Source organism: Chlorocebus sabaeus, chromosome 5, assembly GCF_047675955.1.
Source record: "Chlorocebus sabaeus isolate Y175 chromosome 5, mChlSab1.0.hap1, whole genome shotgun sequence".
Classification (NCBI taxonomy): Eukaryota; Metazoa; Chordata; class Mammalia; order Primates; family Cercopithecidae; genus Chlorocebus; species Chlorocebus sabaeus.
In genome coordinates, this window is record NC_132908.1 from 29,314,738 (window position 1) to 29,386,826 (window position 72,089).

General features: G+C 39.2%; 2 pseudogenes; one reads left to right on the plus strand and one right to left on the minus strand.

Moving 5' to 3' along the window:
* Positions 1-10,174: 10,174 nt before the first annotated feature.
* LOC119621148 (mitochondrial protein C2orf69 pseudogene) lies at positions 10,175-11,194 on the minus strand (annotated as a pseudogene).
* A 30,006-nt stretch (positions 11,195-41,200) lies between these two features.
* Positions 41,201-43,753, plus strand: LOC103231957 (angiogenic factor with G patch and FHA domains 1 pseudogene; annotated as a pseudogene).
* The last annotated feature ends 28,336 nt before the right edge of the window (positions 43,754-72,089 follow it).

The following is a 72,089-nucleotide window of genomic DNA, read 5'->3' on the forward strand; positions in this document are numbered from 1 at the left end:
CTATTATTATCATAATGGTCTTTTTTTCTATAGTAGTATATCAAATATATATTATTATATAGATAAATAGGTATATTTTATTATATACATATATAAATATTTACATATTTATGTGCTCCAATGTTGGGTGCATATATAAGTTGTTATAGCCTTTTGACAAATTAGCTTGTTGTCATCATGTAGTGAACTTCTTTATATCTTGTGACAGATTGTCTCTAGAAATCTATTTTTTGTGATATAAATATAGCCACTAATACACTCTTTTAGTTATTATTGGCATAGTAATTGTTTTTATTATTTAACCATTAACCTATGTGTAACCTTAAATCTAAAACAAGTTTCTTGTGTAAAACACTTGTTATATTTTTTAACTTTTTTTTTTTTTTTTTATTATACTTTAAGTTCTGGGGTACATGTGCAGAGCGTGCAGGTCTGTTACATAGGTATACACATGCCATGGTGGTTTGCTGCACCCATCAACCCCTCATATGCATTAGGTATTTCTCTTAATGCTATTCCTCCCCTATCCCCCCACCTCCTGGCAGGCCCCAGTGTGTGATGTTCCCCTCCCTGGGTCCATGTGATCTCATTATTCAACTCCCACTTATGAGTGAGAACATGTGGTGTTTGGTTTTCTGTCCTTGTGTTAGTTTGCTGAGAATCATGGCTTTCAGCTTCATCCATGTCCCTGCAAAAGACATGAACTCATCCCTTTTCATGGCTGCGTAGTATTCCATGGTGTATATGTGCCACATTTTCTTTATCCAGTCTATCATTGATGGGCATTTGGGTTGGTTCCAAGTCTTTGCTATTGTGAACAGTACTGCAGTGAACATACGTGTGCATCTTTATTGTGTGCATTTATAGCAGTATGATTTATAATCCTTTGGGTATATACCCAGTAATGAGATTGCTGGGTCAAATGGTATTTCTGGTTCTAGATCCTTGAGGAATCACCACACTATCTTTCACAATGGTTGAACTAATTTACACTCCCACCAATAGTGTAAAACGTTCCTATTTCTCCACATCCTCTCAAGCATCTATTGTTTCCTGACTTTTTAAAGACTGCCATTCAAACTGGTGTGAGATGGTTTAATTAGATTCCATTTGCCAATTTTGGCTTTTGTTGCCATTGCTTTTGGTGATTTAGTCACAAAGTCTTTGCCCATGCCTATGTTCTGAATGGTATTGCCTAGGTTTTCTTCCAGGGTTTTTATGGTTTTAGGTCTTACATTTAAGTCTTTAATCCATCTTGAGTTAATTTTTGTATAAGGTGTAAGGGAGGGGTCCAGTTTCAGTTTCTGCATATAGCTAGCCAGTTTTCCCAATACCATTTGTTAAATAGGAAATCCTTTCCCCATTGCTTGTTTTTGTCAGGTTTCTCAAAGATCAGATGGTTGTAGATATGTGCTGTTATTTCTGAGGCCTCTGTTCTGTTCCACTGGTCTATGTATCTGTTTTGGTACCAGCACAATGCTCTTTTGGTTACTGCAGCCTTGTAGTACAGTTTGAAGTCAGGTAGCGTGATGCCTCCAGCTTTGTTCTTCTTGCTTAGGATTGTCTTGACTATATGGGCTCTTTTTTTGTTTTATATGAAATTTAAAATAGCTTTTCCTAATTCTGTGAAGAAAGTCAATGGTAGCTTGATGGGGATAACATTGAAGTTTTTAATCTCTTTAGACATTTTGGGAATGTTTTAGTTCATTTTCTGCTTCAATAACAAACTATTCTAGAGTGGGCAATTTATAAAGAAGAGAAGTTTACTTAGCTCATGTTTTTAGATGCCAAAAGTCCAAGAACATGCCATTGCCATCTGATGAGAACCATATTTCCACATCACAAAATGGTCAAAGGCATAAGGGGGATAGAAGGTGTACACCAGAGAGCTTACCTTTATGATGGAACCACTCTCATGATGACTAATTCATCCTGGAAATAATGACATTAATTCATTCACAGAGTAGAGCCCTCATGACCTAGTCAATTCCTAAATGTCTATCTTCCTAATTTTATAACAATGAGTTAAATTTCAACATAAATTTTGGAGGGGACATTCATACCATAGCAATGTGTTTTTGTTGGGTAATTTGACTTTTTATATTTAAAAAATAGTGATAGGTAAGTACTTATTACTGTCATTTTGTTAATTGTCTGATCGTTTAGTAGTTTGTTTTTTTATGCTGTCTTCCTTTGTGTTTTTGTTGATTTTTTTTTGCTTTTATTATTGTTATATGCTTTGATCCCTTCTCTTTTTTGTATCTATTGTAACTTTTTTCTTGTAATTACCAAAAGACTTACATAAAACATCTCATAATTATAAGTCTTGCTTAAGATAATGACAATTTATCCTCTATGCATAAAAAGACTCAACACTGTACTTTTTTCAACACACAATTTATGTCACACTTTAACGTACATTGCCTTAAAACCATCCTCTACAAATTTTTCAACATTCTCTTTTAAAGCTTCTATGTGGGCTGAGAGTAAAGCTACAAAGGACCACAACACTCCCTTAAGTTGGAGGCAAAACATTAGTCCTCATCTTGCTGACCAAGCTCCTAGCCTCCTGAGTGGGCTGCCTGTGACCATAGTTAAAAATTTCAGGCCAGCCTCTTCTGTTTTTTAGCATCTCATCAGCCGGCCTGGATTTCATGTTCTTCAGAAAATCTTTGACCTTTCTTAGGTGAATCTTTAGTATTTCCTCATGGCTTTGATGTCTCATTTGGTCCAAGAGCTCATCAAGGTGGGCCTGCTGGACCTGAGATCTGCCTCCAAAACAAGAAGAGGCTGAAATGAGACACCAGAGCTCAAAAAGTTTAAATGACATGCAGAGATTCTGCAAGTAGAACTGAAGACCAGGCAACCAGACAGGTGCAGAAATCTTATTACTACCAAAAACGGTACCAAATTTGCCACTGACCCCCACCCTGCCTCTGCCATTTGTTTCTGCTTTGGGCCACTGGGACATTCTCTCTTTCTGGAATGTTCTTCCCTGCTCACTTTCCATTTACCAGGACCCAATACATATTACACTCCTCAGGGACACTTACCCCACCTATTCGGTCACCTTCTATATCTTCCTGTGGCACTTGGTTCTTACTTTTCTTCTCACCATTTACACTTCAACTCAGATACAATGTACAAACCCTATTCACATCCTAGAGTTTGTCATGGTGCCAGGCAGAAACACAAAATCAGCCCAGGTGTGGTGGTTCACCCCTGTAATCCAGTACTATGGAAGAATTGCTTGAGCCCAGTACTTCAAGACCAGCCTGGGCAACCTGTTGAGATTCCATCTCTACAAAAAAATTTAAAAATTAGCTGGGCATGGTGCTGCAGGCCTGTGGTTTCAGCTACTCAAAAGGCTAAAGTGGGAGGGTCACTTGAGCCTGGGAGTTCTAGGTTTGAGTGAGCTGTGGTCACATTGCTGCACTCCAGCCTGTGTGACAGTGAGACCCTGCCTTAAAAAAAAAGACAACAAAATTATATTATTATATAGCTTTCTAAGAATGATATATACATACACAAATACATAATTCTGTAGCATCATAATGATGGTGCATAAAGCATTCTATTTCGTTTATAGAATCTGAAAGACAAGAGCATAAAAACAATTATAAACCTTTGTTTATGGATATGTTATATAAAAATATAAAGACAAATATATGATGTAACTTAAGTTTGAGGAGAGATGCAAAGAGAGAAAATTTTGTATGCAATGAAAGTTAATTTGTTACCAGCTTAAAATATATTGTAACTTCAAGATGTTTTATTTAATCATCCTGATAACCATGAAAAATACCTGTAGAGATTCAGAAAAGAATATGAGAAAGGAACCAAATCACTACAAAAGAAAAGAATCCATGAGGCACAAGAAAAACAATAAGAGAGAAAATGAGAAAAAATAATAGCTACAAAAAGGAAACACAAGTAACAACGTAGGTAATATGATTTAGCTCTGTGCTTCCACCCAAATCTCAAGTCAAGATGTAACCCCCATGTGTCAAGGGAGGGACCTGATGAAAGGTGACTGGATCATGGGGGTGGATTTTCCTCATGCTGTTCTCATGATAGTGAGTGACTACTTATGAGATCTGATAATTGAAAAGTGTGTCACTTCCCCCTCTCTCTCCGTCTCTCTCCTGCTCCCCTATTGTGAAGACATGCTTGTTTTCCCTTTCTCCTCCACCATAATTATAAGTTTCCTGGGTTCTCCCAGTCATGCTTCCTTGTAAGCCTGTAGAACTGTCAGTCAATTACACTTCTTTTATTTATAAATTATTCGGTCTCAGATAGTTTTTATAGCAGTGTGAAAAAAGACTAGTATAGTAGCCACAGTAACTCCACCTGTTACTAAAATTCAAAAAAACATACATGATGTTCATCATCACTAGACCATCCATACAAGAAATGCTAAAAGGAGACTTTTATGTTGAAAAATTAAACAATGCTAGACAGATAATTTTAAAACCATATAAAAATATAGAATTCTCTGTTAGAGGTAAATATACCAAAAAATAGAGAATTTTCTATTATCATAATGATGATGTATAAAATACACATAATTCTGCTATAAAATTGTAAAAAGAAAAACATTAAAAATTTGCATATATGTTTGTTAGTAAGTACACATTATAAAAATTTATATGTTGTAAAATTAATAAGGTAAAATTTTATTGTTTTAACATAATAAGACAAAGAAGAGATGTAAAGAGGTAGTTCTTTGTATACAATTAAAGTTTAATTCTTATGAGATAAAATATATTGATATAATTTTAAAGTGTTTTATGTAATCTCTATTCCTCCTGGTGATCACAAAGAAAATATCTATGGAAGGCACACAAAAGAAAATAAAAAAGAAATCAAAACATGTCCATACAAAATCAACAATGAATTAAAAAAAGGCAGTAAGAGGGAAAAGGAGAAAAAAAACATAACTATAAGAAACAGAAAATAATTGAATGGCAAAAGAAATTCTTTTTCTACAGCAATTACTTTAAATATAAATTAATTAAACTTTCTATACAAAAGGCATAAAAAGAATTAAGGGATTCACAGTAAACAATATCCAAAAATACACTGTTTTTAAGAGACTCACTTTAGGTCTAAGGAACTAAATAGGCTGAAAGAAATAGAATGAAAAAGAATAATCCACATGAATAGTACCAAAATAGGACAGGGTCATCATTCTTATTTTATCTGAAATACGCCTCAGATTAAAACTGTCAAGAGGACAAGGAATACTATTATGTAATGATAAAATAGTCAATTTGCCAGGACTCTCTAGGAGGTATAAATATGAATATGCACATAATATAAGGGTTCCCAAATACATGAAGTAAATATTGACCGAAGCAAAGCAAGAAATATACATCAACACAATAATTGTGGGAGACTTTAATACCCCACTTTTAATAATAAATGAAAAAAAACAGGTAAAAGATCAATACAAAAGAAAACTTGAACAACATTAAAGACCAATTAGATCTAATAGACATATATGGAGCTTTTCAGTCAACCATAGCAGAGCAAATAATATTCCCAATCACATGACACACACTGAAGAATAGACAATACATTAGGACACAAAACAAGTCTTATTACATCTAAGAAGACTGAGACTATACAATGTATTCTTTCCGGCCACAATAAAATGAAACTAGGAGCTAAAAGCAGAAGGAAAACTGTCATATCCCAAAATATGCAGAACTTAAGCAATAAACCTTGAACCCACCCTTGTTCAAGAGTCAGATGACTTCATATTGTTAAAATGTTAATACTGCCTACATTGACATACAAGTTCAATGTAATCCCTAGGAAAATTACAACAGTACTTTTTTGCTGAAATATAAAAAAAAATCTAAAATTTATATAAAATCTCAAGCTACCATGAATAGCCACCATAGCTTTAGAAAAGAAGTATAAAGTTGGTTGGGCGAGATGGCTCACACCTGTAATCCCAGCACTTTGGGAGTCCAAAGTGGGTGGATCACGAGTTCAAGACCAACCTGGCCAAGATGGTCAAACCGCATCTCTACTAAAAATACAAAAATTAGTCGGGCGTGGTGGTGGGCACCTGTAATCCCAGCTACTGGGGGAGCTGAGGCAGGGAATTGCTTGAACCTGGGAGACGGAGGTTGCAGTGAGCCGAGACTGTGCCACTGCACTCCAGCCTGGACAAAGAGTGAGACTCTGTCAAAAAATAAAGGAAGGAAGGAAGGAAGGAAGGAAGGAAGGAAGGAAGGAAGGAAGGAAGGAAGGGAGGGAGGGAGGGGAGATCTGCCCCCCTTGGCCTCCCACAATGACAGGATTACAGGTGTGAGCCACTGCACCCAGCCAAGAGGAGGATTATTTTCGTATAACCTAAGCACAATCTCCTTTATACTACTTAATTCATCTCTAGATTAGTTATTATATCTAAAGCAACATAAATGCTATGTAAATCTGTATTGCTGAGGGAATAATGACAATAATGTCTGTACATGATCGGTACAAAAGTAAACATTGTATGCTTAACTACATATTTTATTCAAGATTGCTTTGAATTTGCAGATGTGTTATTCATGGATTTAAAGAGCCAGATCACGTGTGTGTGTGTGCATCTGTGTGTGAGTGTAGAAAAATAAATTCAACACCCCGTACCTACTAACTACTTAATCAAACTTTACCCCTACATTTGAAGCTGTCTGTATTGTCTACACAGTGTTTCCCAATATAACTCTTTGCCTCTCTACCTCAGAAAATCATCATTCATCTTAAGTTTTGAGAAAGTATAATTCCTTTGACTTTTATTATTAATTATACTACATATGTAGGTATCTAAATAATACATTGTTTAACTTTGTAAGTTTTAAAACTTTCTGTAAAGATACATGCTGTGTATACTTCTGTAATGTTCTTTTCTTATTCAATATTGTAATTTTAAAAGCCTTTCATGTTTTAGTTTCTTCCTCAAATATATGTATTGTTTATAAGTTAGTCTCTTAATTGAAGATACTGATATCTACCTCAAAGAGAATTCTTGAGAGATAATAAATGCAAAGTTTTCATAGCAGTGCTTGACTCATTGTAGGTGTCCAATAGTGCATATATAATAGGATATATAATGTTTTGAAATTAATATATGTAGTATTATACTGGTTAGTCCTTTCTCTGTAAATCTGTTTCATAAGCTGCATTATTCATTAAAAGTTTTTTGCATTAAAAGTTATTAAACTGTAATAATATTTGAGTGACATGAACCTTTGGGGAAGGACTCATTCTAGAGACTTGAAGTTTCAGTATAGCTAAGATTTAAATTTTCTATGTGTCAAATTATTGTTAAACATGTTTTTTTAACTTTAAACAAACTAAAAGTATTATTTTTATTTTTATAATTTATACTTTCCAAATTCTCTGTTGAACGTTTTTAATGAACCTATGTGACAGAGCTGTCATCAGACTGTGCAAATTGTTTTGTCTTTTTTTACAATATTATATTATTTATTCACTTATATTGGTGTGGCCCACATTGTTGTAATTTTAATAACTTTGTTTGTTTTACCAATATTTATATCGGTTAGAAGGGGAATAAGTGAAGAGAAAGAAAATGCAGTCATCTGGCTCTGAATCCTTACCAGGAAGTATTCTGGGATCCCAAGTTCTTGCACAGAGCTCATCATACACTTTTGTTGGCTAATAAATTTTTATGGAAGCTTCTGGTACAGTTTCTACTGTGCTGTACAAGGTTAGCTTTGATCTTGTAAGCTGACAACAATGAATTTGTGGCTGTCTGGGACCCTGTGCTAAAGAGAACTGGAAGTCATATACAGGCTCAGTAGGAAGGAGGTCTCTGATTTATTTCTGCTGTTGCAATAGTCACATGTCCCAGCGATGCCTGCTCAGCAACTCCTACTTGTTATGACAGGATTTGTTGTGGGGTTTCATGGGGATGTGAGAAGAAAAATAATAGTCAGGGATAACTTCTGGTGCTCCCCTCAAGGAAAAGATCTCAGGCCTGAGAGTCATCAGCAGAGACATGGTATCTAAAGCTTTGAAACTATGTGGGACAACTCTGAGAAGAGAGGGACATAGGGTGCGAAGAGGACTAAGAATTACTGGAGATGTGGTGGAAAAGAATGAGTAGAATGACAAAGGTAACAAAAATTCATGAGCAGGGTCTTCAACAAAACAGGAAAGTGTTTCAAGAAGTAAGTCTTCAATTGGATTATCCATGTCCAATACAGCTCACAGATTGAGCAAAATAAGAACAAACACTTAACCTTGATTTTAGTCAAATAAAATTATTTTATCCATTTTGTCTAGATTTTCTAATTTATGTGTTTAGAGGTGTTCATAATATTCTGTTAATTTCAGAGCACTCTTTAGTGTACTCTGGTGTAACAACCCGTTATCTACATGCTGAATGAGAATAGAGTTTCAAGGAAAATGCAGAGTCATTAAGTCTTGAGGTAATGCCCAGAAATAAATAAGAAAATTCTTCAATAAGCCCTTGGGAAATTACCATCCAAGTGTACTTTCGATTCTTTTCACAGAAAGACAAAGGAATACTGACTTTTTTCCAACCAGAATCCTAAAGAAAGCTGAGTAAAAATCTGTTACTGTGAACCATTTGGAATCAATGGGTACATCAGATAAGAAGGTTTTAGGGTTTGAAACTACAGGAAACCTCAATATCACACTGTCAAAGGCCCACATTCACACGATCTTCACAGAGTAAATTGTTCTGACCCCATCTTATCTGGCAGAAGAATGTCTTTAGGCCCCCAAACCAATTTTCAGAGGCTGGTCTTTTCACTCATTTAGACGAAAAAACAAATCACACTTTCTGAGCCAGGACACAACAAGAAGACCGATCTCTATAAAAAGTGCAAAACATAAACAAAAAGAGTTGTTATTTTTAAGCATTTGTTTAGTAAGAACTCTTTCTCATTAGTCTCTGAATATTTGGAATGTATTTATAGAGTCATTAAAATATAATTCTGTGAAGAAACCAATAAATCAACATTTTTATTTTATGTGGCTACATACCCAAATTATGTAGCAATGTTAAACAAATTCAGTTTTTGAGCCCAAATTAAATTATTTATGTCTCTAAACTTTCCCTTGTAACTTTTCTTACAGCAATGTAATTTTGAATTTTAGCTAAGGATAAATTTTTTTTTTTTTCAGACAAAGTCATGATTCTGGAGAAACATTGATTTAGATATATGAAATTTTCCCTGTAGTACATTTTTATTCAAAATACATAAATATGCTGAATTTAAAACAATTTTCCAAAACAATTGTGTTTGGCCAAGATTCAAGAAGCCCCAGAATGTCTTATCCAAAACAATCAAAGACTGTCAATTAAAAATTAAGCGATAGTCCTTAAATGTAATTTGTTTTGTTCTCTTTGTTTTAGAGATGAGGTATCACTATGTTGCCCAGGTTGGAGTGCAGCAGCTAGTCACAAACACAATCACGGTGCGTTACAGCCTGGGCTCAAAGGATCTTCCTGACTCAGCCTCCTGAGTAGCTGGGACTAAAGGCGTATGCCACCACATTTGGCTATGTTTTTGAAAACCACCTTTACACTATTGTACCTTTTTGGATATTGGGAAACAAATATATTTTGACTCTCAAGAAAAACGCACTTGGTGGCACACTAAAGAATGAGTCAATGAGTTTACAAAACATAAGAGGCAGGGTACAGTTGCTCCGAAATGATAGGAAACAACATTATGCCTTTGCTTTTGTTCGAAGAGAAACAAAATGTTTTCACTCAAGTTTTAAGTGCCAAAATAGCTAATTACTGTTAAAATGTCGCCAAAATGAGTACCATTACTCAGAAAATCAACTATTTACAACAGAAAAAATTTTAGTTACCTTTTACAAGAACTATGTTGTAACTTTCATTTGTAAGGGTCTTATATCGCCTGAGTATTATAACAAACCTCTTTACTAGATTTCAAATTAACTAATTCTAACACAACCCAAATTAAAAACTGCTCACATTTATGAGCAAGAAATGCTATTGCACATTACACGCATATGTGAAGAATGTGGGCTTTCCTCCATGCCCCCCAAAAACTGAATTACATTCTATAAATTACATTCAATTATCTGAATTTGTAACACTCAAAGTGCTTATGCTATTCCACTGAACAAGTACATTAATATACTCGTAGCCTCAAAATTCTTCATGAACTCTGAAGTGAATACGGTGGGAGCTTCCTTTGTGAAATGAATTCGGCTAGTAGCCTGCAAACCGATATCCCCAAGTATCTACAACAAATTATTTTGCTCCTTTCCAGTCCAAGATCTTATTGGATCACATACTTGACAAATTGTTACATGGATGTGAACAATAATCCCTGTTTGTGCGAATTCTTTCAAGATTTGTGGATAAGTAACCCAAGTATTGCTTCCTCCAGAATGACCACAATCCAGCCAATACATTGTTCTTACGCTTTATTAAAAGCATCTATGTTCTTGTCTTTCTTGGCTTCTTTCCATTAAAAAAGAAACTGATTCAAAACAACATAACCTTTATTGAATCCAGTCAAAGTAAAAGATGCATCCTTTAGGGACGGTGGATAAAAACTCATGGCCAACTCATCAGGTTTTTCACAGGTCCTCTCTTTGTCTCCCTGGGAAAGATTTGTAGTATCAGAAGAATTGGACTACAACTAGATGCTGTGGAGTCCTTGTTCCAAACAATGAAATTTTTATTTGATAAACTACTCTGACTTCGAAGCACTAACTAATAACATATAAAGGTGCTTAAAAGCTCCAGAGTCACTATTCTTTTCTGGGGAACCAAAGTTACTGCTTTTCACAAAATTATCATGGCAGCTGAATTTCTGCAAATGCATTTGGGAGCACTTCATCACCCAAACATAGCTCTTGGGGAAACGGTGAGCTAAAATGGTGGCAACATTTTCTAGACTCCAATTTTCCCATTGATAATTCACAGGACGACACAGTCATAATTTCATGGTGATTCTGCACATCCCCCAGGAAAGAGAGGACGTGGTGGCTGCGGCTCCTCCCTCGCCCGCTCCCCGGAGATGTCCCGCCGCTCCAGTACCCCGCTGGCCGCCGCCAGCAGGAGCAGCTCAGCGCTGCGATGCGGGTGGGCTCCAGGCATGGCGGACTGGCTCCAGGCATGGCGGACTGGCTCCAGGCATGGCGGACTGGCTCCAGGCATGGCGGACTGGCTCCAGGCATGGCGGACTCACTTCAGGCATGGCGGACTCACTCCAGGCATGGCGGACTCCAGGCATGGCGGACGGGGAAGCTCTGAGGCAGTGCCCGACGACGGAGGGGGAGCATCGCAAACCGCTGCTGCCGCTGAGTTTGTGGTTCTGCCGTGAGAGCAGGACCAGGAATCTCTAATTCCAAGCTGCGGCAGCAGAGGCAGCGGAAGCAGCAGCCGCGGGGACCGCAAAAGCCCCAGCTGCTGGGAGGCCGAGGGTGGGGGATCCTGAGGGGGATCCTGAGGGAGAGACTGCGCAGGACGCCCAACTGTAGGGGCCCGCGTGGCCAGGCCTGAAGCCGGCGCTGGGCTACCACGTCAGAGGCTGACTTCAGCGCGCAGCGCCGGATTTCATTCTTTCTATGGTTAAATCCTATTCCATTGTGTGTATACACCATATTTGGTTCATCCATTTATCCCTGATGGACACTAAGATTGATTCCATATCTTGGCTATTATCAATAGAGCTATGATAAACATGGGAGTGCAGATATCTCTTCAATATACTGATTTTATTTCCTTTTGATATATACTCAATAATGGGATTGCTGGATGGTATGGTAGTTCCATTTTTAGGTTTTTGCTTTTCTTTTTTTGTTGTTGTTTCTATTTTTGTTTTGAGAAACCTGCATAGTTTTCCATGCACATTTCTAACAAATAGATGAATAAATCTAAAAATGTACTAAATTTACATTCGCATCAACAGTGTATAAGTGTTCCCTTTTCTCCACATCCTCATTAAACCTTGTTATCTTTCATCTTCTTGATAATTCTAAATGCGGCGAGGTGATATCTCACGTGATTTTGTTGCATTTTCCAGATGATTGGGGATGTTGAGCATTTCTTTGTGTCTTCTATGGAAAAATGTCTATTGACGTCTTTTGCTCACTCTTCAGTTGGGTTTTTTTATTTCTATTGCTGTTGAGTTGAATCTCTTATGTAATCTGGATATTAATTCCTTGGCAAATGCACATATTTTCTTTCCTAGATTGTCCTTTCACTCTGTTAATAAATTTGTATGCTGTCCAGAGCTTTTAATAGTTTACTGATATTAATTTTTCTGTTTTCTGACTTGATACAGAGCTAAGAGTCAGCCCTCAGCTTCAAAGGTTATCTGTCTTCTATCTCGCTATTTTTAAGAGTTTTTTCTTTTTGATGCCATTCAGTTTAATCATTATTCTTTCAAGATTTATTTTATTTATAATGATACCTAATAATTGTTCATATTTATGGGGTACAGTGTGATGTTTCAATGCATTTGTACAGTGTACAATGACCTAATCAGGGTAATTAGCATATCTAGCACTTTAAACATTTATTTGTGCTAATAAAATTCAAAAACCTCTCTTCTAGCTGTGTTAGAATGTACAGTGCCTAGACGAGCTCGGTCGTGGGGACCCTAACCCAGCGACGCTAGAGGAATTAAAGACACACACCCAGAAATCCAGAGTGCGGAGTGGGAATCAGGGACTGACAGCCTTCAGAACTGAGAGCCATGAACAGAGTTTTACCCACACGTTTACTGACAGCAAGCCAGTGATAAACATTGCTTCTATAGATTATAGATGAACTAAAACAGGAGACAAAGGGATGGGCTCTGGCTAGTTATCCGCAGCAGGAACATGTCTCTGAGGCACAGATTGTTCATGTTGTTGTTTGTGATTCAGGAATGCCTTTAAGGGGTTTTCTTCCCTGGGTGGGCCAGGTGTTCCTTGCCTTCATTCTGGTAAACCAACAACCTTCAGCGTGGGTGTCACAGCCATCACGAGCATTTCACAGTGCTGCAGAGATTTTGTTTATGGCCAGATTTTGGGGCCTGTTTATGGCCAGATTTGGGGGCCTGTTTCCAAGAGAACAGTACATTATTATTAGCTATGGTCACCCTACTATGTAATAGAACACCAAAATTTAGTCTCTAAATCAAAGTAACTTTGGAACTTTGACAAGCCTGTCCTCATCCCTTCACTCTCCCTAGCCTCTGGTAACCACCATTCTAGTGTCTACTTCTATGAGATCAACTTTTTAAGATTTCACATATGAGTGACATCATGTGGTCTTTTTCTTTCTGTGACTGGCTTATTTCACTTAACATAATGTCTTCTAGATACATCCATGTTAACATGAATGACAGCTCATTCTCTTTTATTACTGAATATTATTGTGTGTGTGTGTGTATATAACAGTTTCTTCATTCATCTGTAGATGGGCACTTATACACTGTTGGTGAGAATGTAAATTGGTACAACCATTAGGGAAAACAGCATGGAAGTTTTTCAAGAAATTATAAATAGAACTACCATAAAATCTCACCACTGGATATATGTCAAAAGGAAATGAAATCAATCTATCAAAAAGATAATCGCACTCCCATGTTTATTAAAGCACCATTCACAGTAACCAAAGCCATTCTTTCTTTTAAGCATTTTTTATCTTTTTTTGACACATTACACTCTAAACTTTAATAAGATTCATGTCTTGTTTCCAATTTCTGAAACTTGAGTCACCAATTCTTTGAATATTGCCTTCCTGTTTATATAGTCTAGTAAAACAATTAAATGTTTTTCATTTCTTCTCATCTAATCTTCATATATATTTGTATTTTGTATTCATTTGCCTTCTATAAAGTATATGACTACATTAATTGTGCTCAGCATTTCAGTGCAGTAGTCTGCTCATCAGCTCAGTCCATTTTAATGTGTAATTTGTATGCTGTACATTAAATTGTTTTACTACATTTTCAATAGTTTACTTTCCATTTGGCTCTTTTCCAAATATGACTGGACAAGCTCATAGTTTTTTTCCCACAGTATTTTGGCTTCATTTTTTAAATTATATTGGCAAACATTTAAATATAAACCTCATATCTGAGTTTTATGTACCATATAATTTATCTAAGGCTTCACACTAGTAGTGTATCTCCTTTTGTGCAACATAATTTATAATTTAGTTCTCACATATGGAACACAGCATACTCTGGATGCCTGCAGGCAATTTATCTGTGTTTATTCCATATGCCTTGTCAGAGGCTGAACAACCCACATGGATCTGACATCTTTGTGATCAGATGCATCTGAATGGAGCACTGGCCTCTTAGGTTGATACTTCTCTGGATCATTACTTTTATTTTCTTCTGGTGATGAGAAGTTTCCATAATTTCATTTCAACTATATTAGGCATTTTGTGAATTCTTGTAACTTCTTGGTGATTTTAGTATCAGCATTAAGCTTTCAAAACATGTTGTTTTCCTAAAAAGCAGAAAGGTCAACAGTTGCATACATGAATAAAATATTTTACATAGATTTTCTATGGCATAGATCATCACCTCATGAGAAATTCCAAGTTTCTTCATTTGAAATACTACTCTCTTCGATAGACCATATTGTAATAATGTAGCAGGACAAGCCGCAGACAAAACCCCTCAGACTCCTAGTTAAAGAAGGAAGGGTTTTATTTGGCCGCGAGTTTCGGCAAGACTCACATCTCCAAAAACCAAGCTCCTAGAGTGAGCAATTCCTGTCCCTTTTAAAGGCTTACAACTCTAAGGGGGTCTGTGTGAGAGGGTCGTGATCTATTGAGCAAGCTGGGGGTACTTGTCATTGCATGACTGGGGGCTGCATGCACCGGTAACCAGAATGGAACAGAACAGGACAGGGATTTCCACAATGCTTTTCCATACAATGTCTGGAATCTATAAATAACATAACAGGTTAGGTCAGGGGTCGATCTTTAACCAGGCCCAGGATGCAGCGCCAGGCTCTCTGCCTGTGGATTTCATTTCTGCCTTTTAGTTTTTACTTCTTTCTTTGGGGGCAGAAATTGGGCACAAGACAATATGAGGGGTGGTCTCCTCCCTTAATTTGTCAAATGTGATTCCTTTTTTACCATTAGAAAAGTAATTATGTATTATGCATGAATTTCTGAAATACTGCACTGCAGTAAGTAGTATATGGTCACATTTATTTTTTCCTTTAACATAAAACTAATATAGGTGAAATTATTTACCTGAATCAAGGTCTTTGGCTTCAATTCCCATTCTACTTCATTAGCACTTCCCTACCTCCATAAAAGGCATCATTTGAATTTTGTTTAAATTCGAATTTTAATTTAGAATTTTTCAAAATTTTTAAAAATATTATAATGTTTTTATTGCAATTGAGGACATTTTCAATAAATATCTTAAACTTGAGGCCTTGGCTAAGTATTCCTTTTGTACTACAAAACAGATTTCTCTGGCACAACTCCATTGCCTGCGATAATGTTTATGAAAACTACAAATGCCAGCACACTATTTCAGCACTCTACTCAGTTGTTCATATCTAAATATCTCATTAGCTGTGATACAAACCAAATAAAAATACTGAATATATAGTACAAATAAACGGAATATTCACAGAAGAAAACAATAACAGGCTAATTTTCTACAATATGTCACCTGTTCATTAGTTCTTCAATAATATTATTTAGGCTATTTCAGGTACAAGAAGTTCTTTTCTCTAGGTTCTAAAGGGCATAAACAAAGATGCATAGAGTCAGATTTATTTTTATAAACTTTTTAAAATTTTTTTGCTGTGTGCCTTACTGTGAATATATGGAGACAAAGACAAATGTACATTTAAGTTATCAGTGGTTATATGCGTTTTGCATATAGAGCTTTTTGCTTATATTGACGTTGTAATGACAAGATAAAATAATGAAGTTTGATAAACTCATCTGTGCCCTGTAAACTTTAGTCCACTTACTGTATAACTTGATTCAGTCATTATTTGTTAGTTTAAAAGCTGATTTTAAAAAGCTGCAAACCAAACTTTATTACACATTTCAGAATCAGGGAGGGGTAAACTGTGACAGAGTTCCTATGTGCCACAGGCTTTTTTGAGGAGAAAACTTTCTGCAAAAAATAAAATAAGTAAGTGTTCCAAATTTTATTTTTTAAAAAGCTTGAGATTTTTTCTATGATTAACCTTTACTCTACAGTCCTGTTCACTCCCATTTCAGGGCCAATGCTCAATAGAATTGCCTGCCTGGAATTTTCTTCCTCAGAATCTTTGCATGTCATTCCCTCTATTGCTAGGTTACTGGCATCACAATGTAAACATTATGTCCTGACAGAGGCTGCTGTGAGCTGAATCGTGTGCTCCCCAAAATTCATATGTTGACACCTTAACCCCAGCACCTAAGGATGTGACTATATTTGGAGATAGCATCATCACAGAGGTAATTACGTTAAAACGAGGTCTTTGGGAGCAGAGGTTGGGGAGTCGGGAGATGATCAAGAGATCTATTACACTTGGTGACTACAGTTAATTTATTCTATTCTTGAACATTGCTAAGAAAGTAGATTTTGAGTGTTCTCACAACAACAACAACAAAATGATGGGTATGTGAGGTAAGGCATACGCCATTGGTAACATCTCTCTGCCAGTAGCTGATGAAATCCCCAACATCCCCTAGTCCTGTTTTCCAGGTAAGATTCACAGGAACTATGTGGGCAGATTTACATAGTTCACTTCTGCCAGCAGCCAAGAAATATGTTCAGTGAGGAAGAAAGGACAAGATGGAAGAAGGTAAAGAAGGTAAACAAGATGGCACAGTTCCAGGTTCTTCATCAGCGACTTTCCCCTGCCCGGGAAAAACTCCCAGGCCCCAGAAAAACACCGTCTGGGCCTGTGCATTGTGACGTCAAAACAAAGAAATCGAAACTTACCCAGCCAGGCCTATGAGGACGCCCTTACCACACCCCCAACCCCCACACCCCCCTGTCCTGCCCACCTCAAGCCCCATCCATAAAAGGCCGCTGTGGGGAAGGCATCCCTGTGAACTTCCTTGGCCCCTCTTCATATGCGGACTTAGGAACCTCGCAGGAGAATGCCGGAAGGACTTCCTCCGCCTCCACTGCAGGAGACCAGTGAACCTAGCCCTTTCCTCCTTTACATTGGCTAGCTAATAACGTTTTTTTTACTTTGCCTACTTGCCTCATCTCTGGCGCCTGCTCCAGTGGTCGCATAAAACAAATCAGGTGGTGCCGAAACCCGGGAGGAGACCCCTCCTCAGGGCCCCCCAAGGTCCGAGGAGCCTCCTCCTTCCAAGCCAGGGATGGACCAGGACCTAGACATTGCTTTCCACACCTCCAAGTCTCCTAGGGGTGAGTACCTCTTGCCTCCCTCTCATACTCCTTGGCCAATCCACCAGAGACCCATCCAGGACAGAGAGGTCCGCCTGGAGGTATTCTCCATTCCAGCTCCACAAGCCTCCCGGTCTCTGGTGGCTCCAAAGGAGGCTTTGGAGCCAGATAGAGTTGGGCTGCCGCCTACCGAGAGAGGAAGGCAATGGGAAATCCCCAATCCAAAATACCAAGAGACACCCCTTTAGGGTGTCTTCTGGTCAATCTCAAAACTTTACAATTAGAAAAAGATCTTAAATGGAAGCGACTTATTTTCCTCTCCACTGTGGCGTGGCCCCAATATAAATTAGACAGTCTCAGTGGCCACCTGAGGGCACTCTAGACCGCAATATTCTACTTGATCTTGGCAGTTTCTGCCGGCGCCTAGGCAAGTGGTCTGAAATTAACTATATACAAGGATTTTGGGACTTGCGTTCTCGACCAGACTTGTGTAGCCAATGTTCCTTGGCCCAAGTCATGTTGGCTAAAGGCGTGGACCTAGCAAAGTCAGAAAAGGAAGAGTCATCCTTCCTGTCTGACGCCCGGGAAGACCTTGGAAATTCCTACTCTAGGCCCCGCGCCTCAGCTTCCCCACCCCTTCCACTCCCGCCCTGTACTCCACCTCCCCCTCCCGCTTCTACTCCACCTTCCCCTCCGGCTTCCGCTGTAGTTCCGCCCTCCACCTCGGTCCTGCCTACCATTGTTGAGGCTGCCCCTCCCTCCATCCCCTGGGCACTTCCGCCTAGCCACCTTAGTTTACCTATATCCTCCCATACCCGCTCTAAAGATTGCCTAGCCCCTCCCCCGCCCCACTCCCACCCTATCCAACCCCCCTGCAGTTTTAGTGCCCTTGTGTAAGGTGGCAGGAGCAGAAGGCGTGGTTAGAGTTCATGTTCCCTTCTCACTAGCAGACCTTTCAAAAATTGAAAAACGTTTAGGAGATTTTTCTGCCAATCCTACAGTTTATACCAGAGAATTTAGGTACCTTTGCCAGGCCTACGATCTAACCTGGCATGACCTTTATGTTATTCTTACCTCTACTCTAAACCCAGAGGAGTGAGAGTGCATCCTAGCAGCCGCCAGGCAGCACCCGACCAGCTGCATTTAACAGATGCTGCTATCCCAGTAGGGGAACAGGCAGTCCCATCTGTGGACCCAGAATGGGACTATCAATTAGGCCAGCTGGGTCGCTGAAGACGAGACATAACGACTCAATGTCTTCTGGCTGGCATGCAGGCGGCTTCAAATAAAGTAGTTAATTTTAACAAATTAAAAGAAATCATTCAAGGTCCAGATGAGAACCCAGCCACTTTTTTAAACAGACTACCAGAAGCTTTAATACAGTACACTCAATTAGACCCATCCTCCCCGGCTAGGGCAACCATCTTAGCATCCTATTTCATCTCCCAATCAGCCCCAGATATTCGGAAAAAACTCCAAAAGGCAGAGGATAGACCTCAAACTCCTATCCAAGATCTAGTCAAGTCGGCCTTCAAGGTCTATAACTCCAGAGAGGAAGCGGCTGAGGCCCAATGACAGGCGACAGGCCTGTCTAAAGCAGAAAGTGCAGCTCCAAACCCAAGCTTTAGTTGCTGCCCTGCAGCCTAGTCTTAACCCAAAGCAGGAGAGTAAAGCTTGCAAGACCCCAAAGTCCTCGAAAGGGGCCTGCTATAAATGTGGAGCCGCGGGGCATTGGGCTGATAGATGTCCCCAAAATCCCCAGCCGTCTGGTCCAATGCAGCCGTGCTACAAGTGTGGGACTTCTGGTCACTGGGCCAGCAAGTGTCCTAGTCCTCGTCCACCAATGACTCCCTGTCCAGTATGCCATGAAGAAGGGCACTGGAAGTCGGATTGCCCCACCCTGAAAACGGACGTAACGTCTCAACGTGATGCCCCTTCTCAGGACCCTGGGAGCTCCTTCCAGCTCTTACACCTGGACGACGACTGAAGGTGCCGGGACTCAGGGATCCCATCACCCTCGCTGAGCCACGGGTAACTCTTTTGGTAGCGGGTAAGACAATTAATTTTTTAATCGACAGTGGGGCTACCTACTCTGTTTTGCCGTCTTTCAAAGGGCCTAGCCTCCCCTCCAATATCTCTGTTGTAGGAGTCGATGGCTCCCCGTCCAGCCCTCGAAAAACACCGCCTCTTAATTGCTGCCTGGCCAATAACTATTTTGCGCACTCGTTCCTCATTATCCCCTCATGTCCCACTCCTCTCCTAGGCCGAGATGTCTTAAGTCAACTGAAGGCCTGTATCTCACTTCCCATCAGCCTTCCCCATTCAGCCTGTCATCTACTTTTAGTTCTAACTTCCCCAAGCAACTCCAACCATTCTACTAACCATTCCCCCGCATTCCCTATTCCAGTAGACCCTCAAGTGTGGGATACTTCTTTTTCCTTAGTAGCAAGTCACCACCCACCAGTCCTTATAAAACTTAAAGATCCCTCTCAGTTTTCAGCTCGCCCACAGTTCTCCCTTTCTCCACAACACCTACGCGGACTCAAATCTATCATTAATAGGCTGCTCAGTCAACACATCCTCATCCCCACTCACTCTCCTTGTAATACCCCAATCCTACCAGTAAGAAAGTGAGACGGAACTTTCTGGTTAGTCCAAGACCTTCGCCTCATAAACGAGCCTGTCCGCCCCACTCACCCAGTAGTTCCAAATCCTTACACCCTCCTCTCATATATCCCATCTGACACGACCTATTTTACTGTTCTTGATTTAAAAGATGCATTTTTCACCATCCCCTTACACCCTGACTGCCAGTTTCTTTTTGCTTTCACCTGGGAAGACCCGGATACCCATGTCTCCACCCAACTGACATGGACAGTGCTTCCCCAAGGGTTCCGAGATAGCCCCCATTTCTTTGGGCAAGCCCTTGCAAAAGACTTGGCCTCCTGTCCTCTTACAAATAGTAAAATTCTCCAATATGTAGATGACCTTTCACTCTGTAATCCCACAAGACAGGACTCTCTTTTAGACACTGCAATCCTCCTTAATCATCTAGGATCCAGAGGTTACCGAGTATCCAAACACAAAGCTCAACTCTCACAACTATGTGTCTCATATTTAGGCATTGAAATCACTCCCACAACGTGCTCGCTCACCACAGACCGTTTAACTCTAATACAAAATCTTTCTCCTCCCCAAGACGCTAAAGAAATCCAATCCTTCCTAGGCCTAGTAGGGTTTTTCAGACACTGGATTCCTAATTTCGGAATCTTGGCTAAACCTCTATATGCAGCTGTCAAGGAGACTCCCCAAGGACCTTTGTCTAACCCAAAGTTAATCTATAAACATTTCACTCACCTAAAAAACTGCCTTCTCTCACATCCTACTCCCTCACTCCCAGACTTCCAATGCCCCTTCCAGTTTTTCACAGATGAAAGACAAAAAGTTGCTATTGGCCTTTTAGCCCAACCTGTAGGCACCGCATACCGTCCTGTGGCATATCTATCCAAACAATTAGATCCCACTGTACAAGGGTGGCAGCCCTGCCTTCGGGCCCTAGCCACAGCAGCCTGTCTAACCCAGGAAGCAAAGAAACTCATTAGAGGCTGTAATATAACAGTCTTCTCTACCCACCGCCTTCAAGACCTTATTGCCCACAAAAGTATTAGCCACCTAACCCCGTCCAGGCTCCAACTTTTCCACCTTTTGTTCATAGAAGACTCTACCATTGCCCTAGGAGTCTGCTCCTCTCTAAATCCAGCAACCTTACTCCCCAACCCTCTCAAACAACTCCATACTGAACACTCCTGTCCAGAACTTTTAGAGACCCAACCGCCTAGTCACTTACATTTACATGACCAACCCTTGGAGAGCCCACAGTTAACCCTATTTGTGGATGGCAGTTCTTTTATAAATTCTCAAGGAAACAGACAGGCAGGATATGCGGTAGTTACATCATCCGCTGTCCTAGAAGCTAAGCCTTTACCACAAGAAACAACATTACAGCAGGCGGAGCTTATCGCACTAACTAGGGCTCTCCTCCTATCCAGAGGAAAAACAGTAAACATATACACAGATTCTAAGTATGCCTTCTTAATTGCACACACCCATTCTGTCATCTGGAAAGAAAGAGGGTTCCTAACCACCAGTGGCACTCCCATAATCAACAGAAAGCAAATACTTAAACTGCTAGACGCTTTATCAGCACCTTCCAAAGCAGCCATCATACACTGTAAAGGTCATCAGACTCCATCTAACCCGGTGGCAGCTGGCAACAATTTTGCTGACACCACTGCCAAATCAGCTGCCGGATTCTCCACCCCTACACTTTCTTCTGTTTGTTTTCTTTCTCCCCAATATACCCCTAATTACACCCAGGAAGAGAAAACCAAACTATTGCAAGATTCAACAGCCAGAGTAGCCACAGACAATTGGATTTACATGAATAATAAATTAGTTATCCCTAAGACACAACTTTACACCGTCTTAAAGGACATACATCACTCCTTACACATAGGACCTAAGGCTCTACATAACCTCTTAAGCCCCCTTGTCCACTGCCCCGCACTCATGAAGTACCTAACTGAAATCAATCAACAGTGTTCCACCTGCCTTAAATCAAACCCTCAAGGTGCACTGCGCAACCCCCATCTGAGTCACCAACTCAGAGGACACCAGCCAGACGAAGACTGGCAAATCGATTATACACATATGCCAAAACATAAAAAATTCAGATATCTCCTAACCCTTATTGACACCTTTTCCGGATGGATAGAGGCTTATCCAACTACAGGAGAAACTGCTAATATAGTTGCCTCCATACTCACTGAACATATCATCCCCAGGTTTGGTCTCCCACTCATGCTCCAGTCTGACAACGGCCCAGCCTTCATCTCCAAAGTTGTCCAGCAAGTGGCAGCTCTCCTACACATAACCTGGAAGCTTCACATCCCTTATAGACTCCAATCCTCAGGTAAAGTAGAAAAGGCCAACGGATTAATCAAACAACAACTCACCAAACTGTCGCTTGAGACTCGACAGTCGTGGGTCACTCTGTTACCCTTAGCCCTAACCCGACTATGGGCGGCCCTGAGGAACCCAACAGGCCTTAGTCCATTCGAACTAGTTTATGGACGGCCACTTACCTTACAACAAATACCCACTCTTCCCTCGCCTCTAGCAGACTATCTCCCATACTTAACCCTCCTGAGACAACTCCTACGACAACATGCAGAGCTAGCACACCCTCCTCCTACCGACTCCTGCAATCTGCATACCGTCCTTAATCCAGGTGACCAAATATTCTTGAAAAATATCCAGGCTAAAGACTTCCAACCCAGGTGGAAAGGCCCATATACTGTCCTCCTATCCACACACACAGCAGCCAAGCTATTAGGCCTCACACACTGGGTCCACATATCACAACTGAAGAAGGCCCCCACAGAAGGTGACAAGTGGGAATCAACTAAACTCACCCCCACCCGCCTCAAGCTCACCAAACTTCCCAATTAACCCATGTTTCCAGGCCTTTTATGACTATCCCGATTCCTCACCATACTGTACACAAATCTGGCAGAGTCTCAACACATCACCCCAGATCTCTATTTGCCCCCAGACCCCAGCCCAACACAGTGGTTCTCTTGACATATACATGCAACTATTTACTGAATTCTTACACATCCTGTACACACATATAATGTAATTCTCCTATATAGTCCCAGACTCAGATCTCCTTCAGACCCGAGCCCTAACTAGTGGTTCTCTTGTCTCCTTACTTTTATACAACACCTCCAGTGGCAAGGGGACCTTTACAACTATAGTGAAGATGAGGTCCTACTTTGTACTTTCCTTACTATTCTGGTGCTCTACACTCATAGTCAGTAACCTGTGTTAGTATGGAGATTCTCTATAGTTGAAACTTGATCAGATAACAACAAACAACATTCAGAACTACAAGGCACTGCAGACTGCTCACCTCAAGGCTGTCAATCTGCTCTTTCTATAAACTTCTCCCTAACCTCCACCAAAGATAGATGGGCTCAGCCGTCCCTCTGCTTCCTACATGACCAGACAGAATACAATTGTAAAAACTATTGGCAACAAACCAACCTAGGATGCCCATACAAATATTGCAAAATACACCACTCAATGCTGGATAATACAGAGAACAACAAGTTAAGCAGTCAGTATCTTTTCACTTATAGTGGAAAATTTGATGGAAAACACGCTAGAAACCCCCATATCATCTAAATATAAAGGACCCCTGGGACCCCCGATGGGCAGACAGAGTAACAGGAGGGCTTTACAGAGATAGCATTTGGGACTCTCATCCAACTGCCACCCTCTTAATAAAAAGGACGCTTGTCCAACAAAAATCCCTCCCTAAAAATATACAAGTCTTACAAAATTTAACCTTAGCCATACAATCACAAGAGCAGACCCTACAAGATCAACTACATTCCTCCAATAAAGACCCCTTCTCGTGGTTAACGCTTGTCTGTCAAGGGCTAAACCTAACACAGGCAGCTAACATAACAGATCTCTCCCACTGTTTCCTCTGTGCAGCCCTTGAAAGAGCCCCCCTTAGTGGCAGTCCCCTTACCCACTGCTTTCAAGGCTACAACTGACTCTACCGGCACCCCCCCAAAACCGCTCTTACTCCAAGTCCCACTATACCAAAACCCAGAAAATCCAATCTTTCCTTTCTGCTACTCTGCCCCAAACTCCTCCTGGTGTAATTACACCCAATTGCCCAATAGGACCCAGACAGCCCCTGTTGGAGGTTATTTCTGGTGTAATCAAACCCTCTTCAAGGTCCTTAGCCATACATCCATCAGCCAATCCCTCTGTGTCCCAGTGTCCCTAGTACCTAGCTTAACCCTATATAGCAAAGCAGAAGTGGCTGATCTCACTTTACAATTTAACTCTCCTTCTAATAATCTCCAAAAACGGGCAGTCTTCCTTCCTGTAGTCATTGGAATCTCCTTGGCCTCCTCTCTAGTGGCATCAGGCCTCGGAACCTGAGCCCTGGCCCATTTCATACAGTCCACCCAATCCCTCACTCGCCAAATACAAGAAGCAATAGAGGCATCTGCTGAAAGCTTAGCATCATTACAGAGACAAATCACCTCAATAGCCCAAGTTGCAGCCCAAAACAGATGGGCATTAGATCTTCTTACTGCTGAAAAAGGAGGAACATGTCTTTTCTTAGGAGAAGAGTGCTGTTATTACATTAACGAATCAGGATTAGTTGACACTAACATCCAGACCCTCAACAGAATCAAGACAGAGTTAAGGAACTATAATACCCCTCTCTCTCCCAGACCGTCCTTATGATTCCTCCCAATAATACAACAGATGCTCCCATTTCTTATACCCATTTTAATCCTATGTTTAATAATGTGCTTTGCTCCCATTCTAATCAAATTTCTCTGAGCCAAGGTCCAAGAGACCACCCAAGTCACCTTCAACCAAATGCTCCTGCATCCCTACATCCAACTGCCAACCTCGGACCCTAACTACACCCCCTAACAGCAGGAAGCAGCCAGACAGATAACAGCGCCCCTAATTCTTATAATTAATAAGAGGTTGGACTGTTCGGGTGAGGGAGAAAGGACAAGATGGAAGAAGGTAAAGAAGGTAAACAAGATGGCGTAGTTCTGGGTTCTTCATCAGTGACTTTCCCGTGCCCTGGAAAAATTCCCGCACCCCGGAAAAACACCGATTGTCTGCGCTTGTGCATTGTGATGTCAAAACAAAGAAATCGAAACTTACCCAGCCACACCTATGAAAATGCCCTTACCCCCCGCCCCTGTCCTGCCCACCTCAAGCCCCATCCATAAAAGGCTGCTCCCGGAAGACATCGGTGTGAACTTCCTCCGCCCCTCTTCATATGCGGCCCTAGGAACCTCGCCCGAGAACGCTGGAGTGACTTCCTCGGCCTCCACTGCAGGAGACTGGTGAACCTCGCCCTTTCCTCCTTCACATTGGCTAGCTAATAAAGTTTTTTTTTTTAACTTTGCCTACTTGCCTCATCTCTGGTGCCTGCTCCAGTGGTTGCATAAAACAAATCAGAATACTTGATATTCTTTTCATCTGAAGCCTCTGAGAGACGGAGTCAGCCTCCACATAGAGGTTTCCCTTGAAGTTTTTGACACATAGTCTCCCTGACACTACTACTTACACTGGTTTGAAAGTCATTGATGAGCTTGCTACAAAGATCCTGTAAAACTTAATCCTGACACATCAACGGCTTGGGACTTCCCAGCTTGATATTCCAATTTTGAAGTGAGTAAATTTGAGTTCTCCAAGACATCAGAATGCCACACAGGATATAACATATTCCAAAAGAAAATTGAACTGCCACAGGAACATCTTAGCTGTAATATAAAAATTAGGTTCTTTGGTGAAAATTTTATACTCCTTGGTATGGTTTGGTTGTGTTTCCACCCAAATCTCATCTTGAGTTTTAGCTCCCATAATTCCCAAGTTTTGTGGGAGGGGCCCAGTGGAGATAATTGAATCATGGGGGCACATTTTCCTATAGTGTTCTGGTGGTAAAAAATAAGTCTCACGAGATCTGTTGGTTTTATAAGGAGAAACCATTTTTCAGCTTTCTTTACTCTCATTCTGTCTTCTTTTGTCTACCACCATGTGAGACATGCATTTCACCTTCTGCCATAATTGTGAGGCCTCCCCAGCACATAAAACTGTAGGTCCATTAAACCTCTTTCTTTTGTAAATTGCCCAGTCTCAGGTATGTCTTTATTAGCAGGATGAAAATGAACTAATACATCCCACTTCACTGTTTGAAGCAAAACTCCTGGCTCTACGGGGTCTTCAATTTGCTGAATGTTTCCTAGATGCCTGCCTCTAATTCCCTGATGAGTCAAGAAAGCTGCCACCTTAAGGTACTCACTGGGTGACTGTGGATGTCTAACCTCAGCATGAGCTACACAGAACCTGAAGCCAGGCTGGTTGCTCCTCTTAATGGTAAGAGCTCAGGGTTTTGGGTCATTGGCCGTGTTCTAACTGTTTAATCTTCCACATTGAAACTAAAGGCTATTTGGCAAAGGCCATCCTTTATTTGGATTCAAATCAGAAATAATTTTAGCTGCTGGTCTGTCAGGTAATACATTTTGGAGTCCATGGAAAGGGTCTGTTCTCTGAAAATACCACAGTTTAGCCAGAAATAAAGCTGAATCAATGTGTAATGCAGAGGTCATCACTGCATGCCAGACCTGTGCTTGTTAGAGAAAGTTGATCTATTTGTCTCATGGTTCAGAAGGCCCCAGACCATTCTGGGCATGACAACTGCATTGCTCTTTGACCCACTTCGTGAGGTATTGATCGTATCTCACCCTTAGCCTAATAGTCAGCTGACTCCAGCCACACCACGTGTCCCTTGAAGATCATTCATGTAACCTTTAGGATTTTGAGGCCACTTTCATTTTAATCACGTTGTAGCTTTTATCATTATATCTGTCAGCATGGCATACTGATTTTACTTCTTTTTTTCTCTGGGTCCACACATGTTGGCTAGGTAATTTGTTGAATGAATGTGACTTTTCCCTCAGCACCCAAAAATCTTTTCTTGACTGACTCCAAGATGAAGAGAATGTCACTGAGGTCTATAGGTATCCATTTTGAAACTTTGAGATTTCTCATTGACCATGCCTGGACAAGATGTATCTTTCATTTACTTAACTGCCACCCCGGGCAAATCTGGTTTTTACATTCTCTGAATGACAGTCCAGCCCAAGAGGGGTTATGGTGCTCAACTGAGTTATAGTGAACTTTTATATAGAGGTTTTTTGGTGTCTATACCATCTCACTCTACTAGAAAAAAAGATATGACTAGAAAACAGTACGGGTAACTAGACTAGAAAAAATGACTACTTAAAATTATAGGTACTGGAATAGGACACAAAAATTCTGTGGATGTAGAGGGAGGACAGAAACCCAAAACCTAAAAATGAACAAATTAGACTCCAGAAACTACAGAAATTTAGGGTCATTAATAACTTCTTGTCTTTCTGAACTATCCCTAGTGAGGTCCAGAGAAGAGTTTGGGAATCCTGTTGGGCCAGGAGGAGGAGTAGTATCAGTAAGACCAAATGGTAGAACAGGACCTGTGGGTTCAGCTTCTCCTGGGAATTCCATCTCTCTGTGATGCAGGCGTGGAATCCCAGTGAACATCCTGCACTCTCGGTGTCCAGCTGTCTGAGGCCACAGTTGTTTCTGATGATCGAGGACAACTGCTTTTTCCTGAGGAGACTTACCACCCCATGGTTGAGGTAAGCTGGATTCTATAGAGCATTGATTCCATTTTCTCATTCCTCTGTGAGCGGTTGTTCTTTATTTTGTTTTTCTTCTAAAGATGAAATTACATTTGTCAATATTTGTGTAAAAAGATATATAAGTCTGGCAACTAGACCCTTAGAGGCAGCCCTCAGCAGAAATTTTTGCCTGTTTTTTCTTACTTTTATTCAATTATTGGCACAGAGAGATGCCCAAATATGTGGTCTCTCAGGAGTAATTAGAACATTGTGCTTCTAGAGAAGCTGGTGGGACAGGGCAGAGCTTCAAGTGAGGATCCAAGCTTCTGTGCAAATCTGCCAGTCTGTGTGTGGGAGGTGGATTCAGGAAAGACCCTAGAGCTTTGGAAAAGATGGTTAATAGAAAACAAAATCCCTGTAAATGAGAGTACTAGGGCACATGTTCATCAGTCACCTTCAGAGTCAGATGCTCAGGGCTGAGCCTGTGTGGGAGAGCACAGAGCAGTGCATGCCTGGGAAAGCCTCTGATCATGTGTGAATGGTGAGGTTCTCCCTCAAGGAGAAGTCTTGTATCTGACAGAACATGATGCTTCTGGGCATGTGAGATTCAGTGCCCTTCCTCAGCGGGGAAGCACTGAGTGAATAATTGTTTTAGATCAAGCATATGGAAGCCAACTTGATCTTGAATTTCTTAAAGACAGAAGCAGAAACCATTTTTACACACTTTCAAATTGAGTAAGAGTGTCAGAAACTTCAGTAAGAAAGTCACAGGAGGAGTCTCTGGGGTCTTATTCATCATCAGAAACCACAAAAATCCGGATACAACCTGTAAGAATTCATCTTTAAAAACTTGATTTTTTCACCATACAGATTTATCTTTCATTTGACCTTTATTTAATTTATTTATTTATAATTAGCACATTAGTTTTTACCTTTATGATAGAAACATCACATTCCTAAACTCAAAACATTAATGATGCCAACCCAACTGTCGTTTGTATTGCCAATTAACTTTTTGCTATGGCCTGAATTTGTGTCTACTTGTAAAAACTATTTGTAAAGATTTAATCCCTAATATGCTAGTTTTTTGGAGCTTTTTGGGAAATGACTCACTCAGGAGGACTTCATCTTCATACATGTAATTAACACTCTGTAATAGAGGTTGAAGGGAGCACACTTCTTCCAGCTGCCATGTGAGCACACAGCAAGAAGCACCGTTTATGAGAAACAGGACCCTCATCAGACATTGAATTTGCTGGTGTTTTGATGTTGAATGTTCCAGCATCCAGAACAGTGACCAAACATTTCTGTTGTTCATACATTACCCAGTCTAGTGTATTTTGTTTTAGCAGCCTGAACAAAGGCACTTTCTTAGACACTGTGGTTTATTTTTCAATTTATTGTTCCACTGAGTTATTCATATATTCATAAATCAACATGTCTCATAGGGTGGAATAGCCATTCTATTTTTTCAGAGTTTTCTCAGCTGTTCTTATTTGTGTTTTCATCTATAGGAGTTTTGTGATAAAGTGGCTGCTTCCAATACCAGATGGTATCTCTATTGGGACAAAATTAAATTTCTTAATTGTTTCTAAAAAAATGATGATTGAGTGATATTGAGTGTTTCTACCTTAGAACATGATTTGGTTTTCCATTTGTTTTTGCTGATTTTCTTATATTTCAAGGACTTTTTATGGTCTTTCTCATATGCTTAACAAATGTTTGTTAGATTTATGTATAGCTAGTTTATTTTATTTTGTCCTGTTAAAAAGTAAACTGTAGCACAGTACAAATTTTAAAAGTTTTCTTGGATGGGAATGGTGGCTCATATCTGTGATTCCAGCACTTTGAGAGGCCAAGTTGAGGGGATTACTTGAGCGCAGGAGTTTGAGGCCAGCCTGGGAAACATGGTAAGACCCTATGTCTACAAAACATAAGAAGAAATTAGCCGGGTGTGGTGGTGCATGCCTGTCGTTGCAGCTACTCATGGGGCTAAGGTCGGAGGATGGCTTTTGCTCAGGATATAAACCTGCACAGAGTTTTGATTCTGTGTACACCTTCCACATGAGCAACAGAGCAAGAACCTGTTTCAAAAACTTTTTCTTGAGTAAGAAGCAACTTGTAAGTTGTGGAACATCAGAGCAAAAGAGGTTTAGCATTTCAATGGCAAAGTGTGGGAGGTGAGATTGTATTGAAAAAAAAATGAAGTAGCAAATAATAAAATTCTTTGATTTGTTGCAGTTACAGAATTGTATTTTTTTGTTTACGTTGTAGACGTATATTACTATAAGCTTCTTGGGTACTTCTGATAACTTAAGCTTAAGTTGTTTTTTTTAATACAGGCATTCACAAACAAATAGCTCACATTATGGTTTGCTTGTTTGCAAGTCAACAAGATGAGGTCACTGAGGATGTCTAACTGATTCTGTCCACTCAGGAATGTTTTGGTCTACCCTTTAATTTTTTTTAAAAATCATTTTGTAATTTTTATCTCCCACCCAATATGTAACTTGTCAATTACTTTTATACATATGTAAACATCCTTTATGTATCATTTCTAGGTATATTTCTAGCGAACATTGATTGTTACACAGGCATAATCAGTTTTATTGCACTTTATTGTTTTTTATAGATATCGGATTTCTTACAAATTGAAGGCTTTTTGCAACCCTACATTGAGCAACTCTATTAACACTATTTTTCCAACATCATGTAATTTTTTTGTATGTGTATATCTGTGTCAGCCTTTTTTAGCAATATAGTACATTTTTTATTAAGGTTTGTACTTTGTTATTATAAATATAGGCTATTTCAGTCTTATTCTACAGTATGGTGTAAACATGACTTTTATATGTACTGGAAAAGAAGAAAAATTGTGTGACTCACATTATTGTGATATTTATTTTATTGTGCCTGTCTAGAGCAAAAGCCATATATCTCGAAGGTATATCTGAATATTTTCATTGAATTGGCTCCATTTACTGGAATGATAAATCACTGTTCTTTGACCAAAACAAGAGTTGTGGGGTGTGAGGGATCATGGTGAAAATAAAGCAGAAGTGAAGGTAAAAAGTCCTCCAACTCACACATGGAGTAAATAAAAATTCAGTGTGGATAAAATACAAAATAATCTAAAATTGAATATTCTCAAAAACATTAATGTTTATATCATTATACATATGAAAATTATGAAGAAGAGAACAAAACAAAAAATATATTTAGGTGATGAAAGATTTCATAATTTCATTGTAAAATGCAAGATGAAAAATATAAAATGTAACAATATGTAAAATAAATGACAATATTTATATTACATTTAATATCCGACAATACAGTATGATCAACTGAATTGTATCAAATAGAAGAAAGTTTAAATTTAGAAAATTTAAAATGAGGCAAATATGAGTCAGGAGAAGGATACATAAGATCAATTACATTTAACATATCTTGACTTCAATTTTATGTAAAAATATTATTAGTAAACACCTCTTGTGGTGATTTCACCATAATTTTATTAAACTGTAAAAATATGTTGACATTTTCTCATGAAGAGTACTATTAAATGTTTGTGGATATTAGTGTTCCATGGATTCATTGCGGGAGAGTGAGAGGCTACAAACTTTTTTGAATTAAAAGAGAAGAACATAATTTTATATTTATTTTGCTACAATTTAAAATATGCAAAGGTGTATGAATGATTACATCTTAATGTTTGTCTGATTATATAGAAATGCCTAACTGTCATGAGACATCCAAGACATCAAATGTCTAACAGGAAATATATAATTTGTGTATAATCTTAGCCCTCTACAAAATGCAAGGTTCACTATTTTGAGTACATTGTTCAAGTTCCTTTCTTACGACTGCTCAGGTTCTGTCATTTATTAACACTGTGCATCTAAAATTGTCACTGCTGGTCATCTGGAAGAATCTGAGAAATAGCAGATTTCTTGCTCTCATTCCAAGAGTGTGTTCTCTGCTGAATAGGATGAGGGTGCACCCAGCTGAAGCCTCATCTGATCCACTGACAGGCTCAGTTATCTCCTGCCCAGGCAAGGGGTGGGCTTCTCTATCCAGAGCTGAATCCTTAGGGCCAGGCAGTGTGGCTGAAACAAGCCACTTCTTAGCAGGGAAGACATAACCTGCCTGGGTGGTCGGGGCATAGAAGGTCTGCTCCTGGGCACACAGAGGCCCCCAGAGCCGGGCAAGCTGAGTGAGCTTCTCCCAGGTCAGTGGAGAATGGACCTGCTGCACCGACACATGGGATGGGTTTTGATAAACGGCCTTTGACTCACCTTGGAAATTCACTAAGCTTTCCAAAGTGATGACTATTGAACTCCAGGGGCCTGAGACTTGTGCCTCTTGCTGCACCCAGTGCAAGCCATGAAAGGACCTCTATCTATGGTGGACATCACAGGTCTCTTGAATTCCACTGCTTTGCAAAACTGTGGAGGACTTTAGTTTATTTTTCAACATCAAGCTGCACTGTTTTCCTATACAGTTCACTGTAGAGAAAGCATGTGAGTGAGAGACTCTCAAGAACGGTGCCCACAGACCCTCATTTCCACAATCTTCCCTGCACCTTCAGGTGAATCTCATTTGTCTCTTCTTCTCCTTCCTAACCATTTTAATGAAGTGAAGCTTAATCCCTTCTGAGTCCCCACATATCCTCTGAGTTCCAGGAGCTCCAAAATTATCTCAGTCACTAAGAAGCCTTCTTACTGCTCAATCCCTGTATAAAAGTCTTCTGCTTGGTTGCCCCTTAGGTGGAAAAAAAGCAAGATTCTACCTGCTCTGTCTTGGCAGCTGTCTTTGGAGTGATTTTCCTTTACTTGGAGTTTTCTTCAGGAGACCTCTACTCTGGTTCTATTGATAAAATAAGAGTTTGAGTAAGTACCTCCAATCAAACACCCTAGAAGGCTTAGTTTATCCTGGACACACAGAAACTGAAGTTGCAACAAAACCCATCTCTCCTCTGTTCTCCAGAGTCCATAATCAATAAGGCCCTGGCTGCCAAAGAGCTCCCAGTTTCTATGCCAGGGGAGACTGTGTTGCAGCGCTGTCTCTTTTTACCTTGAAAGAGTCAAATTTTACCTGATCTAGCAGTGCTGTTTCTGGCTTTGAACTTAGTTTCCTCAGAGTTCTTTTCATTTGGATTAGACTTTGATCTGAGTGCAACATGGAGTTTAGGTGACTCACCTCTCCCAGGCACAGAGTCCCATAGTCTGTCCCTGACAAATATTAGTGGATCAGCCTTTCAAGTGAAGCTCTTCTGCCAGTGTCATGAGTGAACACATTTCTCAAAGTCTCCTTAGAGATCTGAGTCATATCCCAATCCCAATTTCAAAATAAAACCCTTTCAAAGACACACAGCTCAGTATCCCTGATTCCAACCCTCCTTGGAGACTTCATAGCAACAGCCCAGGGCCTTACCTGCCTTTACATATGCTTTTCACTGGAATGGGAAGAGGGGTTCTTGCCTTTCTCTTTGAATGGTTTCTTCTCACCTGAGCCCCTTTCTGTAAAGGAAATCTGTTTGAAGAAAAGTTGGTCAGTGGGGCATTCGATGGAGGAGCAGTGGGGATCAGAGTTTTCATTTCCTTTTCCCGTGTTCAAACTCAAGTGAAAGGTGCTCTCTCTCTCACCTCCAGATTTAGAGTGTGAGTTATTCTGCTGGACTCACGTTTTATATGTCCCTCAGTTGGGCGTGGATTACTCTTATTGGCTAAGTTTTCTCTTCCTGGCTCTCATTAGGGCCTCAATAAGAAAAGTTTCTTGCTGTAGTTTTACTAGGGACCTAGATAAAGTTAATAGGAGACATTTTCTGGGTCTTGTCATAGTGTCAAAAACAAAAACAAAAAAAACAGAGCCGGGGCACAGGAATCAGAAGATAAGGGAATCATTTTATAATAATTTCTGTCCCAATTCCCACCTGGAATGATTTATGATACTGCTTATTATTCAAGACCCAGAATTAAACATACCTGTAGAAAGTAAAAAAGTTTCCTCTTCAAAATTTCCCTTTTTGTTAAAGAATAATTCATAAGTGTTAGAAATAACAGTTTCTTTTAAAGACTAACTTCCTTCAAGCCTCCTTGATTTGTGCTAATAACTCTTTGTTATGCCCTATCCTATGTAGCTGTTAGGTATAAGTGAATGAGTACATTCTACGTCCTTGTACATTAACCAAGATATTTGTTTTAGACATCACAGCTCACAGCCTATGCCCCTTCCCTATTTTGAAATGTTACTTTTCTAAGTTTTTTGCAAACAACTTCCTCTTTTCCTTTGTTCTCCCTTGCCCTTACGTATTCAGGAAAGTTTTAAGTTATTAGCCAGTCAGGTTTAGCTTAGATTGTGAGGTCCAGCTCTAGCCAATGGAGACAGGACACAGTTGCAGGGACAAGCTGTGTAAAGGGTAATAATTGCTTTTCTCCTTTGTTTGAGTGTACTCTCACCATTGTTTCATCTGCGAGGAGCACTCTTTCTGCAAAGAGTAAAATTGCCTTGCTGAGAAAAATTTTTGTCTGCATGCTGATGTTTCCTTGTGGTACTGAGGAACAAGCATTCTGTTTCTGAATAAACATTTTATGTATAACAATACCTATATTGAAATGTGTTATACATTTTGCAAAGAAAGGGCATTATACATCGTGTTAAAATAGTGTACATAGATATTATAATTTCTCAAATGCTTAGACATGTCAAATTAAAATTGTGGTTGATTATATTACATACATACATATATGATAAAATAAAAATGTGGAGAAAAAGTACATACCAAATAAAATAGCCCATTCTACCTTAACATGGGAAAAGATAATTAGATCAAATACAATAGAATCAATTTGATTAGATTAGAGCTAACGGTAATTTAGTCTGCTTATGATTCTTGAAGTAGCAAAAACTCTAAGTAGAGAGAGAAACTTCTCCTGTTTCTCACCTTTCCTCAGTCATCCTGGGAGCTGTACTCTGTTCTATGGAATTTATTCAGTCTCATTAGTGAAAATGGACTTGGTCCCAAACAGGTAACCCCACTGACCACAAGAAAAACAGCCTAGATCCTGAGCATTCAGCTCCTGTCTTCACACAACAGACACCATCTGAGTCTCATCAAAGCCTGGTTGTTTCCCAACATCCACCATCGAGACACATTCCAGAGCAGCCTCTCAAAATTGCCTAAACGAGATGGGACAAGATACGGTGGAGCTCCAGGCTCAGGACAGCTGCCTCATCCCTTCCTACTGAGAAGTCTGTGTCTGCTGGTTAGGGCTCCCAAACTATAGAAGGCTTAGTGTATGTCTCACCAAGTGTCGCCCAAAAGGACCTTCTTGTTTTTCCCTCTTCTAAGAAAAGCATGCAGGAATGAGACCTTCTGTGTTAGGGAGTACTTGCCCTCTGCTCTCCAATTACTTGGTTGACTGATGAACGGATGCCTGAGGAGGGGAAAGAATCAGGGAAGAGCCTGTGCTGAGTGAGTCTGTGTTTTCCCAGGTGTACTGTCTGTGCAAATAGTGGACCCTTAAAAATTGTCCAGTGGTAGACAGACACTGCCTAACAAAATTGTCTGAATTTAAATAGGATTTAAATGAAACTTATAATATCATTATATATTGATATCATATCATCGTATAAAATGTATTTGACATATAAACCATTTTGATATGTTATAATATCATAAAGCAGTCATTCACACAAGAGCAGATAATATTCTTAGGTTCTATTAAGTTTATATGTTACGGTTGTTACAATATTTAACTCAATTTTCTTATAAAATTACCTAACACAATTTTATGTTATATCATAATAATACATATGAATTATGACATCACAATGTATTATGATGTCACAATACATATGAATTATGATGTCAGAATATATTGGGATGTCACAATGCACACAAATATGATGTCATAATGTATTGTGATGTCACAATATATGAATTATGATGCCATAATATATGGTGATATCACAATGTGTATAAATTATGATGTCATAATATATTGTGATGTTATCATGCATATATTATGATGTTTTGATATACTGTGACATCATAATGGTCATGAATAATATATTGTGATATCATAATATGTACAAATTATACTATCATAATATATCATGATGTCATAATATCGTATTATGACAAAATTTTGTCAGGTAATTTTATAAGAAAATTGAGTGAAATTTTGTAACAATATTAACTTATAAAGAAGCTTACAGTCATGGTGAAAGATGAAATAGGAACAGGCATACATGGTAGAAGTGGGAACAGGAAAGATGGGGGAGAGATACGCCTCACTTTTAAACCGCTAGAACTTGTGAGTACTTCTTATGACAAGGGCAGCACAAAGCCCTGAGAAATCCATCCCCATGAATCAACCATCTCCCACCAGGCTCACCTGTAACTTTAGGAATTAAAATTCAATATGAGATTTGGAGGAGACATCTAAACTATATCATATGACCATTAGAAAAACAGATGAAACAGATTCACACTTTCTACTGTCCAGATACTTTCATTCCAGAGCAAATGGCTAAATAATTGAATTCAACATTCTGTGGGCAGAAGAGAGAAGGGAGGTGTACAGGGGACTTTGGCTACATTTGTTCCACTTCCCTTATGTTGTTGTTATGAGTTCTGATGTTATCACCTGAAGGGCTATTCATGGACAGAAGAATCATTGCTATTGCTGTGATTATTCCCATTTCTTTAACCTTAGTAAAAATAAATTTTTTAGTTTATAATATAATATTCCTAAAAAACTCTAAGGGGTTTGGTTAAATTTCTTGTTATTGTGTGTTATAAAAAGTGACAGGGAAATGGCTAGATTGAAATAGTCCAAGCTAAATATACATTGTATTAACTCATGTGTACATGTTTTCCAAATACAGACTTACTCAAACATTGATGCCTTCTCTAGCCTCTGTAAACTTTACAGAGCCAGCTGAGAATAACATGTTTCTGAATGGTGATTGGTGGTTTTCACTTTGGGCCAAAAGTATTTATGTTGTGGTAAGCATGTTGGGTGTCAGGAACTCTGTGTGCTGTGCCTACTTTCTCTAGCTAGTGCCACTACATTGGATGTACTGGAAGAAACATCAGCAATTAAGAGGAGACTTTTGAAAGAAGTCAATTCATGGACCCCTTCCAAACCTGCAGAATCACATTACTAAGAGAGAGGCCTGGAATTGGAAACGATTTATATGTACATTGAAACTTGGGAGGCAATTCTTAGCTAAGTGTTTCTCAGCCTAGGCTTCCAACCATAATCACATGACCACTTTAACGATAATACCATCATCAGTGCCCTCCCCATAGATTTTGTCTGTTGATCTTGGTGGGCAATACACAGGATTTCAACTAGGAAGTCAAATTGCCCCTCTTTGATGATTACATAATATTACACCTAGAAAAGTCTAAAGACCACCCAAAACTTCTAGATTTCATAAAAGAATTTAATAATATTTCAGGATACAAAAATCAATGTACAAAAATTAGTAGCATTTTTATACACTAATAATGAACAACCTGAGAATCAAATTAAAAAGTCAACTCCTTTTACAATAGCTGGAAAAAAGGTGAAATAACTAGAAATACAATTTATCATATAGGCTAAAGATATCCACAAGGAAAACTACAAAACATTGATGAAATAAATTGTACATGACACAAACAAATGAGAAAAACATCCTATGCTCATGGATTGGAAGAATTATTACCATCAAAATGACCATACTTCCCCAAACAATCTACATATTAAATGCAATTCCTATCAAAATGCCAATGTTATTTATCATAGAATTAGAAAAATATTAAGTTCACATAGAATCACATACTAGAAGGCTTTAATAACCAAAACAGCATGGTACTGATATAAACAGATGCATAGATCAATGGAACAGAATAGAGAACCTAGAAATAAAGGCACAAATCTACACAAAGCTGATCTTTTACAAAGTCAGCAAAAACATACACTGGGAAAATGACATCCTAGTCAAAAAATTGTACTGGAAAAATTATATTGCCATATGCAGAAGTACAAAATGGGACCTGTTGCTCTCACCATATACAAAAATCAACTCAATATGAATTAAAAGACTAAAATGAAGACCTAAAATGATAAAAATTCTAGAAGAAACCCTATGATAAACTCTTCTGGACATTGGCCTGAACAAAGAATTCATGAGTATGATCTCAAAACCAGATGAAACAATAAGAAAAATAGACAAATGGAACTTAAACTAAAAAGCTCCTCAAAAGGAGCTTTTAGTTAACATGTGAGCAGGCAACTTGTGGGATAAGAAAAATGTTTGTGAACTATGCATGTGACAAAGAACTAATGTGCAAAATATACAAGGAAATCAAACAACTCAACAAGAAGAAAACAAGTACCCTCATTAAAAAGCAGGCAAAGTATGGGAACAGATATATTTCAAAAAGAAGACAATGATAGCCAACAAGCATGTAAAAAATTTTCAAGTCAATGATAAAAGAAATGCCAATTAAAAACCACAATGAAATACCATTTTACACCATTCATAATGGCTAATTATTAAAAAGCAAAAAAAAAAAAAAAAAAAAGAAAGAAATTGGCAAGGATACAGAGAAAAGGGAACACTTATACATTGTTTGTGGGAATGTAAATTTCTATAGCCTCTATGGAAAACAGTATGGAGATTTCTCAAAAAACTAAAAATAGAACTTCCATTTGATTCAGCACTCCCTCTAATGGGTATCTAGCCAAAGGAAAATAATTTATTACTTAAAGAAGGTACCCATACTCACATGTTTATTGCAGCACTACTCACAAGAGCAAGGATATGGAGTCAATTTACATTTATCAATCAATGATTGAATAAAGAAAAAGTGCTATACATTTATACATTTATGGAATAGTATTCAGCCATAAGGAATAAAAACACTTCTTTTGCGGCAACATGAATGGAACTGGAGGCCATTATTGTAAGTGAAATAAATCAAAAAGAGAAAATCAAATACTGCATTTTCTTACTTCCAAGTGGGAGCTCAATAATGCATACACTTGGATATAGAGACTGAAAAAATAGACACTGGAGACTCAGAAAGATGGGAGGATGGTAGAGGGGTTAATAATGAGAAAATACCCAATTGGGACAATAAGCACCATTCAGATGATTGTTACACCAAAAGCTCATACTTCATCACTATGCAACATGTCCATGTGATGAAACTGCATTTGTACCCTCTAACGTATTAATACAAACTTTCATCAAGAGGGCAGACTGAATAGCCCTCATAATTTTCATAACTAAGCAGAAAAATAATTTTAATAAAAATAATATTGTATTTTAAGGATGGTGTAAAAAGATAATTTGATGAATTAGAGTAGTTAGTAGTTAGCACATACAATATGTTAAGCAAGATTCTAAGCCATTAGATATTTGTAGACAGAATATTTGACAGTGTAAAATAAATAACACAAAGATTCATAGGCAATGACAAATTGACATATTTTCAATCATATTAGATGATATTAAAACCACTATAAAATTTACTGTTTTGTATCATAATAAAGAATCATAAATGTTAACTTCATTAAAAAGTTTGACTAATTAGGCATACAGATACATGGGTGGCACGTTTACCAGCAAACAGAGGATATATATTATTTTCAAAAACCAAAATTATTTTATGTATTTTTATGTATTTATTTACTTTGGTAGGGGGAGCAGCTTTATTTGCTGGGGATGTAGTGTCCTCTCCCTGGAAGGTGGAGCCTTCCACTGATCACCCCTGGCAGTGGTCCAGGAGGCGCCATGCAATTTAGTGCTGGGCTGGGTTGGGGGCCGCGCCTTGGAGAAGGCGACCTGTGCGGGGAAGCAGTAGCTGTGGGATCCTCACTGCCCTCTCCACCCGGCTGCACTGGGTCTCCTGGTGCTCCTCAGACTCCCGCTGAGCCTGAGTCTCTATAGGGCAGTGACTAATCCAGCATGGGACCTTATCCCTGGAGCCCAGTGTGATGTAGGCCAGGCATTTCTGCTTCCTCCCCTTGGGCTGGACTTTGCACTGGGATTTCATCCATTCCTCCTTCTGGCCGCTTGTCTGCCCGAGCTTAAATTCCAGCCTCACAAATGTTCCAGCAAGGAAGGGCGTGTCCACGGCGCCGTCCACACTTGTCTCCCTGAAGGCACGGGCGGGTAATTCCTCCAGGGCCACCTGCAGGCCCCAGGCGCTGGGCCCTGTGAGCTCCGCCCAGCTTAGGCCCCTAGCACCTACCCACCGGGCCAGCGGCATCCGCAGCCCTCACCCCGGCCCCCCTCAGCTCTCCGTGCCAGCCAGGAGCCGCCTCCTCCCCTGCCCTGCCCCTGGGGGTACCATGCCCGCAGAAGGCTGGCAGAGGCGAAGGAACCGGGAAATGTTCCTTCCTCCAAATTGACCTTGGGGTCCGCCTGGTCCTCTCCATTTCCTCCCACCCTGCCCACACTGTTCACTGGGCCCTGCAGTTTCAGGAAAGTTCCCTGCCACCTGCATGTGCCGAGAAGCAGTTACGTTGCCCACTCTCACCTTTAACCTGTTTCCTGGCCCATTGTCTCTCCCCACTGGGTCTCTGACACGACCCCTCTCCTCCCTACTGTCCCCAGAGCCCCTCTCTGTTTCTCCTGCTCAGCCTCCGCCCTGCTTGCTTCTCCCTCCCCATCTGGAATCTCCCATGGGCTGACCCCCATCCCGGGGCCCAGACAAAACAGATAAAATTATTTTAAATGGAAACATGTGAATTCCATTAAATTCAAGACAGCAGTAATTCATCTGGTCATATTGTAAAGAATTATGAAATGATAATAGCAACTATCAATTTAAAGTGTTAACTAGGGTTAAAAATGCCCACCATTTCACCACCACCACCACCACCACCAATAACAAAACCCTGTTATAGCTAACAAACTAGTAAAGTTGCAAGATACAAAATTAACATGAAAATCAGTTGCATTTTGATACAGTAACAGCAAAATATTCTGAAAAAGGAATAAACAAAACAATTCCATTTACAGTATTATCAAATAGAAAGAAATAATTCATTAAATAGAATGAGTTTAACCAAGAATATTAAAGATTTGCATACCGAAAACTATAAAATGTTGATAAAAGAAATTGAAGAATACAAAATGGGAACTATATCCTGTGTTCATGGATTCTAAAAATTAATATTGTTAAAATATCTATACTACATGTAGTTATCTACATAGTTAAATAAATTTCTTTTTTTATTATTATACTTTAAGTTCTAGGGTTAAATTTCTGTCAAAATTGTAATGTCATTAAAATAAATGTAGAACAAACAATTGTAAAATTAGTATGGAGGCACAAAAGAATCCAAATACCCAAATACTGAGAAGAACAAACGGGCTGAAAGCCTCAAATTTCCTGATTTCAAACTATTTTACAAAGCTATAGTCATCAAAATAGTATAGTACCTACATAAAAACCAATGAAACAGAATGCAGGAGCCAGAAATAGACTCACACATATATAGTCAACTGTTACCACAGAATTAGAAAAGAAATAGAAAATGACATCAAGAAATGGTGTACAAAAAACTAGATATGTGCTCACAAAAAGTGAGCTCTTATATCATCCCCAAACTGAGTTTAAAATAAATTATTTAATTTCACTTCTGATAAGAAGTGAAATAATGAATTTTCTATAAAAAAATAGGGAGAAAGCTCCTTGACACTGGTCATGGCAATGACGTTTTCGGTTCAACATAAAGAACACAAGCAACTAAAGCAAAGATAAAAAAGTGGAACTATATCAAAGTAAAAAGTTTCTGCACAATAAATAAAACAATCAACAAACTTCAGAGATAGTATATTGCATGGGAAAGAATATTTGTAATCCATGTGTGGGATAATATGATACTATCCAAATTATATGTCACACTAATAAACATGAAAAAAAACACCCACAGCAGAACAAAACAGAAACCAATTTTATTATCGATTGAGCAAAATATCTAAATAGGTTTTTTTCATAGACTTAAAAATGGACAGCCGATATATAAAAGCATTCTCAACATCACCAATTATCTGAGTAATTAAAATCAAAATCACAATGAGATACCACCTTATCGTGGTGTTAGGATAGCTATTATAGAAAAGTCAAACGATAAAAAGTGTTAGAGTGAAAAGAAAGGAGAATATTTGTACACTGTTGCTGAGCGTGTCCATTGGTGCAGCCATTGTTTAAAAAAAGTATGGAGATTCCTTAAAATTTGTAAATTAGAAGTACCATTAATCCCAATTTGGAGTATGTAGCCAAAGGACATAAAAACAGTATAGCCAAGGGTATCTGCACTCTTCTGATACAAATAAATGGATAAACCGTGTGAGAGAGGTAATTTCAGCTGTAATAAAGAAATTATTTTATTTACAACAATATTGATAAACCTTGAAGACATTATGCTAAGTGAAATAGAAGAAAGACAAATACTGCATGATTTCATTTGTGGAATCAAAGAAAAAGAGAGAGAGTGACAAAGAAACAGAAAGAAAGAAAGACAGAAAGAAAGAAAAAGAGAGAAAGAAAAGAAAGTAAGGAAGGAAGGAAGGAAGAAAAGAAAAGAAAAGAAAAGAGAAAAGAAAAGAAAAGAAAAGAAAAGAAAAGAAAAGAAAAGAAAAGAAAAGAAACAAAAAACAGAGAGTCGAATGTGGTTACCATGGGCTAGGAAGTGGGGAAAAGTGGGAAGATATACACATCTCAAAGCACTCTATTTTACACACTAAATGTATACACTTTTCAATGTGTAAATCATAGCTCAATAAATGTGGAAAAAATTTAAGAGTAATCAGCAGGTCCTATCTAGCCACAGGGAAACTTTATTTAAAACTCTCTTGACCGCTGTTTCCGGCTCAAGCCAGGAAGGGCTCGATCACTTCTGGCCCCTTAACTTCTCGTAGGCTCCTCCTGCTGTTACTATAGCTGAGGAAGATGTAATAGTTCTCAGGAGTTTTCCGGTTTCCAGACCTCGTAGATTGGGGAGGGCCATCAGCCGTCCCCTTGCTAGTTGTCCACAGCCCCGTTTGGCTCCAAGCAACCGTGTCAGGGCGTGTCCTGGTGGGGACCACAGGCTGCCTTTCGATACCTGCATTCCCGTGGCCTCTTGGCTCCCCAAGCATCCATTATGGCCCCAGTGCAGTCCTCCTCACGTTACCAGTGAAGGGAACGTAAATGCAGAATATACTGAGGAGGAAAATGAGAAAAAAAAATTGGCCTGTGTATTAGAGTGATTGTCATTGGATCACCTGTGTTTTATACAGGGTCACTCTTTATCATTACTGCTGTAAAACCTGCTGCAAATGGAAGAGAAAATGATCCTGAGCACGCTCTTTGAATCCCTGAAGTTGCTGTCAGTAAGTTTCATGCAGAAACTTATTTTGACCATGACTTAAAAAGTTATGTCCTTGTAGATCAAGGCAGTCAAAAGGGGACAATTTTTAATGGAATATGGATTGTTCAACTGGAAATTAATGTGACCCTTATGTACTTGAGCATAGTCATGAAGTGAAAATTGGAGAGACTGTGTTACCCTTTTACACTCACCCTAGCAGTGATACCTGGGCTGGCTGTGAACCACAAGTTAGAGCTCACCCTTGCCTTGATAAGAAAGATGAATTGTTAATTGGACCAACTCTAAGTAAGGAGAAAAAATAGTTGAAAATAAGAAAATGATTAAAGAAAATACAAGTAAAATATGTTTACAGAAACAGACTATGAAGATAAATAGACATTGAAGAATCTAAAATATAAAAATAGAGGTGGAAAACATAGTGAGCAGATTGGAAGTGAAGGAACTTTCCAAAGAGATAATTCTCCTGCATCTGTTCTTTCTGAAATTACTGACAGCAACAAAAGTAAGATGTTGGAGAAGATGGGTTGGATAAAAGGTGAGGGCCTGGGGAAGGATGGCTGGGAATGAAAACTCTGATTCAGCTTCAGCTTCAGCGAACACGTGTAGGCTTGGGGACAGGCAATCAATCCTCAATTGAAGATGTTCACCTTCTCCAAAACAAAAACAAACAAACTGGGACAAAGCATGAGATAGGTTTGCTGAAAACTTCCCAGAAACTAAACCTTAAAAGAAATGACCTAAGGACCATGCCTTGGGTAAAAGGGACTGTAGAGTGCAGTTTAATCATAGAGGAAAACTCAAGTTTCTTAAAAATAGAGTTTAGAAACTCTCATCTATTTTATTTTATTTTATTTTTTGCAGAACTTTTATTCCCCAAAGAGTCTGTGGCACACAGGAACCATGTCAGAGTTTACCCTTTCCTGGTTCAGAAATGTGTAATAAAGTTTAGTTTGCAGCTTGCAAAATCATTTTTTTTAAACTAATAAATAGTGACTGAATCAAGTTATGCAGTTAGTGGACTAAAGTTTACAGGGCACAGATGAGTTTATCAAACTTTATTATTTTATTTTGTCTTGTCATTTATGACATCCATATGAGCAAAAAGTCATATAAGCAAAACTCATGTAACCACTAATAACTTAAATGTACATTTGTCTTTTTCTCCATACATTCACAGTAAGATGCAGAGCAAGAGAAACATCAAAAGTTTATAAAACTAAATCTGACTATATGCATCCTTTTTTATGCCCTTTAGAACCTAGATAAAAGAACCTCTTATACTTGATATAACCTGAATAATATTATTGAAGAGCTAATAAACTAGATGACATATTATAGAAAATTAGTGTTTTACTGTCTTCTGTGAAGAAGCTGTTTATTGGTACCACATATTCAGCATTTATCTATGGCTTGCTTCATAGCTAACAAGATACTTAGATGTCAACAACTGAGTAGAGTATTGAAATAGTGTGCTGGCATTTGTAGTTTTCATAAATATTATTGCAGGCAATGGAGTTGCACCAGAGAAATCTGATTTCTAGTTCAAAAGGAATACTTAGCGAGGGTCTCAATTTAAGATATTTATTGAAAATGTCCTCAATTGCAATATAAACATTATAAAAATTTTTAAAACACTCTTTTCAATAAATTATGAATTAAACAAAAAATTTAAATGATAGCTTTTATGGCGGTAGGGAAATGCTAATGAGGTAGAATGGCTATTGAAGCCAAAAGATCTGAATTCATGTAAACAATTTTGCCCATATTAGTTTTATGTTAAAGGAAACAATGATTCTGACCATATACTATTTACTGCAGTAAAGTATTTCAGAAATCTGTGCATAATACATAATTAATTTTCTAAAGGTAAAAAAGGAACCACATCCTACAAATATTCCAAAACTGTCTATTTAAGAGAGTGGCATTTCAAATGAAGAAACTTGGAATTTCCCATGAGATGGTGATCTTTGCCATAGAAAATATGTAAAATATTTTATTCATGTATGCAAATGTTGATATTTCTGCTTTTTAGGAAAATAACATGCTCTAAAAACTTAATGCAGATAACTAAAATTACCATTAAGTTGCAAGAATTCATGAAATGCCTGATATAGTTGAAAGAAAAATATGGAAACTTCTCAGGACCAGAAGAAAATAAAGGTAATGATCCAAACAAGTATCAACTTAAGAGGTCAGTGCCGCATTCAGATGGATCTGATCACAAGGATGTCAGATCTATGTGGGTTGTTCAGCTTCTAACAAGGCAAATGGAATAAACATAGATAAATTGCCTGCTGGCATCTGGAGTGTGCTGTCTTCCACATGTGAGAACTAAATCCTAAATTATGTTGCAGAAAAGGATATACACTACTAGCATGAAGCATTAGATAAATTATCTGGCACATAAAACTCAGATATGAGGTTTATATTTAAATGTCTGCCAATATCATGAAAAAACAAGAAACCACACGAATGTGGAAAAAACCTATGAGCTTGTCAAATCATATTTGGAAAAGAGGCAAATGGAAAGTAAAGTATTGAAAATGTAGTAAAACAATTTAATTTATGGCATACAAATTACGTTATTAAAATAGACTGAGCTAATGAGAAGACTAGTAAACTGAAATGCTGGGTACAATTAATGTAGTCATATACTCCATAGGAGGCAAATTAATACAAAATACAAATATATTTATTTATACATGAAGACTAGATGAGAAGAAATAAAAAATCATTTAATTGTTTTACTAGACTTTATAAACAGGAAGGCAATATTCAATGAATTGGTGGCTCATAAGTTTCAGAAATTAGAAACAAGGCATGAATCCTATCAAAGTTTAGAATGTAATGAGTCAAAAAAAATAAGAAATACTTAAAAGAAATAATGGTTTTGGTTATTGTGAATAATGCTTCAATAAACATGGGAGTGCAATTATCTTTTGGACATACTGATTTTATTTCCGTTTAATATATATGAAGTGGTGAGATTGCTGGATCTTATATATGGTAGTTCTATTTATAATTTCTTGAAAAACCTCCATGCTGTTTTCCCTAATGGTTGTACCAATTTATACTCTCACCAACGTTGTATAAGTCATATCTACAGATGAATGAAGAAAATGTTACACACACACACACACACACACACACACACAGGAATAATGTTCAGTAATAACACAGAATGAACTTCTGTCATTTATGTCAACGTGGATGAACCCAGAGGACATTATGTTAAGTGAAATAAGCCAGTCACAGAAAGAAAAAGAGCACATGATGTCACTCATATGTGAAATCTAAAAAAGTTGATCTCGTAGAAGGAGAGAGTAGAATGGTGGTTACCAGATGCCAGAGAGAGCGAAGGGATGAAGGAATGGGGTTTGTCAAAGTTACGAAGTTACAGTTAGGGAGAATAAAGTTTAATATGCTATTACACAGGGAATGCAGCTAATAATAAAGTACTATTTATCCTAACAGCTAGAAGAGAGGATTTTGAATTTTATTAGCACAAAGAAATAATGTTTAAAGTGCTAGTTATGCAAATTACCCTGATTGGGTCATTGTACAGAATATACATGTATTGAAACATCACACTGTACCCCATAAATATGTACAATGATTATGTGTCAATTATAAATAAAATACATCTTGAAAAAAGAAGAATGATCAAACTGCATGACACCGAAAAGAAGACAAACTTAAAAGCAGTGAGATAGACAACAGATAACCTGTGAAGCTAAGGGAAAACTCTTACCTTTGTATCAAGTCAAAAAAACAAAAAACAATGTTAATAAAATATTAAAATAAAAACTTCTGGACAGCATACAATCTATTAACAGAGTGATAAGACAACCTATAAAATAATACAAAATATATATACATCTGACAAGGAGTTAATATTCCAAAATAAATGAGACTCAACTCAACAGCAATAAAAATAAAAAGAACCCAACTAAAGAGTGAGTATAAGACGTGAATAGACATTTTTCCAAAGAAGACACAAGGAAATGCTCAACATCACTAATTATCTGAAAAATGCAATCCAAAACCACATAAGATAGTACCTCATTCCATTTAGAATGGCCATTGTCAAGAAGACAAAAGATAACAAAGTTAGATGTTTATTAGAAACTTCATGAAAAACTATGCAGGTTTCTCAAAACAGAAACAAAACAAAAGAAAACAAAAATGAAAAACCTAAACATGAAACTACGATCTAATCCAGCAATTCCGCTATTGAGTATATATTTAAAGGAAATAAAATCATTATATTGATGAGATATCTGCATTCCCATGTTTATCATGGCTCTATTGACAGTAGCCCAGATATGAAATCAATCTTAGTGTCCATCAAGGGATAAATAGATAAAACCAATGCGGTGTACATACACAACGGAATAGGATTTAACCACACAAAGAACGAAATCTGACTCTGCCGGCTGAGGCGGTCTCTGATGTCGGCGACCCGCGCACCCCGGCTTCTGGCCTGGCCAAGTACCTGACAGCTGGGTGTCCTGCCGCAGACCCAGCTTCAGGACCACCCACACTCCGCCTCCCAATACCTACTGCCGCAACTTGGAATCAAAAACGCTTCGTCGTGCTTTCAGGACAGAACCATGAACCCAGCGCAGCTGCAGTGCGTGAAGCTCGTCTACCGCTGTGGGGCGCCGCGTGGGGAGCCTGCCGCGTCCTCCTTCGCCTGAGCCCATCCGCAGCTCAAGGCCCAGTTGCTCCTGCTAGCGGCTGCCGGGGAGGAACTGGAGTGGCGGGACACCTTCAGGGAGCGTGTGAAGGAGGAACCACAGCCGCCACCTCCTCTGTCTCCCTCGGGGATGTGCAGAATTACCATGACCTTATGACTCGTCATCCTGCGAGTTACCAGTTGCAAAATTGGAGTCTAGAAAATGTTGCCACCATTTTAGCTCACCGGTTTCCCAATGGCTATATTTGGGTGATAAAGTGCTCCCGATCGCATTTGCACAAATTCAGCTGCCATGATAGTTTTCTGAAAAGTAACATATTTGGTTGTCCAGAACACAATACTACATATATTAATTTTATAACATTATATATACTATTATATATGCACTATTGAACAACTACAATGAGTCAAGCACTGCTATGAGAACTTTGCAATTATTATCTCTCAAGAATTCTCTTTGAGGTGGATTTCAGTATCTTCAATTAAGAGGTTAACTTACAGTAGGAACAGCTCCGTCTCCAGCTCCCAGCGCCAGCCACACAGAAGACAGGTGATTTCTGCATTTTCAACTGAGGTACTGGGTTCATCTCACTAGGGAGTGCCGGACGATCCGTGCTGGTCAGCTGCTGCAGCCCGACCAGCCAGAGCTGAAGCCCGGGGAGGCATCGCCTCACCTGGGAAGTGCAAGGGGGAAGGGAATCCCTTTTCCTAGCCAGGGGAACTGAGACACACAACAGCTGGAAAATGGGGTAACTCCCACCCCAATACTGTGCTTTAAGCAAAGGGGCACACCAAGAGATTATATCCCACACCTGGCCGGGAGGGTCCCACGCCCATGGAGCCTCCCTCATTGCTAGCACAGCAGTCTGCGATCTAACAGCAAGGCAGCAGCCAGGTTGGGGGAGGGGCGCCCACCATTGCTGAGGCTTAAGTAGGTGAACAAAGCCCTGGGAAGATCGAACTGGGTGGAGCTCACAGCAGCTCAAGGAGGCCTGCCAGTCTCTGTAGACTCCACCTCTGGGGACAGGGCACAGCTAAACAACAACAACAAAAACAACAACAACAACAACAAAAACAACAACAACAAAAAGCAGCAGAAACCTCTGCAGACACAAATGACTGTCTGATAGCTTTGAAGAGAGCAGTGGATCTCCCAACACGGAGGTTGAGATCTGAGAAGGGGCAGACTGCCTGCTCAAGTGGGTCCCTCACCCGTGAGTAGCCTAACTGGGAGACATCCTCCACTAGGGGCAGACCGACACCCCACACCTCACACAGTGGAGTACACCCCTGAGAGGAAGCTTCCAAAGCAAGAATCAGACAGGTAAACTCACTGTACCGCAATATTCTATCTTCTGCAGCCTCTGCTGCTGACACCCAGACAAACAGGGTCTGGAGTGGACCTCAAGCAATCTCCAACAGACCTACAGCTGAGGCTCCTGACTGTTAGAAGGAAAAGTAACAAACAGGAAGGACACCCAGACCAAAACCCCATCAGTAAGTCACCATCATCAAAGACCAGAGGCAGATAAAACCACAAAGATGGGGAAAAAGCGGGGCAGAAAAGCTGGAAATTCAAAAAATAAGAGCGCATCTCCCCCTGCAAAGGAACGCAGCTCATCGCCAGCAATGGATCAAAACTGGACAGAGAATGACTTTGACGAGATGAGAGAAGAAGGCTTCAGTCCATCAAACTTCTCAGAGCTAAAGGAGGAATTACGTACCCAGCACAAAGAAACTAAAAATCTTGAAACAAGAGTGGAAGAATTGATAACCAGAATAATCAATGCAGAGAAGGCCAGAAACGAACGGACAGAGATGAAAACCATGACACGAGATATATGTGACAAATGCACAAGCTTCAGTAACCGACTCGATCAACTGGAAGAAAGAGTATCAGCGATTGAGGATCAAATGAATGAAATGGAGCGAGAAGAGAAACCAAAAGAAAAAAGAAGAAAAAGAAATGAACAAAACCTACAAGAAGTATGGGATTATGTAAAAAGACCAAATCTACCTCTGATTGGGGTGCCTGAAAGTGAGGGGGAAAATGGAACCAAGTTGGAAAACACTCTTCAGGATATCATCCAGGAGAACTTCCCCAACCTAGTAGGGCAGGCCAACATTCAAATTCAGGAAATACAGAGAACGCCACAAAGATACTCCTTGAGAAGAGCAACTCCAAGACACATAATTGCCAGATTCACCAAAGTTGAAATGAAGGAAAAAATCTTAAGGGCAGCCAGAGAGAAAGGTCGGGTTACCCACAAAGGGAAGCCCATCAGACTAACAGCAGATTTCTTGGCAGAAACTCTATAAGCCAGAAGAGAGTGGGGGCCAATATTCAACATTCTTGAAGAAAAGAATTTTAAACCCAGAATTTCATATCCAGCCAAACTAAGTTTCATAAGTGAAGGAGAAATAAAATCCTTTACAGATAAGCAAATGCTTAGAGATTTTGTCACCATCAAGCCTACCTTACAAGAGACCCTGAAGGAAGCACTAAACATGGAAAAGAACAACTGGTACCAGCCATTGCAAAAACGTGCCAAAATGTAAAGACCATCGAGGCTAGGAAGAAACTGCATCAACTAACAAGCAAAATAACCAGTTAATATCATAATGGCAGGATCAAGTTCACACATAACAATATTAACCTTAAATGTAAATGGACTAAATGTTCCAATTAAAAGACACAGACTGGCAAACTGGATAAAGAGTCAACACCCATCACTCTGCTGCATTCAGAAGACCCATCTCGCATGCAGAGACATACATAGGCTCAAAATAAAGGGATGGAGGAAGATCTACCAAGCAAATGGAGAACAAAAAAAAGCAGGGGTTGCAATACTAGTCTCTGATAAAACAGACTTTAAACCATCAAAGATCAAAAGAGACAAAGAAGGCCATTACATAATGGTAAAGGGATCAATTCACCAGGAAGAGCTAACTATCTTAAATATATATGCACCCAATTCAGGAGCACCCAGATTCATAAAGCAAGTCCTTAGAGAGTTACAAAGAGACTTAGACTCCCATACAATAATCATGGGAGACTTCAACACTCCACTGTCAACATTAGACAGATCAACGAGACAGAAAGTTAACAAGGATATCCAGAAATTGAACTCATCTCTGCAGCAAGCAGACCTAATAGACATCTACAGAACTCTCCACCCCAAATCAACAGAATATACATTCTTCTCAGCACCACATCGCACTTATTCCAAAATTGACCACATAATTGGAAGTAAAGCACTACTCAGCAAATGTACAAGAACAGAAATTATAAGAAACTGTCTCTCAGACCACAGTGCAATCAAACTAGTACTCAGCACGAAGAAACTCAATCAAAACCACACAACTACATGGAAACTGAACAACCTGCTCCTGAATGACTACTGGGTACATAACGAAATGAAGGCAGAAATAAAGATGTTCTTTGAAACCAATGAGAACAAAGATACAACATACCAGAATCTCTGGGACACATTTAAAGCAGTGTGTAGAGGGAAATTTATAGCACTAAATGCCCACAAGAGAAAGCTGGAAAGATCTAAAATTGACACTCTAACATCACAATTAAAAGAACTAGAGAAACAAGAGCAAACACGTTCAAAAGCTAGCAGAAGGCAAGAAATAACTAAGATCAGAGCAGAACTGAAGGAGATAGAGACACAAAAAACCCTCCAAAAAATCAATGAATCCAGGAGTTGGTTTTTTGAAAAGATCAACAAAATTGATAGACTGCTAGCAAGACTAATAAAGAAGAAAAAAGAGAAGAATCAAGTAGATGCAATAAAAAATGATAAAGGGGATATCACCACCGACCCCACAGAAATACAAACTACCATCAGAGAATACTATAAACACCTCTACGCAAATAAACTAGAAAATCTAGGAGAAATGGATAATTTCCTGGACACTTACACTCTCCCAAGACTATACCAGGAAGAAACTGAATCCCTGAATAGACCAATAGCAGGCTCTGAAATTGAGGCAGTAATTAATAGCCAACCAACCAAAAAAAGTCCAGGACCAGGTGGATTCACAGCTGAATTCTACCAGAGGTACAAGGAGGAGCTGGTACCATTCCTTCTGAAACTATTCCAATCACTAGAAAAAGAGGGAATCCTCCCTAACTCATTTTAGGAGGCCAACATCATCCTGCTACCAAAGTCTGGCAGAGACACAACAAAAAAAGAGAATTTTAGACCAATATCCCTGATGAACATAGATGCAAAAATCCTCAATAAAATACTGGCAAACTGAATCCAGCAGCACATCAAAAAGCTTATCCACCATGATCAAGTGGGCTTCATCCCTGGGATGCAAGGCTGGTTCAACATACACAAATCAATAAACGTAATCCAGCATATAAACAGAATCAAAGACAAAAACCACATGATTATCTCAATAGATGCAGAAAAGGCCTTTGACAAAATTCAACAGCCCTTCATGCTAAAAACGCTCAATAAATTTGGAAACGTATCTCAAAATAATGAGAGCTATTTATGACAAACCCACAGCCAATATCATCCTGAATGGGCAAAAACTGGAAGCATTCCCTTTGAAAACTGGCACAAGACAGGGATGCCCTCTCTCACCACTCTTATTCAACATAGTATTGGAAGTTCTGGCTAGGGCAATCAAGCAAGAGAAAGAAATCAAGGGTATTCAGTTAGAAAAAGAAAAGTCAAATTGTCCCTGTTTGCAGACGACATGATTGTATATTTAGAAAACCTCATTGTCTCAGCCCAAAATCTCCTTAAGCTGATAAGAAACTTCAGCAAAATCTCAGGATACAAAATTAATGTGCAAAAATTACAAGCATTCTTATACACCAGTAACAGACAAACAGAGAGCCAAATCATGAATGAACTTCCATTCACAATTGCTTCAAAGAGAATAAAATACCTAGGAATCCAACTTACAAGGGATGTAAAGGACCTCTTCAAGGAGAACTACAAACCACTGCTCAGTGAAATAAAAGAGGACACAAACAAATGGAAGAACATACCATGCTCATGGATAGGAAGAATCAATATTGTGAAAGTGGCCATACTGCCCAAGGTAATTTATAGATTCAGTGCCATCCCCATTAAGCTACCAATGACTTTCTTCACAGAATTGGAAAAAACTACTTTAAAGTTCATATGGAACCAAAAAAGAGCCCGCATTTCCAAGACAATCCTAAGTCAAAAGAACAAAGCTGGAGGCAGCACGCTACCTGACTTCAAACTATACTACAAGGCTATAGTAACCAAAACAGTATGGTACTGGTACCAAAACAGAGATATAGACCAATGGAACAGAACAGAGTCCTCCGAAATAATACCACACATCTATAGCCATCTGATCTTAGATAAACCTGAGAAAAACAGGAAATGGGGAAAGGATTCCCTATTAAATAAATGGTGCTGGGAAAATTGGCTAGCCATAAGTAGAAAGTTGAAACTGGATCCTTTCCTTACTCCTTATATAAAAATTAATTCAAGATGGATAAAGACTTAAATGTTAGACCTAATACCATAACAACCCTAGAAGAAAACCTCGGTAATACCATTCAGGACATAGGCATGGGCAAGGACTTCATGTCTAAAACACCAATAGCAATGGCAACAAAAGCCAAAATTGACAAATGGGATCTCCTTAAACTAAAGAGCTTCTGCACAGCAAAAGAAACTACCATCAGAGTGAACAGGCAACCTACAGAATGGGAGAAAATTTTTGCAATCTACTTATCAGACAAACGGCTAATATCCAGAACCTACAAATAACTCAAACAAATTTACAAGAAAAAACCAAACAACCCCATCAAAAAGTGGGCAAAGGATATGAACAGACATTTCTCAAAAGAAGACATTCATACAGCCAACAGACACATGAAAAAATGCTCATCATCACTGGCCATCAGAGAAATGCAAATCAAAACCACAATGAGATACCATCTCACACCAGTTAGAATGGCGATCATTAAAAAGTCAGGAAACAACAGGTGCTGGAGAGGATGTGGAGAAATAGGAACACTTTTACACTGTTGGTGGGATTGTAAACTAGTTCAACCATTATGGAAAACAGTATGGCGATTCCTCAAGGATCTAGAACTAGAAGTACCATATGACCCAGCCATCCCATTACTGGGTATATTCCCAAAGGATTATCAATCATGCTGCTATAAAGACACATGCACATGTATGTTTATTGCGGCACTATTCACAATATCAAAGACTTGGAATCAACCCAAATGTCCATCAGTGACAGACTGGATTAAGAAAATGTGGCACATATACACCATGGAATACTATGCAGCAATAAAAAAAGGATGAGTTTGTGTCCTTTGTAGGGACATGGATGCAGCTGGAAACTATCATTCTCAGCAAACTATGGCAAGAACAGAAAACCAAACACCACATGTTCTCACTCATAGGTGGGAACTGAACAATGAGATCACTTGGACTTCGGAAGGGGAACATCACACACTGGGGCCTATCATGGGGAGGGGGGAGAGGGGAGGGATTGCACTGGGAGTTATACCTGATGTAAATGACGAGTTGATGGGTGCAGCACACCAACATGGCACAAGTATACATATGTAACAAACCTGCATGTTATGCACATGTACCCTAGAACTTAAAGTATAATAATAATACTAATGAAAAAGAGAGGTTAACTTACAAACAATACATATATTTGAGGAAGAAACTGAAACATGAAAGGCTTTTAAAATTACAATGTTGAATAAGGAAAGAGCGTTATAGAAGTCTATACAGCATGCATCTTTACAGAAAGTTTTAAAACAAAATTAAATATCATATTATTTAGAGACACCTACACATGTTGTATAATTAATAATAAAAGTCAAAGGAATTATACTTTATCAAAACTGAGGATGAATGATGATTTTCTGAGGTAGAAAGGCAAAGAGTTGTATTTGGGAAAGACTGTGTAGACAATACAGACAGCTTCAAATGGAGGAGGAAAGTTTTATTAAGTAATTGACAGGTACAGGGTGTTGAATTTTTTTTTCTACACACACACACACACACACACACACACACACACACACATGATTTGGCCCTGTATATTCATGAATACCACATCTGTGAATTCAAACCAACCTTGAATAAAATGTAGTCAAGCATACAATGTTTACTTTTGTACTGAACATGTACAGACATTATTGTCATTATTCCCTCAGCAATACAAAACTATTTAAATAGCATTTATGTTCCATTAAATATAATAAGTAATGTAGAGATGAATCAAGTAGTATACAAGAGATTGTGCATAGGTTATATGAAAATAATCCTTCTCTTTGTATAAGAGACTTAAGCATCTAGGATTTTGGTATCCCAAGGGGATGCTGGAACCAACCCCTTATGGATACCTGTTTATCCATAAGGACAACCATATAAAGGACAACAGTGTGTGTGTATCTATATGTAAAGTTTACACATACAATGATATAATATACTAGTGCTTTATATTATAATTTTATTATAAGTGCTTGATGTAAACAAGCATTAAGTTTCTATGTCATATGGTACAATGTTTCACTTAGTCATTTTCCATCTGTACAACAACTCCCCATGACACAAGTTTACCTATGTAACAAATCTACACTTTTACACCTGAACTTAATAGTTTTAAAAATTTAGTTTTCAAGATCCTATTCATGATGTTAAGTGGACACTTACTGAAAATGTATTTTAGTGATGTTTAATATAAACTAGTTATGTATAGATTTATGCAGCCTCATTTTGCTTTTCTGTTGTTGTTCCTTATGCTTTTTATGTCATATCCAATAAAGTTTTGTCAAGATCAAAGTAATAATTCTCTCACCTTGTAAAACATATTTGGAATATTTTATCCAAAAAATTTTATAATTATAGTTTTTACATTGAAATATTTCAGGTAGTTTTTATATACAGTGCAAGAGAAGCATCCTACATTGTTATTTTTTGTTTGGTGGATAGTCAGTTTTTCAACATCATTTGTTGAAAAGACTATTCTTTCTCCGTTGTGTGGTCAAAGCAACCCATGTGCAGGTCATCTGATTATGTTGACAAGGGTTTATTTTGGGGTTTTCTAATCTATTTCATTACCTCTTTGTCTTTAGACTAGTACCTTACAGTTTTTATTTCTGTAACTTTGTGATAGGTTTTGAAATCAGAAAATATGATGCCTTTAACTTTATACTCCTTTTCTAAAGCTATGGTGGCTTTTCATGATGGCTTGAGATTTCATAAACATTTTAGATTTGTTTTAATGTTTCAGCAAAAACATACCATTGTAGTTTTCCTAGAGATTACATTGAACTTGTATGTCATTGTGGGTAGTATTAACATTTTAACAATGTGAAGCCATCTGACTCTTGAACAAGAGTGGGTTCAAGGTTGTATTGCTTAAGTTCTGTGTACTTTGGGTTATGACAGTTTTCCTTCTGCTTTTAGTTACTAGTTTCATTTTGTTGTGGCCAGAAAGAATACATGTATCGTCTCAGTGTTTTTAGATTTAACAACACTTGTTTTGTGTCCTAATATATCGTCTATCCTTAAGTGTGTGTCATGTGATTGGGAATATTGTTTATTCTGCTATGGTTGACTGAAAAGCTCTATGTATGCCTATTAGATCTAATTGGCCTTTAATGTTGTTCAAGTTTTCTTTTGTATTGATCTTTTACCTGTTTTTTTCTATTTATTATTAAAAGTGGGGTATTAAAGCCTCCCACAATTATTGTGTTGATGTATACTTCTTGCTTTGCTTCTGTCAATATTTACATATTTGGGAACCCCTATATTATGTGCCTATACATATTTATACATGCTGGAGATTCCTGGCACATAGATGCTTTTATCATTACATAATATTATTCCTTGTCTCTTTTGACAGTTTTAATCTAAGGAGTATTTTGTTTAAAATAAGTATGGTGACCCTGTCCTATTCTGGTACTATTCATGTAGATTATCCTTTTTCATCCTATATCTTTCAGCCTATTCAATTCCTTAGACCTAAAGTGAGTCTCTTAAAAACAGCATATATTTGGATATTCTTATTGTGAATCCATTTATGCATTTTACGAATTTGTATAGAAAGTTTAATTGATTTATCTTTAAAGTAATTACTGAATAAAAAGAATTTCCATTTCCATTCAATTATTTCCTGTTTCTTTAAGTAACTTTTTTTTTTTCCTTTTCCCTCTTACTGCGTTTTTTGGTCATTGTTGATTTTGTAAGGACATATTTTGATTTTTTATTTTCTTTTGTGCACCTTTCATAGATAATTATTTGCGATCACCAGGAGGAATAGAGAGTATATAAAACACTTTAAAATTATATCAGTATATTTTATCTCATAACAACTTAACTTTGTGTACAAAAAACACCTCTTTACGTCTTTACCTTATGTTAATACAATAAAATTTTATCTTATTAATTTTACAACAGATTTTTATATTGTGTATTTATTAACATATATGCAAATTTTTAGTGTTTTTCTTTTTACAATTTTATAGTAGAATTATGTGTATTTTATACACCATCATTATTATAATAGAAAATTCTCTATTTTTTTGTATATTTACCTTTAACAGAGAGTTCTATATTTTTATATGGCTTTAAAATTAGCGGTCTAGTATTGTTTTATTTTTCAACATAAAAGTCTCCTTTTAGCATTTCTTGTATGGATGTTCTAGTGATGATGAACATCATGTATGTTTCTTAAATTTTAGTAACATGTGGACTTACCATGGCTATTGTACTAGTCTTTTCATATAACAGGTTGACTTACTATGGCTATTGTACTAGTGTTTTCTAACACTGTCATAAAAACTATATGAATCTGAATAATTTATAAAGAAAATAAGTTTAATTGACTGACACTTATACAGGCTTAACAGGAAGCATGACTAGGAGTACTCAAGAAACTTACAATTATGGCAGAAGGGAAAGGGAAAACAAGCATGTCTTCAAAATGGGGGAGGAGGAGAGAGACAGAGAGGGAAGGGTAAGCGCCACATTTTTCAATCACCAGTTCTCATAAATAGTCACTCACTATCATGAGAACAGTATGGGGAAATCAACCCCCATGATTCAATCACCTTTCATCAGGGTCCTCCCTTGATACCTGGGGATTACAACGTGACTTGAGATTTGGGTAGAAGCACAGAGCTCAACCATATCAGTTACATTGTTACTTGTGTTTCTTATTTATAGCTTTTTTTTTCTAGTTTTCTCTCTTACAGTTTTTCTTGTGTCTCATGGATTCTTTTCTTTTGTGGTAATATGCTGTGGTTCCTTTCGCATTTTCTTTCCTGTATCTCTACAGGTATTTTTTGTGGTTATCAGGATGATTAAATAAAACATCTTGAAGTTACAATATATTTTAAGCTGGTAACAAATTAACTTTCATTGCATACAAAATTTGCTCTCTTTGCATCTCTCCTCAAACTGAAATTGCATTATAAGTTTATGTTTATATATATATTTTTAATTAATTTATTATTATTATTATACTTTAAGTTCTAGGGTACATATGCATAACGTGCAGGTTTGTTACATATGTATACCTGTGCCATGATGCTGTGCTGCACCCATCAACTCGTCAGCACCCATCAACTCGTCATTTACATCAGGTATAACTCCCAATGCCATCCCTCCCCTCTCCCCCCTCCCCATGATAGGCCCCGGTGTGTGATTTTCCCCTTCCCAAGTCCAAGTGATCTCATTGTTCAGTTCCCACCTATGAGTTCGAACATGCGGTGTTTGGTTTTCTGTTCTTGTGATAGTTTGCTAAGAATGATGGTTTCCAGCTGCATCCATGTCCCTACCATTATGAAAAACAGTATGGTGATTCCTCAAGGATCTAGAACTAGATGTACCATATGACCCAGCCATCCCATCACTGGGTATATACCCAAAGGATTATAAATCATGCTGCTATAAAGACACTTGCACACGTATGTTTATTGCGGCACTATTCACAATATCAAAGACTTGGAATCAACCCAAATGTCCATCAGTGACAGACTGGATTAAGAAAATGTGGCACATATACACCATGGAATACTATGCAGCCATAAAAAAGGATGAGTTTGTGTTTTTATATTTTTATATAACACATCCATTAACAAAGGTTTATGATTGTTTTCATGCTCTAGTCTTTCAGATTCTATAAAAGAAAAAGAATGCTTTATGCACCATCATTATGACATTAGAGAATTATACATTTGTATATGTATATATCATTCTTAGGAAACTATATCTTTATATAATTTTGTTGTTTCTTTTTTTTTAAAGGCCGGGTGTCACTGTCACACAGGCTGGAGTGCAGGGGTTTGACCACAGCTCACTGAAACCTAGAACTCCCAGGCTCAAGTGATCCTCCCACTTTAACCTTTTGAGTAGCTGAAACCACAGGCCTGCAACACCATGCCCAGCTAATTTTTAAAATTTTTCATACAGACGGAGTCTCAACATGTTGCCCAGGCTTGTCTTGAACTACTGGGCTCAAGCAATTCTCCCATAGTGCTGGGATTACAGGTGTGAACCACCACACCTGGACTGATTTTGTGTTTCTGTCTGGCATCAAGACAAACTCTAAGATGTAAATAGGGATTGTATATTGTATCTGAGTTGAAGTATAAATGGTGAGAAGAAAAGTTAGAATCAGGTGCCACAGGCAAATATAGAAGGGGACCGAATAGGTGGGGTGAGAAAGTTTCCCTGAAGAATGTGATATGTGTTTGGTACTGGTAGATGGAAAGTGAGCAGGGAAGAACATTTCAGAAAGAGAGAGGAACCCAGAGGCCCAAAGCAGAGACAAATGGGGGTCAGTGATAAATCTGGTACCTTTTTTGGTGGTAATAAGGTTTCTGCACCTGTCTGGGTGCCTGGTCTTCAATTCTACTTGCAGAATCTCTGCATGTCATTTAAACTTTTTGAGCTCTGGTGTTTCATTTCAGCCTCTTTGGAGGCGGATCTCAGGTCCAGGAGGCCCACCTTGATGAGCTCTTGGAACAAATGAGGCATCAAAACCATGAGGAAATACGAAAGTTTCATCTAAGAAAGGCCAAAGATTTTCTGAAGAACATGAAATCCATGTCTGGCGATGAGACCCCAAAAGACAGGAGAGGCTGGCCTGAAATTTATAATATGGTCACAGGCAGCCCACTCAGGAGCCTAGGAGCTTAGTCAGCAAGCTGAGGACTAACCTTTTGCCTCTAACATAAGGGAGTGTTGTGGTCATTTGCAGCTCTACTCTGAGCCCATACAGAAGCTTCAAGAGAGAATGTTGAAAAGTTTATGGAGGAAGGTTCTAGGACAATGTACTTTAAAATGTGACATAAATTGTGTGTTGAAAAGAGTAAAATTGATGAGTCGTGTTATACATAGAAGATAAATTGTTATTATCTTAGGCAAGACTCTTATAATTATGAGGTGTTTTATGTAAGTCTCTTGGTAACTACAAGAAAAAAGTTATAATAGATCCAAAAAAGAAAAAGGATCAAAGCATGTAACAACAATAATAATAATAAAAAAAATTAACAAAAACACACAGGAAGACAGCGTAAAAAACAAACTACTAAATGATCAGACAGCAATTAACAAATTGGCAGGAATAAGTACTTACTTATCCATAATTTTTTAAATATAAAAGTCTAATTATCCAATAAAAACACATTGTTATAATATAAATGTTCCCTCCAAAATTTATGTTAAAATTTAACTCCCATTGTTACAAAATTAGGAAGACAGACATTTAAGAATTTACTGGCGGTTCACGGTGGCTCACGCCTGTCATCTCAGCATCCCAGCACTTTGAGGGGCCGAGGCGGGTGGTCACGAGGTCAGGAGATGAGACCTTCCTGGCTAACATGGTGAAATCCCGTCTCTACTAAAAATACAAAAAGCTAGCCGGGCGTGGTGGCGGGCGCCTGTGGTCCCAGCTACTCTGGAGACTGAGGCGGGAGAATGGTGTGAACCCGAGAGGCGGAGCTTGCAGTGAGCTGAGATCGTGCTGCAGTCCAGCCTGACAGAGCAAGACTCCGTCTAAAAAAGCAAGACTCCGTCAAAAAAAAAAAAAAAAAAACAAAAAAACAAAAAAACAAAAAAACAAAAACCGGGCACCGTGGCTCAAGTCTATAATTCCAGCACTTTGGGAGGCCGAGGCGGGTGGATAACGAGGTCAGGAAATCGAGGCTAGCTTGACCAACATGGTGAAACCCCGTCTCTACTAAAACTACAAAAATTAGCAGGGCATGGTGGTGAGCACCTGTAATCCCAGCTACTCGGGAGACTGAAGCAGGAGAATCGCTTGAACTTGGGAGGCGGAGGTTGCAGTGAGCTGATATTGTGCCACTGCGCTCCAGCCTGGGTGACAGAGCAAGACTCTATCTCAAAAACAAACAAACAAACAAAAACAAAAAGCAAGCAAACAAACACACAGTTTACTAGGCCATGAGGGCTCTACTCTCATGAATGAATTAATGTCATTATTTCCAGAATGAATTAGTTGTCATGACAGTGGTTCCATTATAAAAGCAAGCTCTCTGGTGTACACCTTCTGTCCTCTTTATGCCTTTGACCATTTTGTGACGTGGAAATATGATTCTCATCAGATGGCAATGGCATGTTCTTGGACTTTCAGCATCTAAAGAAATGAGCTAAGTAAACTTCTATTCTTTATAATTTACCCACTCTAGGATATTCTGTTATTTATGCAGAAAATGAACTAAAACATTCACAAATGTCTAAAGAGATTAACAAATTTACCAGTATATTTTATGTAAGAAAATTTTTTTACATTTAAGGGCACACATAGGTTACTGGTCGAATAATACAAAAAGAATATACTATGCCAATAATAACTAAAAGAGTATATTAGTGGCTATATTTATATCAGACACGATAGACTTCTAGAAAAAAATCTGTCAGGAGATACAGAGAAGTTGACTATATAATGATAACAAGCTGATCAGTCAAAAGGCTATAACCATATATGCACCCAACATTGGAGCACATAAATATATAAACATATGTATATATGTATATAATATAATAATATTATGTCTATATAGTATCCATATAATAATACTATATTTTATGGATGACTGTAGGAAAAAACCAGACCATTATTATCATAATAGAAGATGTTATTACTCTACTTAAAACAATGTTTTAAGTAGTAAGAAAACAATGTACTTGCAAAGCACTATAGAACAAGTGCACCTAATGGTGATTAACACAATATTTCATCAAACAGTATTTGAATACACATTCTTCTTGGGCACACATGGAATATTATCCAGAATATATCGTATGTTGGGCCAACAACAACAACAACAAAATCTCTTAAAACTTAAAAACATTAAAATTACATGAACTTTTTAAATTACAGTTTTTTAAAACTAGAGATCAATACAAAAAGTTAAAAACTCACAAATATGTGGATATTAACATATTTCTGAAAAACAAATAGGTCAAAGGGGAAAAGAAAAGAGAAATCAGAAAGTATCTTGAGAAAAATAGAAATAAAAACACAACATACAACAACTTCTGGGGTGTGAAAAAGCAGTTCTAAGACAAAAGTTTACAGTGATATATTTCTATAAGAAGAAAGAAAGGTCTTAAATAAACAGGATGACTTTGACTTGCAAAAGCCTTGAAAAAACTAATTATTCCCAATGTTAACATAATACACAAAATAATAAAAGAAAGAAAGAGATTCAATAAAAACTTGAAAGACAACAAAAAAGATAAAAGCAGAGAAATAATTTACATATAAAAGTTATCTAAATTAAATAATTTAAAAAAACAAGAAGAGTAAATTTTTTTATTTTCAAGTTGAAAGATTAAATCTCTTATTTTTATTTTGTGTTTAAGTTGATAATAAACAGGTTCCAAAATTTTATCCTGAACTCATAGACATTCTATTTCCAGCAGGGTTTGTATTCCGGCACCTGAGGTGTGGCCTTGGGTTTGTGAAAGAGGGTTTGTGGAGAAGAAAAAAGCAGACTAAGAGACAGTGATACAAAAAACCCATGGGTAGGGGACAGTGCACAGTTGGTGAAAGGACTGGTTAGTGCTATAGACACTGGCCTACACAGGGTAACTCTGATTTCTAAATGTGTGTGTGCAGGCAGATAAGATGGACAGAGGTTGGAGAAGCCTAGGCTGCTGGAGAAAAGAGGTCACTGGTGCAGATGCAAGATCTGGGCACAGAAGTAAGCCATGAGTCCACTGGGCACTTATGTACCATATTAGTGGAAAACTCTAGAAGCAGAGGTTCTGTCAGCACAGTTCCTGAGGGTGAACCCTTGTCATGGGAGAGGGCTAGCTACATCATTGCCTAGTGTGCATGTGTGTGAGTGTGCAGGAATCACGTTATAGCAGCAGAGTGGGGAGAGGAGTCTGCCCTCAGAACTCCATCCCTTTTAATCCTCAGTTCCCTCTGACCGTGGATGAGACCTGTTATCACAAGACGATTCACATTGTGACAGCAGGTGTGTAAAAGAATAGAGTGTTTATTCCCCTAAAGACTGGCAGTATACCTCCAGTCGAGGCTGCTGTGATGTCTTTGTTCTAACACCAAATACACGGAGTTTGTTGAACACCAGGCAATTCATCAACAGCAACTGGGAGTTTAATATCTTAATTCTGACACCACCCAGAGTCGGCATAGACCCCACAAGTTCAGGACTCAGTCCCACAACACTGTCCCCACTCCACATGCCTGTCACAACCAATACGGGCACGTCTATGTATCTGAGCAGCTATCTATAAATCATAAGCTCCCATAACCCTCTCCGTCAAGTTTAATAATTAATACAACTACTCAAAGAACTTGACAAAACATTTCACCTATGTTTGCCAGGTTATTACAATAAATACAATTCTGAAAAAGCCAAATGCAAAAAATGCATACAGCGAAGAAAAGTAGCAAAGAAAGACAGGGTGAGTAGTGAGTCCTGGTAAAGTGGTGACGTTTAAGAAAACTCTCTAATTCTTTGTATTCTGTGAGACCAGCTTACTGCAAAGAAACACCTTTACCATTGTTAGCTAGATGGTACATCCTCTTTTAGATATCACAGATTCACAGATTCTCCATATCCCCATTTGTTCCTCACAAACAATTAAATACTTTTCTCTTCAGAGTTCAGAAGGAAATACTTGTTATGCACTGTTTGCTTGTTTCTTTTCTCCCCCAGGCCCCTGGCCTCTGCTCCACCTTCAATCTGAGTAAACACACAACCCCTCTTTATGCCCCTGCCAAGAACAGGCTGATTTCAGGGTGAAACCTTCTCTAATCTTGAATGGATTTTGTCACCCTCCATTGTGCCCCTTCCTCTCCCACTCTTCTTTCTAATATACCTTGCTCCTCCATTTCAAAGACAGCTCTCTTCTGTCTAATATTTTAGATGTTTGCAGATATTATGCTTGGTGCTTCCACCATTGCAATATTCCTTTAGGTTAAAGTCTCTGAATTTATTTTATTTGGAAATATCTAGAAACAGCCCCAGGACAATAACAATTACACCCTCACAGAGAACATCTCGGTTCTCCTCCCATCTCAACTCTCACTGCATCTGCCTGTGGATCTCCACAGTTGAGAAGGCGACATACACTTAGGCCCAACTCACAGGCACTGTGATAAATCTTATATGTGAGTCAAGCCGAAAGGAGAGATTTTGACTCTCATAGCCAGCGTTTGAGCAATGGGTAAGGTCCTGGGTCTTCTACTTGTATGAAGGTCAGAGGATTATAAAACCCATGCAAGCTGAATATACCCCTTGAGTGGTACAGAGAAGGTTGTAACAGGACCCAGTACACAGATGAGATATAGAGACCTGTATGGCCACACAACCAAAAGTAGAAATTGTCACATGCCCACATGTACATAACCCACAACTGAGCTTCTAAGCCTCACACCCATGGGCAGTCAGAATTTGGAGTTGTGACTCTCACAGGTGGATTCAGTCCACAGGTGAAATGGTGACTCTCCCACCAAGATTCCGCACAGCATTGAGGCTGTGACTCCCTCACCAGGACACAGCTTAGAGAAGGGCTTGCGGCTCTCACGTGAGGATGCAGTCCACTGTTGGGATTGTGACTCATAGTACTTGGACCCAACACATAGGAGTTGTTGACTCTCCTACCTGGAGTGGAGAAATGTGTGGGTTTGGGGGTCTCATTACTGGTCTTCCCACAGGTATAATTGTGACATACATCTAGAACCTTAGTGATTTGACAGTGCTTCTGGGCTCAGCACAGAGATATCTTGTGACTTATACCTGGTATAAACACCTAGGTGATGTGATGATTTTGCCTAGACACTTCCCTCAAAGGAATTGTGATATATCTCTCTACCTTTCACCTAGGTGATATAAATCTTTTCCCTTACCTGGACCCTGCTCACAGGTAAGGTTATAACATATTGCTAAGCCTAGTACTTAATGATGTGACTGTCCGATCCTGTTTGTGCCCTGCCCTCAAGAAGCATTGTGACATATCACTGGGCTAAGCAACAAGGTAATGTTGCTTATGTGTCGTCTGTCTGGGCTATGTGCACAGAGGGCATTGGGAAATATCTCTGGACCAATCACCTAAAAGAAGTGACTCTCCTCACTTGCCTGGACTCTGCTCACAATAGAGATTTTCACAAATCACTGGGTACAGCACCTAGGTGATGGGGCTCTTCTTTCCTGGGCTCTTCCATCAGAGAAGATTGTGATGTTTTCTGAGCCCAGCACTCAAGTGAGGTGACTTGTCTCCCTGGGCCCTCCCCACAGAGAGCATTGTGAAATATCTTTGGGATCATCACCTAGGTAATGTGAATCGCCTCTGCTTCATGGGCTTTGCACTCAAAAACGCTTGTGACTTTTCATGGGAAGCAGCACCTGAGTGATTTGACTCTATTGGATGGGGGGCTGGGATCTGCCAACAGGAATAATTTTTACATATTGCTCGGCTAAACCCCTAGTTAATAGGACTCTTCTCTCCTATCTGGGTCCTCCTTACAGTGTGTTTCATGTCATATCTCTGGGCTGAGCATGGAGGAGTTGAGACTCCTTCCTTGGCACTACCTAAAGGGAATATTATTACATATCCTTGGGCCAGCCACCTAGGTGATGTGACTCTCCTCTCTTACCCGGAACCTTTTTACAGTTGGGATTGTAACATATTGCTGGGGCCAGCACCAGCTGATGTTATTCTTCTCCCAGGGCCCAGCCCACAGATGAAATCGTGGCATATCTCTGGGCCTATCACCTAGGTGATGTGGTTCTGCTCTTCTGCTTGGACACTTTCCACAAGAGGAATTGGGACATATTGTTGGGCCCAGCTCCCTGGTGATGAAACTGTCCTGCCTTGGCTTTGTGCACAGGGGGCATTGTGACATTTCTTGGCCAAGCAGTCAGGTGATATGACTCATCTGAATGGACCCTGCTTCAAGACAGGATTGTGACCCATTGCTGGGCCGATCATGTGGGTGATGTGTTTCTGCTCTGCTGCCTGGACTCTGGCCAAAGTAAGAATTGTGACATACAGCTGACCCAGCACCCAGGTGATGTGACTCTTGTGTCTGGTCCCTGCTCACAGGTGAAATTGTGACATACATATAGTCATAGGTTAAAGGTGAAATGATGACTCTCATACATACGATCCAGCTAAGAGAAGAGATTTTGACCCTCATAGCAAGGGTTAGGGCAACAGGCATGGACCTGGGTCTCCTACTTTAACAAACGTCATAGTGTATTATGACACCAAAGCACATTGTATAAAGCCCTCAGGTGGTACAGAGAGTGTCAAAACAGGACCCGCACAAAGGTGAGGTTGTGACTCTCATATGTACATCCAGGTGACAGTTAGAATTGTTACCCTCACACATGGACAGTACTCAGTGGTGAGGTCCTAAATCTCACGTGCAAATGCAATTCAGATTTGGAATTGTGACTGTCATACATAGATGCAGCCACAGGTGAGACAGTGACTCATTTTTGAACCCATCTCACAGGTATAGCAATCAAACTTATACCTGGGTCTAGTCAACAAGAGAAATTCACAATCCTGGACATTTTCCAGCTAAAGATATTAGAGTCAAACCCTCTTGTGGCTGGAGTCCAACTATGCAAGTTAGTCACAACAGTGGAGTGAATCAGTGCACGAGAGCCCAAAGCTCACCTGAAGACTGTGTTTAAATAGGGGAAGCACAGTCCCCAGATGTTCTAAATCCTGGTCTTGGAGTTATCATCCCATCTGTGGATTGGATTGCCTTATGAGGTTCACAATTCCAACTTTATAGCCTTGTGGCCTGTGATCCAGAATCTCAACAGTGGGCTCTGTTCATGTCGGAGGGTTACAGTCCTTACTTTTGACTGGATGTGCATACAACTGCCACAATTTCACCTGTGTGCTGAACTACATTATGGCATTTTTTTGTAGCACTTGATGGCTTTATACAATGTGCACGATGGTCAAAATACACCATGACCAACCTAAAGTTGAAGACCCAGGACCTTCATTGTTGCCCTAAGACTAACTACAAGAGTCACAATGTTTTCAGGTATGAGTCATCATCCCACCTGTAGGCTGTGCTCATGTATATTTCACAATTCCAATTGTGGGGAGAGACAAGGCACCAGAGTCACATCACTTGGATGCTGGCCACAGATATGTCACAATTGCCACTTTAGACAGGATCTGGGCAGCAGAGGAGAACCCCATCACCTAGGTGATTGGCTCAATGAGACGTCAAAATCCCCCTGGGGAGCAGGGGCAATTCAGGAGGGTCTTATGACCTAGGTGCTGGAAACATCAATGTGTCACATTGCCCTCTGTGGGCAGGGCCAAGGCAGGACACCTGGGAGCTAGGCCTGGTGATATGTCACAATGCCTCTTGGGGGCAGGTTCAGGCAGGAAGGCAGAGTTACATCACCTAGGTGATAGGCCCAGAGATATTTCACAATGCCTTCTCTAATTAGAACCCAGGGACAGAAGTTACATCATTTGCATTAAGGGCCCAGTGATATGTCACAATCTTAACCAAGGGCAGGGCCAGAGCAGGAAAGGAGAGTCACTTCACTTTGAGGATTTCCCCAGAGATATATAGCAATTTCCCCTGAGGGCAGGGCTCATGCTGAAGAGGCACATAAATAAAGTGCATGGTCCAGGTATATGTGACAATCTCAACTGTACACTGGGCCCAGGCAGGAAAGTAAAATTAACCAGCTGCTGGGAAAAGGTGTATGTCACAATCACACCTCAAGAAATGTTTAGGGATAAGATTCAAAATCCCACTAATGTCCTAGCTTCACTTATGACAGTCAACATATCTTGTGAGTTGCGTTCAAGTACCAAGTTACAACCTCAACAGTGGACTTCATCTGTGCCTGAGAAGCTGAACTCTTCTTGCAGACATTGTCCCAGTAGGGGAGTCACAGCCTCACAGGGGTGCTGAATCTTGGTGTGAGAGTCACCATCCTACCTGTGGACTACATCCATGTATGAGTCACAATTCCAACTTTTGACTGCCTCTGAGTGTGAGATTCAGAATGTCATAAGGAGACTGGGTTTTTGTGGGAGGGTGAGAATTCTTACTGTCAGCCGGGTGTGCATATGACAGTCACAATCTCACCTGTTTGTTGGTCCATGTTATGACACTGTCTGTGTGCCACCTGATGGTTTCACATGGCATATGTGCACAATCTGCTTTGAGATTTTTGTGCCTTCCCAGGTATACATTACAACCTCAAATATATTATGTCCATTGCCTTAAGACCAGGCATGAGCGTCAACATCTCTCCTGCTTGTTGGGTCCAGGTATGAGAACCATTTATGTTCCTGTAATCTGGGTACAGAAATGGGTCAACATCCCTCCTGTGGCTCAATCCACATGTGACAGGCACAATTCCAATGGTGGACTATGTCTTTCAGTGAGGCTCAGGAACTCACTATTCTACTCTGTCCATGTGTATGGGTGACAATCGTAACAGTCAGCTGGGTGTTCTTACAACAGTCACAATCTCAGCATTGTGCTGGGTCCTATTAAGACACTCACTGTACCATCTGAGGGCTTTACATAATATGCGTGCGTGAGGTAATCGTCTGTTATTATTATTTTTTTAAAATACAAAACCCAGGACTTTATGTTTTGGCTTAAGCCTACCTATGAGAGTCAACAGCTCTCTTATTGGCTGGGTACAGGTATAAGAGTCATCACTGGGCCTGTAAGCTGGGTACAGATATAACTCACCATCCGATCTTTGGCCAGATTCACATTTGACCGTCAATATTCCAACAGTGTATTGTATCCTCTTATGAAAGTTAGGACCTCACCAGTAAGTTTTGTTAATTTGTGAGGGAAACAATGCTAATTGTCATCTGGGTGTGCCTATTGAGTCACAATTTTACCTCTATGGTGGGCCCTGAAATGACACACTCTATATCACCAAAGGGCTTTATAAAATGTGCATGACCATTGTAATGTTGTGTGACCTTTCTACATGTAGAAGACCTGGATCCTTACCTGATTCCCTAAGCCTAGCTATAAGTCAAAATCTCTTCTATTGGTGGGGTCCACATATAAGAGAGTCTTCATCATACCTGCGGGCTGGACCTAATTATATGTGACAATCCCACCTGTGGACAAAGACCGGGAGGGAGAGTCACATCACCTAAGTGCTGGGCCAGTGATATGTCAGTATTTTTCCTGTGGGCAGGGTCCTGGCAATAAAAATGGTATCTTCTGGGTGCTAGGCAAAGCAATATGTCACAATCCACCCTGTAAACATGTTCCAGGCAGAAGACAGTCATGTCACCTTGGTGATGGTCCCAGCAATATGTCATCATTCCTCCTGTAAACAAACTCAAGACAAAAAGAGTCACATAATATAGGTGATGGGCCCAATGATATATTACAGTGACTCCTGTGGACTGGCCCAGGCAGAAAGGGAGAGTCACATTACCTAGGTGATTGGCCCAGAGATATGTCACTATTTCCCTGGATGGCAGAGTCCAGGCAGGAAAGTCACATTATCTACGTGCTAAACCTAAGTATATCTCACATTCTAAATTGTAGGCTGGGCCTGAGCAAACGTATATGTCACAGTCACAGCTGTGTAAAGGTCCAGAGATGAAATTTGCAATCTTTCATATTCCCCAGCTTCAGATTCAGAGGCAATAGTTCCTGTGAGTTGCACCCTACCGGCAGGTAACAACCTCAACAGTAGACTAAGCCCATGCATGAGAGTCCCAACCTCACCTACAGTGTCCCAGTAAAGAATAAAAACATCACAAGGTGCTGAATCTTGGTCCAGAGTTGCCATCCTACCTGTGCATAGAATCCACATATGACAGAGACAATGCAAACTTTTGACTGCCTCTAGATGTGAGATTCAGAACTTTAACAGTGGGCTGTGTTCATGTGGAAAGTGACAATACTGTTGGCTGGGAGTGCATATAAGAGTAACAATTTCACCGGTATTTTGGGCCCTTTTGTGATGCTCTCTATACCACCAGAGGGAATTATAAAATAAACATAAGAGTCGCAATACTCTCTGAAACCTGCATGTGTGGGTGGACACACGATCTTACACGTTGCTTTAAGCCCAGACAGGAGAGTCAACATCTCTCTTATTGGCTGTGTCCAGGAATGAGATTCATCAATGTGCCTGTGAGTAGGGTCCAGAAATAAATCACCATCACACCTGTGGCCACCACAATGTCAACTGTGAACTGCATGCACAAAAGTTTTAGGACCTCAGCAGTGGGCACTGCCTCTGTGTGAGGGTGACAACGTCAACTTTTGACTAGATGTGTATATGAAAGTAACAACCTCAATTGTGTGCTGGGCCCTGTTTTTGCATATTCTGTATCACCTGAGGGAATTATGCCATATACAAGAATTTCATAGTTTCTGTGACCTCTGTACAGGCAGGAAACTCAGGACCTTACCCATTGCCTTAAGGCTAGGTACGAGTCAATATATGTCTTACTGGCTTGGTCTAAGTATGAAAATCAACACCATGCTTGTAAGCTGGATCCAGATATTAGTCATCATCCAGCCTGAGGGCAGATCCACATATGACAGTCACAATTTCAACTCTTAACTGCATCCATGTGTGACAGTTAGAATCTCACTAATGGACTCTGTCCATGTATGAAGGTGACAATCCTAATTGTTGGCTACATGTGTCTTTGAGAGTCACAAGCTCATTTGTTTGCTGGGCCATGTTATGTGACTCTCTCTATACACCCCAAAGGCTTTATAAAATACATGTGAGTGTCATAATCTTCTATGACCTTTTTACAATTAGTAGCCCACGGACCTTAGTTGTTGCCCTAAGCCTAGCTGTTAGAATCAAAATTTCTTCTACTGCCTTGGTCCATGTAAGAAAGCCATCATCATGACAGTTGCCTGGTCCGAGGTATAGGTCACAACCACACCCATGAGCAGAACCAAGAAGGAAGGTCACATCACCTGAATGCTGGGCCATGGAAATGTCAATATCCCTCAACAGGCAGGACCCACACAGAAAAGTCACATCATCTTTCACTGTGTATGTCACAATGCCCACTGTCTGCAGAACCCATTCAAAAGAGTCACATCACCTAGATGCTGGGTCCAGCAATATGTCACAATCCCACTCTGTTCTGAGGGCCCAGTTATGAGAGGACAGTCATACCACCTAGGTAATATTCCCCTATTTCTGTTACCGGAGGCAGGGCACAGGCAGGAAAGCAGAGTCTCACCATCTAGGTGATGGACTCAGAGATACATTACAATGCCCCTTGTGGCCAAGGCTCAGGGAGAACAGTCACATTATTTAGCTGTTTGGGTTAGGTATATGCCACAGTCCCAACTGTTGACAGGGCTTATGCAGGGAGGTAAACTCTATCAGGTTCTGACAAAAAATTATATGTCAAAGTCACAATTGCAGGAAGGTCCTGGGGTGAGATTCACAGAGCCACACATTTTCTGGCTCAAGGTATAAGAGAAAACACCTGTGATTTGTGTTAAGGTACGCAAACCACAATATCAGTGATGGACAGTATTCATGCATGAAAGCTCCAACATCACCTGCATTCACTGTCTAATCACGGCAGTCACTGCCTCACAGGTGTGCTGATATTTGGTGTAAAAGTCACCATTCTACCTGTGAACTGGTTCTATATATGAGAGTCACAGTGTCAACTTTCAACTGATTTGGATGTGACAGTCAGAATTTCAACAAAGGACTGTGTCTATATGGGAAGATGACATACCTCAGTGTATGTTCTGTGTGCATAGAACGGTTACAATGTCACCTGTTTGCTGGGTGTTTATAAGACACCCTCTGTGCCACTTAAGAGCTTCATATGGTTTG